Source organism: Lithobates pipiens, unplaced genomic scaffold, assembly GCF_037356315.1.
Source record: "Lithobates pipiens isolate NorthernLeopardFrog02 unplaced genomic scaffold, aLitPip1_a1.2 Scaffold_27, whole genome shotgun sequence".
Taxonomy (NCBI): domain Eukaryota; kingdom Metazoa; phylum Chordata; class Amphibia; order Anura; family Ranidae; genus Lithobates; species Lithobates pipiens.
Window position 1 is genome coordinate 29518430 of NW_027507788.1, and position 72089 is coordinate 29590518.

At 46.0% G+C, this 72089-nt stretch overlaps 1 protein-coding gene and 1 non-coding gene across 2 annotated transcripts; both read left to right on the top strand.

The window, feature by feature from the left end:
• The first annotated feature begins 5972 nt into the window (after nucleotides 1-5972).
• XRCC1 (X-ray repair cross complementing 1) lies at nucleotides 5973-56916 on the top strand. The gene is made up of 18 exons (XM_077456701.1): nucleotides 5973-6076; nucleotides 12996-13160; nucleotides 13405-13497; nucleotides 15884-15991; nucleotides 17681-17839; nucleotides 21990-22064; nucleotides 24194-24305; nucleotides 26680-26792; nucleotides 29132-29255; nucleotides 29362-29593; nucleotides 30598-30714; nucleotides 33060-33147; nucleotides 34565-34739; nucleotides 36040-36097; nucleotides 38058-38194; nucleotides 39999-40089; nucleotides 40245-40320; nucleotides 53459-56916. Exons 2-18 carry the CDS (start codon nucleotides 13110-13112, stop codon nucleotides 53570-53572), a joined length of 1923 nt encoding a protein of 640 aa, XP_077312827.1. The 5' UTR covers nucleotides 5973-6076; nucleotides 12996-13109; the 3' UTR covers nucleotides 53573-56916.
• LOC143934704 (small nucleolar RNA SNORA74) lies at nucleotides 40373-40570 on the top strand. Its single transcript, XR_013263345.1, has one exon. It is a non-coding gene; the product is annotated as a small nucleolar RNA SNORA74 (small nucleolar RNA).
• Nucleotides 56917-72089: the final 15173 nt, after the last annotated feature.

Below are 72089 nucleotides of genomic sequence, written 5' to 3' on the forward strand. Positions count from 1 at the left end.
GGGTGAGAGAGGGAGGGGGAAAGGGTTGGGTGAGAGAGAGGCGTGAGAGGGAGTGAAAGGGGGGTGAGATAGGGCAGGAGTGAAAGGGGGGAGAGGGGGTGAGAGAGAGGGGTGAGAGAGGGAGGAGGAAAGAAGTGGGGGGAGAGAGAGAAGGTGGTTGAGAGAGAAGGGAGAGGGTTGATAGAGAGAGAGTATTCCCCCATACTACACCAGGTGACTCTATTATCTATAACAGACTTTCTCAACCCTTTCAACATGGAGGAACCCTTGAAATAACCTTTCGGTCTCACGGAACCCCTGTTAAAAATGTTAATATCTACAACTCATGATACATTGGTGTGATGGTCAGTGGAAGAGCGCGTCTTACATCTGTGGCCCCTAGCAACCATTGGAGGAACCCTAGGGTTCCACGGAACCCTGATTGAGAAACCCTGATCTATAATCTATTCCACCAAAAAAAAAAAAAAACAGAGGACTCTCACCTTCCCACAGCCCGCCACCTCCTTTTTACCAGCTGTGTGTAGCGAGGCTGCCGAAGTATGATCACAGCCCAGGACTCCGACCTGCTCTGCCAAATGAGCTACATCCAGGATTGGAGGCCACTGCTGCCTCCTGATTCTGCCTCACTCCCCTGTCACCAAACAGTCAGTCAGTGGCCACCTCTGGTTTCACCCCCTAGCGGGTGTCACCCGGGTGCGGCACCCCCCCCCCCCCCCGTAGCAATGCCACTGCTTCTCTGCAATCCTCATAGTGTCCCTCCTGTGGGGGGGGGGGGGGCACCGCTACCCTGAACAATGTTTGCCTCGTGGTAGATTCGCCCCTGCTAAGGGCTAGAGTTAGAAGATAGAAGAGTATGTGTTCTAGTCTGCTAAACAAAATCCATTTCTCAAAGTCAGTTTTAATTTGTGTACACTGCCTGCGACACAAACGTAAATTGCCAGAAGTGGACCCATGTGTCAGGGTAATGCAACTCCACTGCACATTCATGGGTGTTACAATTTTAAACGGGCGTCACAGTAGTGTAGTGGGTAGCACTCTCCCCTCGCAGTAAAAAGGGTCACTGGTTCAAATCCCAACCACGACACTACCTGCCTGGAGTTTGCACGTTATCCTTGTGCCTGTGTGGGTTTCCTCCAAGTACTCTGGTTTCCTCCCACACTCTAAAGACATGCTGGTAGGTTAATTGGCTTCTGTCCAAAATTGCCCCTAGTATATGAGTGGGGACGTTGGATTGTGGGCTCCTTGAGGGTAGGGACCGATGTGAGTGTACAATGTACAGGGATAGGGACAATTATAGACACTCTCTCAGGTTGAACTGGATGGACTGGTGTCTTTATTCAACCTTACTAACTATGTAACTATGTAAACATTTGAGATCTGGTGCATTGGCAGATCTGCCTCCATTCCTTATATTACAGAAAAAAAACTAAAATAAATGCCCGTGGGACTTTTAAAGAGGCTCATCTGCGCAACATGTATAAAATGTTTTTGTTTTATTATATCCACTTAGTTAAAAATATACTCTATACAAAAAATATACAAAATGGAAGTGACGCCATAGAGCTAATTTATTACTTTCACTCTATAAATAATGCTCCAATGCATATGGCCATATAATATATTTTGGTATATGGTCATACAGTATGTATTGTAGTATTATTTATTTTTGCCATTTGCAGGCTTCAGTGACATCTTTGTGGGCCATATTAGACTATTCTTGTTTGTTTTCCCCTTGTTGGGCTGGACTGGTTGGGCCCCCACTTTGCCACAGCTCCTAGGACAGACATCCTTTCACAGTTACCATCCACAAGGTTTTCTGGATTTAATTTATTTTTTGCATTTGGTTTGTAAGTGCATAATCTTTATAAAAAAAATAAAAAATAAATAGACTGACGTGGTCCAATTTATGTGGACTCATGTATGATGATTTCTCTTGAATTGTTTATATCCTTCTTATAGATGGCAAGTCAGTATCATCCTCTCCTGAAGAAGTGAATAAATGTTGACAAAACGCGTTGAGATTCATTATCTAACTTGTTCATCCACTTATTTTGCAAGTTCATGGAATTCAATCTTGAACATACTGGAAGATTGCTGAAATATGTAAGGCCGCGTACACACGGGCGGACTGTCTGCCCAACTTAGTCCGCCGAAACACATTTGAGCGGACAGTCCGCTCGTGTGTGGGCTTCAGCGGACTTTTTCAGCGGACAGTCTGACGAACAAAGTCTTACGGAATTTCCGTAAGATTGTCCGTCCAAACTTGGTTTGAGCGGACAGTCCGCCCGTGTGTGTGCCAGTCCGCTGTACTTAAGAAATGAGCGGACTTTTCCCGCCCGGAGAAAAATCTGCTCATTTCGAGCGGGTATCCAGGTAGGCGGAGCCTGCGACTGAGACGTCGCGGGCCCCGCAGCCTGGTATGGACTTAAAGGGGAACCCCAACGCCGAAAAAAATCGGCGTGGGGGTGCCCCCCAAGTCCACAACAGACCCTTGTCCGAGCACGCTACCCGGCCGGCCAGGAAAGGGGGGGCGAGCGAGCACCAACCCCCTCCTGAGCCGTACCAGGCCGCGTGCCCTCAACATGGGGGGTGCCTTGGGGAAGGGGGGGCGCGCGGCCCCCCCACCCCAAAGCACCTTGTCCCCATGTTGATGAGGACAAGGGCCTCTTCCCGACAACCCTGGCCGTTGGTTGTCGGGGTCTGCGGGCGGGGGGCTTATCGGAATCCGGGAGCCCCCTTTAATAAGGGGGCCCCCGGATACCGGCCCCCCACCCTATGTGAATGAGTATGGGGTACAATGTACCCCTACCCATTCACCTGTGAAAAAAAGTACAAAAAAAAACACAACACACGAGATAAAATATTTTATTGCAAGGTATGGGGCCCCGCTGTGCACCTAGCATGGACTCCATGTGTGCACTTGACTTCCTTTTACTCTTCCATACCTGTTCACATGTTGGGGGCATCTGTGGTGTGAGTCCACTCCCATTACTATGGAAGACAGGACACTCATGGAGAGAGTACTGACAACAACTCCCTCCTGCAAGGGGCTATCCCACCCATACTAGGCACACACTTAAGGACATGTTTCTTGGTCAACTTCCGTTACTCTAGGTATAACCACTTGTGTCTGCACACTATACCAAGTTTTATACTGACGCCTTCATACCCCAAAGGACCTCAATGACACGAAATGTAGAAAGGTGCGGGTTACCCCTTGAATAACTGTAGACTAGGCGGGAACAAGGTTTTAAAGCTTTACTTAGAAAAGTGCAAAAACATCTCAAAGTCCAACATGCCAGAACAGTCTTTCTTCTACATCCATAATCCTAACTGCCCTGGCATACCTGCAAAGTAGAATCTATGTACCATACCTCCCAACTTTTTGAGATGGGAACGAGGGACGCCTATTAGAAAAAGTATATAGGCATAGGACACACCCCCTGTCACACCCCCTGAAATTATGCCACTTAGGTGCTGCCCTGGATGGAAGGGTAATGCCCCATACACATGACTGGATTTTCCGACAACAAAACCGTGTTTTTTTTTTCCAAAGGATGTTGGCTCAAACTTGTCTTGTATACACACGGTCACACAAATGTTGATGGAAATTCCAAACGTCAAGAACGCGGTGACGTACAACACATATGACGAGCAGAGAAAAAGGAAGTTCAATAGCCAGTTCAATAGCCTTCTGCATGATTCAGAGCATGCGTGAACTTTTGTGCGACGAACAAATTTTGTTAGAGGTGAGTTCGGAGGACGTCTGTTAAGCAGGGTGCAGAGAGCACACAGGCTGTTGTGGCGGATGGCACATCAAGCAAGCCAGAATTTTCTCCTCTCACAGGTGTGGCCCCTGCAATGTTCCGGACCGCCTTCTGCACACTTACTGCTACAAGGCAGTGCCTGTACGTGGTTTCGTGCAGTAGCTCCAGAGGCGCGGTCGTGCCGCTGGAGGCGTGATTGAGGGGGAGCCAATCAGGGGGTCCCAATGTCCCCTGGCCACCCGCGATTGTTCCCGGAAGAGAAAAGTGATCTGCCTATGTAAACAAGGCAGATCGCCGTTTTGTCAGAGGGAAAGAGAGAGATCTTGTGTTTCTGCTAACAGGAACACAAATCTCTTTCTTTCCCCAGTCAAACCACTTCCCCCACACAGTTAGAAAGCATCCCCTAGGGACACGCTTAACCCTTTGATCACCCCCGATGTTAACCCTTTCCCTGCCAGTGTCATTAGTACAGTAACAGTGCTTTTTTTTAGCACTGATCACTGTATTAGTGTCACTGGTCCCCAAAAAAGCGTCAAAAATGTCAGTTAGGTGTACGATTTTTAAAGAATATTGATTTTTTTTCAAAATTGTCGCTCTTATCTTGTTCATAGCACAAAAAATAAAAACACAGAGGTGATCAACTAACGCCAAAAGAAAGCTCTATTTGTGGGTAAAAATGGACATAAATTTTATTCGGGTACCACTGTGCAATTGCCAGTTAAATTAACCCAGTGCCTTATCACAAAAAATGGCTTGGTCATGAAGGGGGTAAAACCTTCCGGGGCTGAAGTGGTTAACCACTTCACGCATGTGCTATAGCCGAAAGACGGCTACAGCGAGGGCTTACTTTGCTGAGAGGGTGTCAATGGACATGCTCCCATCAATGCGTTGTCTACGCGCCCCCCATAGCAGCTCACTCTGTGATCGATGAGTCCATCGGACTCAGCTAATCACAGATCGGGCTAAATGGCCAATCACAGCGGCTCTTTACCATGTGCTCAGCTGTGTCCAATGACAGCTGATCACAGAAGTAAACACAAGCCTCATATAGGCTTTCTTTCCTCACACTGACGAGGATGAGGACGAGGACGAGGAGAGGAGAGGAGATAACCGGTTTGTGTTACAGGGACATTGGCATTGATATTTAGGGCACTGATCAGTGTCCTGATTATCAGTGCAGTCCCAACAGTGCTGCCAATTAGTGCTAATCAGTGCCCATCAGTGCTGCCAATCAATGCCTATCAGTGTAGCCTATCAGTGCCACCTACCAGTGCCCATCAGTGCTGCCTAACAGAGTCTATCAGTGACCATCAGTGCCACCTATCAGTGCTCATTAGTGCTGCCTATCGGTACAACGATCAATCCTGCCTCATCAGTGCCTACCAGTGCAGCCTATTAGTGCCCATCAGTGCCATCTATCAGTGCCCATAAGTACAACCTATCATTGCTCATCAGTGCCCACTGGTGCAGCCTATCAGTGACACCCATCAGTGACACCTATCAGTGACGCCTCATCAGTGCCCACAAGTGCAGCCTATCAGTACCCATCGGTGCAGCCTATCAGTGCCACCTATCAGTGCCCATCAGTGCCGCCCATCAGTTACACCTCATCCGTGCCGTCTATCAGTGCCCATCAGTGAAGAAGAAAAATTACCCGATTGCTAAATTTTATTACAAACTATGAAAATGTTTTATTTATTTTTGGTCTTTTTTAATTTGTTTTGCAAAAAATAAAAAATCCAGTGGTGATTACATATCACCAAAATAAAGCTCTATTTGTGTGAAAATAAAATGATACACGATTCCTATGGGTACAATGTAGCATGACCGCGCAATTGTCATTCAAAGAGTGAGAGCGAGGAAGGCTGAATATTGGCCTGGGATGGAAGGGGGTAAAAGTGTCCAGTATTGAAGTGGTTAATGTAATTATAATACTACCACTAATAATAATATATTAATGTGAATGTAATGACCAAAAAAAATGTAATATATATTTTTTTTAATGCATCAAACACCATGTTTGGTGCTTATAACGTTTTACTTTCTGTCTCTTTACACTGCAATGCGCACACACATTCTTTCTCTCACATAGTTTAGGAGTACACATAGGAGTACAAACATGGCGCCAACTGCGGCTGCTGACACAGGGTGGACAAAAAAGGCTTCCGAAAAAAAAAAAAAAAAGGCACCTTTCCTTAGCAACTTCCGGGTGCCTTAACATGGCGGCCGTGGCTTCCTGTGCGCACTAGGGATCACTTCCGGGGCGGGAGGTTTGTTCGCGGCATCTTCCCGGGAAACGTGTACGGATGGTATGTTCCGGTGTGTGTGGTGTGAGGAGAGGGTGTTAATAAAGAGGACCTGTCTAAGGGGTTTAGAGGAGCGGAGCATGACTGAAGTGTGACCCTCCCTCACACAGTGTATATAGAGGAGGGCTGCCCGGACCTGTCCTCTGGCTCTTATGGACATTCCCTGTGCTGATTCCATACAGCCTTATGGTGGGGGTGGGAGGGAATACTGATACCCCACACATGATCAGAACGCCTTTATTTTTTATTATTTGCTAAATAGGACTTTATGGCGATGTTCACAGCGTGTCACAAACGCAACACGCAGCCCGTCCGCTTTAATGCACACTAAACGCACCAAAGTAGCTCAGGTTCCTTTTTTTTTGGGTGTTGAGCTTCGTGAGTTCTGCACCCATGGGTACGTTGTGCGTTTTTTGATATGTCTGCGTGTTGCGTTTGTGCCGCCTTAACAATGAATGGCGGTCAAGCCACGTTTATCGCGCCTTTCATGAACACCCCAAAAAAAATGCATGCTTTTGCAGAGATTCCCAAAATCCTCATCCTCAGACGTTGCGCACACGGGGGGGGGGCGTCTCCTCCTCAGACGTCGCGCACACGGGGGGGGTGTCTCCTCCTCAGACGTCGCGCACACGGGGGGGTGTCTCCTCCTCAGACGTCGCGCACACGGGGGGGTGTCTCCTCCTCAGACGTCGTGCACACGGGGGGGTGTCTCCTCCTCAGACGTCGTGCACACGGGGGGGGTGTCTCCTCCTCAGACGTCGCGCACACGGGGGGGGGGTGTCTCCTCCTCAGACGTCGCGCACACGGGGGGGTGTCTCCTCCTCAGACGTCGCGCACACGGGGGGGTGTCTCCTCCTCAGACGTCGCGCACACGGGGGGGTGTCTCCTCCTCAGACGTCGCGCACACGGGGGGGTGTCTCCTCCTCAGACGTCGCGCACACGGGGGGTGTCTCCTCCTCAGACGTCGCGCACACGGGGGGGTGTCTCCTCCTCAGACGTCGCGCACACGGGGGGTGTCTCCTCCTCAGACGTCGCGCACACGGGGGGTGTCTCCTCCTCAGACGTCGCGCACACGGGGGGTGTCTCCTCAGACGTCGCGCACACAGGGGGGGTGTCTCCTCCTCAGACTTCGCGCACACAGGGGGGGCGTCTCCTCCTCAGACGTCGCGCACACAGGGGGGGCGTCTCCTCCTCAGACGTCGCGCACAATGGGGGGGAGCGTCTCCTCCTCAGACGTCGCGCACACAGGGGGGGGCGTCTCCTCCTCAGACATTGCGCACACAGGGGGGGGGGCGTCTTCTCCTCAGACGTCGCGCACACAGGGGGGGGTGTCTCCTCCTCAGACATCGTGCACACAGGGGGGGGGGGGCGTCTTCTCCTCAGACGTCGCGCACGGGGGGGGGCGTCTTCTCCTCAGACTTGGCGCGCACACGGGGGGTGTCTCCTCAGACGTCGCGCACACAGGGGGGGTGTCTCCTCCTCAGACTTCGCGCACACAGGGGGGGCGTCTCCTCCTCAGACGTCGCGCACACAGGGGGGGCGTCTCCTCCTCAGACGTCGCGCACAATGGGGGGAGCGTCTCCTCCTCAGACGTCGCGCACACAGGGGGGGGCGTCTCCTCCTCAGACATTGCGCACACAGGGGGGGGGGGGGCGTCTTCTCCTCAGACGTCGCGCACACAGGGGGGGGTGTCTCCTCCTCAGACATCGCGCACACAGGGGGGGGGGGGGGGCGTCTTCTCCTCAGACGTCGCGCACGGGGGGGGGCGTCTTCTCCTCAGACTTGGCGCACACAGGGGGGGTCTCCTCCTCAGACGTCGCGCACACAGGGGGGGTCTCCTCCTCAGACGTCGCGCACACAGGGGGGGGGTCTCCTCCTCAGACGTCGAGCACACAGGGGGGGTCTCCTCCTCAGACGTCGCGCACAGGGGGGGGGTCTTCTCCTCAGACGTCGCGCACAGGGGGGGTCTCCTCCTCAGATGTCGCGCACACAGGGGGGGTCTCCTCCTCAGACGTCGCGCACACAGGGGGGGTCTCCTCCTCAGACGTCGCGCACACAGGGGGGGTCTCCTCCTCAGACGTCGCGCACACGGGGGGGGTCTCCTCCTCAGACGTCGCGCACACGGGGGGGGTCTCCTCCTCAGACGTCGCGCACACGGGGGGGTCTCCTCCTCAGACGTCGCGCGCACGGGGGGTCTCCTCCTCAGACGTCGCGCACACGGGGGGGGTCTCCTCCTCCAGACGTCGCGCACACGGGGGGGGGGGTCTCCTCCTCCAGACGTCGCGCACACAGGGGGGGGGGCGTCTCCTCCTCAGACATCGCGCACACAGGGGGGGGGCGTCTTCTCCTCAGACGTCGCGCACACAGGGGGGGCGTCTCCTCCTCAGACATCGCGCACACAGGGGGGGGCGTCTTCTCCTCAGACGTCGCGCACGGGGGGGGGCGTCTTCTCCTCATACTTGGCGCACACAGGGGGGGTCTCCTCCTCAGACGTCGCGCACACAGGGGGGGTCTCCTCCTCAGACGTCGCGCACACAGGGGGGGGGGGTCTCCTCCTCAGACGTCGAGCACACAGGGGGGGTCTCCTCCTCAGACGTCGCGCACAGGGGGGGGGGTCTTCTCAGACGTTGCGCACAGGGGGGGTCTCCTCCTCAGATGTCGCGCACACAGGGGGGGTCTCCTCCTCAGACGTCGCGCACACAGGGGGGGTCTCCTCCTCAGACGTCGCGCACACGGGGGGGTCTCCTCCTCAGACGTCGCGCGCACGGGGGGGTCTCCTCCTCCAGACGTCGCGCACACGGGGGGGGGTCTCCTCCTCCAGACGTCGCGCACACAGGGGGGGTCTCCTCCTCCAGACGTCGCGCACACAGGGGGGGTCTCCTCCTCCAGACGTCGCGCACACAGGGGGGGTCTCCTCCTCAGACGTCGCGCACACAGGGGGGGTCTCCTCCTCCAGACGTCGCGCACACAGGGGGGGTCTCCTCCTCAGACGTCGCGCACACAGGGCGGGGTCTCCTCCTCAGACGTCGCGCACACAGGGCGGGGTCTCCTCCTCAGACGTCGCGCACACACACAAATGGGGCGTCTCCTCCTCAGACATCGCGCACACACAAATGGGGCGTCTCCTCCTGGTGTTTGATGCTTGGAAACGCGTTGAGGCCTGGTGTTAATCGCTTGGGCACTAATTCATTTCATTGGCCAGAATAGTGATTTATTATGGCAGTTGAAATTAATTAATAACGCTCAAGCGCTGGATGCGCCCGGTGTTAATGCGCATTTAGATGCATCAGGAAATTTTGTTATGCCAAAACGCTGCTGCTCCTGTATGCGCTGGCAGAGGGGGGGAGCTTATTTTCCTTTTTTGGACTATAAGCGCTCAGTGCGTGCTTATGCGACTCGGGACACGTACAGCTGCAGGACAAGTCGGAGCTCATTGATTATAAAGGAAGTCGTGCAAATTTATGCAACTTAAAAAATGGTTTCCTGCACTACTTAGATGCGACTTGAGTGCCATGGACTGCAATGTAAAGTCGCATGTTAACCTGTAGCCCTCCTGTGCTGTAGCCGAATGATGGCTACAGCACAGGCTTACTTTGCTGGGAGGGCAGCTATTCACATCCTCCTGTGCTTCCCAGGTGCCGCGCTCATGTGATAAGTCCTTCGGACTCAGCAATCACAATCAGGGTAAAGGGCCAATCTCAGTGCCCCTTTACCATGTGATCTGCTGTGTCCAATGACAGCTGATCACAGGTGTCAACACAATCCAAGTCGATAACTAGTTCGTGTTAAAGGGACAGCGACACTGATTATCAAAGCAGTCCTGTCAGTGCTGCCAATCAGTGTCTCTTCTTCAGTGCTCATCAGCGCCACCTATCAGTACCTCCCGATCAGTGCTGTCAATCAATGTCTCTTTATCAGTGCCCATCGTTGTCACCTATCAGTGAAGGAGGAAAATAATCTGTTTGCAAACTATGAGTTTGTTGTTTTTTTTTTTGTTTTTTTTTCCCAAATTTTCAGTCTTTTTTTGTGTTTAGCAAAAAATTAAAAAACCCAGAGGTGATTACATACCACCAAAAGAAAGCTCTATTTGTGGGGAATTTTTTTAATAAAAATGTCATACGGGTAGAGTTTTGTATGACCGCGCAATTGCCATTCACAGTGTGAGAGCTCTGAAAGCTGAAAATTGGCTTGGGCAGGAAGGGGGTGAAAGTGCCCGGTAGGTAAGTGGTTAAGGTTATCCACTTAACCTCCAGAAGGTATAACTCCCCCTCCCCTTCATGACCAGGCTACTTTTAGCGATACGGCACTGCGTTACTTGTCTACAATGTAAAGTAGTGAGTGTACAGCTTGTATAACAGTGTAAATTTGCTGTCCCCTCAAAATAGCTCAACACACAGCCATTAATGTCTAAACTTCTGGTAACAAAAGTGAGTACACCCCTAAGTGAAAATGTCCAAATTGGGCCCAGAGTGTTAATATTTTGTGTGGCCACCATTATTTTCCAGTTCTGCCTTAACCCTCTTGGGCATGGAGTTCACCAGAGCTTCACAGGTTGCCACTGGAGTCCTCTTCTACTCCTCCATGATGACATCACAGAGATGGTGGGTGTTAGAGACCTTGTGCTCCTCCACCTTCCTTTTGATGATGCCCCACAGATGCTCAATAGGGTTTAGGTCTGGAGACATGCTTGGCCAGTCCATCACCTTTACCCTCAGCTTCTTTAGCAAGGCAGTGGTCATCTTGGAGGTGTGTTTGGGGTGGTTATCATGGAATACTGCCCTGCGGCCCAGTCTCTGAAGGGAGGGGATCATGCTCGGCTTCAGTATGTCACAGTACAGTTGGCATTCATGGTTCCCTCAATGATCTGTAGCTCCCCAGTGCCAGCAGCACTCATGCAGCCCCAGACCATGACACTCCCACCACCATGCTTGACTGTAGGCAAGACACACTTGTCTTTATACTCCTCACCTGGTTGCTGCCACACACGCTTGTCACCATCTGAACCAAATAAGTTTATCTTGTCTCATCAGACCACAGGACATGGTTCCAGTAATCCATGTCCTTAGTCTGCTTGTCTTCAGCAAACTGTTTTTCGGGCTTTCTTGTGCATCATCTTTAGAAGAGGCTTCCTTCTGGGACGACAGCCATGCAGACCAATTTGATGCAATGTGTGGCGTATGGTCTGAGCACTGACAGGCTGACCCCCCCACCCCTTCAACCTCTGCAGCAATGCTGGCAGCACTCATATGTCTATTTCCCAAAGACAAACTGGATATGACGCTGAGCACGTGTAATTCTCCTGTTTGTGTCACCTGGAATATATGGATGAGCAGATCCCAATCTCCGACCCGAAAAGGCACACAGATGACCGTGGAAACGTCAGCCAGAGGTGTCTGGATCATCCCGACTTCAACACAAGAGACGCCATCAGCTGTCACCCCGACTTCATGACATAGTTACCCGGACAACAGCCACCAATACAATGGGCTAAGAATTCCTCAGCTGTCACTGCCTTCTTAAGGTTGAGTTACAGAGGAGATCTAGTGCTAGAATTATTGCTCTCGCTCTAATGATCGCGGCGATACCTCACATGTGTGGTTTGAACACCCTTTTCATATGCGGGTGCGACTTATGTATGTGTTCGCTTCTGCACATAAGATGAGTGCTTACCAGCTTGCACAAGCTGAATTGCTTGTGGCTAATACTGGAGCTGCACGATTAATCGTTAAAAAAAAAAAAAAAAATCGCAATCTCAATTCGACCCCCCTCACAATCTCTATGCAGCATTTCCCCGATTAATTTATGTAACAAGTGCAGAGTTCTCTGCTTGCTCAGCTGTTTTTTAGCAGAGACCCTAAAAAATAAAATGGCAGTTGCAATATTTTATGTCACACTGTATTTTCGCAAAATTTTTTTTTGTAAAAAAACACAAAAAAAACGAAACAGTAAAATTATCCCACTGTGATCTTTATTCTAAGCAAAAAAAAAAAATTGTGCTTCTCATTTTTGCCAGAATCGTGCAGCTCTAGGTAATACCCTTTGCTCCAAGGATGGTGAGCAGGTGGCAAATCAGACCAGATGAGCTTTCATAACACTCCGGTAAAGCGGATATTCATATCCTTTGACTTGGTTCGAGGATCTTCCCTCAGGCACCGTGTTCATAGCAATCTTACTGGGGCATGCATGCAGAGCTGGAGACGTGATGAACATAAATGCACACATAAGGGGTCACCTATAAACAAAAACATTGCTTGCGCTACACATTACATATCGCCTTTTCTGTTTCATTACATACCTTTTGTTAGACCCAGTGATGTCATCACAAGGTCTCTGTGCTTCTCTGTGAAATGCAGGCAGATCATGGCTGGAAGAGCCCTGGCAGGGTACTCTACCTACCTAGCTTCCTGAAAACATCACAGCTCAAAAGCCCTCAACCCTGATGTAAGCAGAAGGCTGGCTCTTGGGAGGAGTTGTGCCAATGTCAAAATACCTTGATGGGTGGTTGTCAGCCTGGAGGAGTGGGAGATCCCTTTGCATGCGGACCATCCTGGCTGACCTCCACATGTAATGTTGAACCTCCATGATTGAAAGAACTAAAATCCAATGAATGAAAGAGGCGGGGGGGGGGGGGGGGGTCATTTTCCAGCCAGGAAATGGGGTGGGTTCTATCTGACTTGCTGTAACTTCTAATGCACATTGTGAGAAGCTCACAGTGTGCAGTGAAATCCGAGTAAGCCATTTCAGTTCAGGAGAGGATCCGGTACAAGGGACGGCAGGAGTTCAGCTTTCAAATGCTTTTCTTGAAAGCCCCTTTAGTTCTTTAGACTGGAATAAAAAAATAAAAAAAAGTAGCAAATGCTGTAAGGAAATGTAATATACAGTTTAGGGTTGATCCTTTACTCCTTTGTATTGTGTGTTGCAGTTGGTATGCATTGTCACCCGTTGACACAGCCAGGTGGATTGGGAGGCGGAGCGCATTCTCTGTGCAGCTGAAGCCGTATTCGGTGTTCTGTGGGAGAGCCGATATCACCGGACAATGCCTGAGATCAAACTGAAGCACGTGGTCTCCTGCAGCAGTGCAGACACCGTGAGTATCCTTCTGAAATGTAAATTTGGAGATTTAAAGTGGACACCCCCCCTCCCCTAAATCGCAGTCTCAGCAACAACCATCATTTGTAAAAAAGATCCAGGTGATCACTGACACATGTAACCCTTGGAAATCCAAGATGCTCTAAGCAAAACACACTTATTAAACAATGCTAAAATAATCTTTTTTTTTTTTTTCCCCAAGAATAGCAAAGTAAAATTTTTTGATTCTTTCTGCATTTTAGACTCATACAGCAGAGAACTTGCTAAAACCAGACACATATCGCAAGTGGAAAGCCAAACAAGTTGGGGAGAAGCAGATCTCCGTCATTCTGCAGGTGAGAAACAAACTGAAAAGTTGGAAGGATTTAAGCAAAAGGTTTCACCGCACAATCCTTCTGCACTTACTTGTTTTTAGAAAATGGACCCATTCAAGTAGTAATGGGTCATGTGATGTCCCGAGGTCCTCTCTCTTTTTTTTTTTCTTTTAATAAATTCTTTATAACATCGGTAAAGATACAAGTCCTATAGATAAGGGTACAAAATATCAAGAGTACAACACGCTTGGTTTTATGAATAAAAGAAATGACAAAACATATATCAATGCCTATAACCTATAAGGTGGTAGGGTGGGGACCAATGCCTTTGCAATGTCAGGGTCTATAACACCATAACCTGAGTATAGTAGAGATATTCTAAGAAGGGCAGCAGTGCATAAGGCCCCTTTCACACTGGGGCGGGGGCAGCGTCGGCGGTAACCCTCATATTTGCGGAGGTATTTGGCTGCTAGCGGGGGGCTTTTAACCCCCCGCTAGTGGCCGAAAAAGGGTTAAAACCACCCACAAAGCGCAGCTGCAGCAGCGCTTTGCCGGCGGTATAGTCGCGCTGCCCCGTTGATTTCAATGGGCAGGAAGGGTGGAGGAGCGTTATACACACCACTCCTTCACTGTTCCAAAGATGCTGCTAGCAGGACTTTTTTCAAGCATCCTGCCAGCGCACCGCTCCAGTGTGAAAGCCCTTGGGGCTTTCACACTGGAGACACAGGAGAGGCTCTTTGCAGGCACTATTTTTAGCGCTGTAGCGCCTGCAAAGTGCCTCAGTGTGAAAGGGGTCTAAGGGGAACATACAGCTTGTTGAACCTGAATAATATTTTGAAAGAAAATTAGTTTTTCATTTGCTAAAAGTGGAGAGTGCAAAATATGTTGCAGCTACACATGGTAGCCAATCAGCTTCTAACTTCTGCTTGTTTAAGCTTAGACAAAAAAAAAAACATGGAAACTGATTGGTTTCTATGCAGAGCTGCACCAGATTTAGCATTTTTCAGTTTTAGTAAATCAACCCCAGTGAGTCTATAAAAAAAAAGTCCTCTTCCTCTTCATCAGATATCATTAATGGGCGATCTTCAATACTACACTACGTTATGAAGTCAACACTACTCTGCAATCTGTAAAAGCTTAGGGTGCCGCTCTAAGCTAGAAGTGCAATGTGCTTTCCCGCTGGGATTCAGGAACAGGGGAGCCCGGTATCAAGTTTCATTCATCCAGAGGTGTCAATAGTGGAAGTATGAGATGCTGATCGCCCGACCTGATCGAAGTAGGTGTAAGAAATGGCCTCAGCCAACGAAGCTCCACTGACTACGCCCCTTGATGTGTTTCGCTCCGCCCCCCAGGGCTTAGTTATAGAGGTCATGAGCCCCTAAGACTAAGCCCTGGTGGACAGGGTGAGTTGTGTCACTGAAATGTGCCAGGAGGCATGGTCAGTGGAGCAGCGCTGGCTTAGGCCCTTACATACACCTACTTTGATCAGCCTGGGCGAGCGGTGTCTCATACTTCCACTCATAGGTGTGAAAAGCCTATTGCATTAGGGTGTGTACCCCAAAGCTCAAACACATATGAGTGTCCCAGTATGGCAATGTCAGTAGGGCAGTGGACGGTGTCAATAGGTTTTATTTTTATTATTTTATTTCTTTAGTATTTTTTTTCAATTTTATTTTTTTACAATTCTTTTAGGAGCCCTGTTAGGGGGCTTTGATAAAAAAAAAAAAACAGGGGTCTAAACAGGGTATCTGCACCACACGGGGTAATTAGGATGTGTCCAGGCACACCTGGCACACCTGTGCTTCCACTGCTCTGCAATATTGCATTGTAAGCCCATGCCAAAAGGGTGAAGCACCCTCAGGTGGTTGCAGGGCTTGTCCATGACAGTCTGGGCTCACAGAAAATTCAACCAGCGTCATTAAACTCAGAACTTCATGTAAATTAAATTTTTGAATAAAATATTTTTTGTTTTCATTACATACTCTATTTCAGACCCAGGGAGATCATTGCCAGATGTCTGTGCTTCTCTGGGCAATGCAAGCAGATTATGGCTAGTAGGAGGGATTGGTAGGGTGAGGGCGCTGTACATAGCTTCCTGAAAACATATCACCCTGCCTCAGTACTCCTCTCATGAGCCCTCAGCCCTGATGCAATCCATTAGTTGGCTCTTGGGAGGAGCAAACATGGGTAGATGTCAGTCTGGAGGAGTGGGCGTTCCTAGGCAGGTGGCATTTGCATGTAGACCACCCTAGGTAATACCCACATGTGATTCTGAAATCCAACAAATGGAAGGGGTGGGCCAGGGACAGTCAGGCCAAATTGTTTTCTCCATTTCGAGTCTAAAACGAACATGTAATTTCATATATTTGATAATTAAGTTGTCTCATGCTTTCTCGTCTGTGTGTAGCTTGAAAAGGAAGAGCAAATCCACAGTATTGACATAGGAAATGAAGGCTCTGCCTTTGTGGAGGTTTTGGTTGGCCATTCGACTTCTGTGAGTGAACAGGAGTATGAGGTGAGTTATATTATGGTGGAAATTTGGACTTCTGTAGTTTTGTATAGGGTGGGGAAAGGTGTCTTTTTTTTTTTTTTTTTTTGCTGCTTTTAGTATTTTGTCATATTTAGATTCTCCCTAAAATTCTGGGGTGCATAACTAGAGGGGGTCACCAGCAGGAGAACAAGGTCCTGATTTGCCTATATAGATATTTATTAGGGGTGCACCGAATGGAAATTTTGATGCCGAAACCAAAATTGAAGGATGCACTAGGCCAAAAACCAAAAATGAAAGTTTTTAAAAAATATTTATATTTTTATATACAATTGTATTATATATATATTCGACTTTTTAAATAATATCAACTTAAATTAATATGAATTTATTGTTGGTCATTATTGCCACCTTTAGTTCAAGAAAAGCTCAAGAAAAATGCAGTCTGTAGTCTCTAACCATCTCTTGTATCATGTCCCTAGTCTCTACCATCTGATACAGGAGACGGTCAGAGACTGCAGACATAGTACAGGAGACGGTCAGAGACTGGGGACATGATACAAGAGATCAATGCAGCCTCACCAGTGCCTGTCAGACGCAGCCTGCCTGTGCCCTTTTGTATGCAGCCTGCCTGTGTCTGTGGATGCAGCCTCACCAGTACCCATCATGCAGCCTAACTGTGCCCGGATCAGAGCGTTGATCTCCGTGTGTCACGGAGTTGAATTGCACAGGCTGCAGTAACAACCCACCTCCTGTGATCACGTCACGCTGATTCAATGTCCCAACACTGGATCAGTGTGCTGTCTGTCACAAGAGGCGGGACATTGTTACTGCGGCCCATGCAATTCATCTCCGTGACACACAGAGATCGACGCTCTGTGGGAGGGAGGAGAGGACGGAGGGAGGATTGGAGCGAGCCAGGATGACACCTGGCAGTGGGAGGCACCAGGGGCGGGGCCCCATCCCATTTTCGGCTCCATTATCGGCAATATTTTCCTTTCGCCAATTTGCCCGAAAACACTATTTTTGGCAGGTTTTTTCAGCCGCTGAAATTTCAGTGCATCCCTAATATTTATATCACTAGGAGAATCACCAGCAGGAGAAAGGATGTCCTGTTTCCTCTTTATAGATATTTATATCGCTAAAGGGATCACCATCAGGAGAACGAGGTCCTGATTCCTCTATATATAGATCTTTATATCACTAGAGGGGTCAACAGCAAGAGGAAGGAGGTCCTCATTCCTCTAGCTTTAGTTCTTGAAGGAGGAGGTCCTGATTCCTATATATTTATCTTTAGTCATTACTGGAGGGATCCCAATCAGGAGGAAGGTAAGGTTTTCAACATGAAGCCAAGATCAAGGACATTACCTCAATCTAGCTGGAGAAAAGTTTCAAAGCTAATATTAGAAAGTATTATTTTACCAAATGAGTAGTTGATGCTTGGAACAGACTTCCAGTAGAGGTGGTGAACCAGTCAACAGATAGTGAATTTGTGTTGTATGAAAACTTGAAGTACAGCGGATAACGGGGTGCCATTGGGATAGGTCAGTCAGACGCTCAAATTAAGTAAAAACCTTTTGTAAAAAGTTGATATCTAACAAGTTTGGGAGTTATATGAATTCCCCTTCTTCACGGCTAATGTAGGCAAAAAAGCCCCACAACAATATACATCATGGAGAATATCGGAATGTGCAGTAACACTAACTTTCTGAGCAGGTGATCCTGGGAATGTCCTCATTCATGTCACCAAGTGAGAGCAAAAGTGGAACCAACCTGAATCGCACAAGGATGTTCGGGCCAGACAAACTGGTGAAGGCGACAGCTGAGAAGAAATGGGACAGAGTGAAGATAGCGTGCACTCAGCCGTACACAAAGGTGAGCTTTACCAAAGTGCTCGGATGAGCATCCATGCCATATCGGTGCTCATCCGTGCCCCTCTGTACTCATACATGCCACATCAGTTCTCATCTGTGCCACATCCATGCCACTATAGTGCCCATCAGTGCCTCACAAAAGTGTAATAGGTGGAAAATTAGATTTGGAATTTATGCCCCTAGAATACCTGATGATGCTCCCTGCATGTTAGGCCTCTGTATGTGGTGAGGCTGTGTAAAAGTCTCCCAGATGTGGTATCGCCATAGAAGTAGCAGAATGAATTTTGGGGTGTAATTTTTGCTATGTACATGCTATGTGTTAGAAAAATCTTATACATGGACAACTTTATGTTAAAAAAAAAAAAAAAAGTTTTCACTTTCTTTCCACGTTTTCCAAAAACTTGTAGGAAAAAAAATGACATGTTCAAAAGACTGATAATGTCTCATTGATAATGCTTTGGGGTGTTTGCTTTTCAAAATGAGGTAATTTTGTGGATGTTTCCATTGTCCTGGTGCTCCTGGGTCTTCAAAAGTGCAAGAGGTAGTCAAGAAATTAAATGTATAATTTATGTCCCTAGAACAGGGTTGCCCAACCTTTTGAAGAGAGAGGGCCACTTGAGCGACTTGGTAACCGGTCGCGGGCCACAATGAGCGGAGCGAGTGGATGGCATGTCTGTGTCCACTCTGCATTTGCAGAGCGGACACAGACGCAGCCCACGATACTTTTTGGCAGATCGTATTGAAGGTAGAACACAAGTCGGTTTATGTCTGCCCCTATTTAGAGGTGAATGGAGGGTCCAATTGGTCGTGTGAAAGGGGTCCAAGGCTGCTTTCACACTGATGCGCTGCGGTTTACCCACACCACGTGTGCAATGCAGTGTACCTTTGGCTTTCCTGCAGTTTGCAATAGACTTCTATTATATTCTTCAGGTTTGGTGCACTTTCAGAAAGCTCACCAAACTCACAGGTAATAATAGAAGTCTATGGCTCAGTACAAGTAACCTGCAGGTAAACTGCTGTGCACCTGTGAATCAGTTTGAAAGCAGCCCAGTACCCACTGCAGAAAAGATATGCCCATATATACACTGTGATTTTAGTAATAAACTGACCTTCAATAACAGTATTCTTTCTATTCTATCCCAGAGCAGGAGGTCGCTGGGCCACATCAGAGGGCTCCGTGTGCCACTGGTTGGGCACCCCTGCCCTAGAATATCTAATGGTACTCCCTGCGTTTTGGGCCTCTGTATGTTGCCAGGCTGTTAAAATATCTTACACATGTGGTATTGCCAAACTCAGGAGGAGTAGCAGAATGTGTTTTGGGGTGTAAATTGATGTATGCATATGCTGTGTGTGAGAATTAACCTGTTAATTTGACAATTTTGTGAAAGAAAATCAAAAAAAAAATCTTAATTTTGCAAAGAATTGTCGGGAAAAACCTACAACTTCACAAGAAACTCACCATGCCTCTTACTAAATACCTTGGAATGTCTGCTTTACAAAAACGGGTCATTTGGGAGGTATTTGTACTTTCCTGGCTTGTTAGTGCCGGTTCACACAGGAGCGACTTGTCAGGCGACTTAGCCGTCTGACAAGTCAGGCTCCGTTCTGTACTATGGAACCGTTCTAATAGGAGCGACTCAAGTCGCTCCGACTTAGAAAAAAGGTTTCTGTACTATTTTTGGGGTGACTTCAAGCAACTTGCATTGACTTCTATAAAGGAGTCGTTTTGCAAGTCGCTGCTGAAGTCGTGTGCAGGTCGCGTCTGTGAGTCGCGCTGCAAGTCGCGTCGCCCCTGTGTGAACCAGCACTTAGAAATTAAATAGATTAGGCCATCAGTACATCGGGTGTGATCAGTTTTCAATGATTGGCACCATAGCTTGTAGACTCTATAACTTTAACAAAGACCAAATAATATGCACTGATTTGGATTATTTTAACCAAAGATATGTAGCAGTATACATTTTGGCCAAAATTTATGAAGAAAATTACTAATTAGCAGAAACGAAGGAAAAGTGCAATTTTGTACAAAATGTTTGGTCTTTTTTAATTGAAAGCGCTAAAAAAAAAAAAAAAAAAACTGTAGTGATGGGATAGCACCAAAAGAAAGCTCTATTTGTGTGAAAAAAAAGGACAAAAATTTCATATGGGTACAATGTTGCATGACTGAGTAATAGTCATTCAAAATGTGAGAGTGCTGAAAGCTGAAGGGGGCTTAAGTTCCCAGTGGGCAAGTGGTAAATTTAACTAGGCTGAGGGAAATATGTAGTCTGCCATTGCTGACCTTTATCTGGCTTCGGTACTTTAGGACAGGGGTCTTCAAATTTTCGAAACAAAGGGCCAGTTTACTGTTTTTTTTTTTTTTTAAGCTTTGGACAGCTGGTCTGTCAGTGTGAGTAGAAAATGCCCTGGCATCAATGTGGGTAAACAGTGCCCCCATTACTGGTGTCAGTGGGATGAATAGTGCCACACTAACATTGGTGTCAGTGGAAGGAATAGTGCCCCATCACTGGTGTCAGGGGGAGGAATAGTGCCCCATCATTGGTATCAGTGGGAGAAATAGTGCCCCATCACTGGTGTCAGTGGGAGGAATAGTGCCCCATCATTGGTATCAGTGGGAGAAATAGTGCCCCATCACTGGTGTCAGTGGGAGGAATAGTGCCCCATCATTGGTATCAGTGGGAGAAATAGTGCCCCATCACTGGTGTCAGTGGGAGGAATAGTGCCCCATCATTGGTATCAGTGGGAGAAATAGTGCCCCATCACTGGTGTCAGTGGGAGGAATAGTGCCCCATCACTGGTGTCAGTGGGAGGAATAGTGCCCCATCACTGGTGTCAGTGGGAGGAATAGTGCCCCATCATTGGAATCAGTGGGAGGAATTGTGCCACCTTGTTGGTATCACTGGGAGTAATAGTGCCCCAAGGGCCGGATACAGGCAGGCAAAAGGCCGCATCTGGCCACCCCCCCCCCCCCCCCCCAGGCTGCAGTTTGGAGATCACTGCTTTAGGAGATACTGAGCTGGAACAAGAATTTTATTTTTATTTTTTCCCCTTTATGAGACAGCTTTTTTTCATTGCTGCAGTCAATCTAAGGGCTGGTAGTCAGAGCAGCCATTTAGCTACGGAGAAGGTGGCCTGAGGCACAGAGCACGTTCTTGTGTGGCTGCTGTCCCAGGAGGGAAGCATGCCCATAAGGGTGGCTACACTGAGGCTCCAAAAGGAAAGAGCAAGGCAACGTAGCCACCCTATAGGTTGTAGTGTAGTTTGAAAGAGATTCTCCTTAATAAATGACCCTGAGTAGAAAAGCAGTCAGCGCTTCTGAAAGCATGTAGAGAGATGTTACCCCATAGCATACTTTTGTTGGAGTGAAGTCCCATCTTCAAGTATAGTTTAGTTTTGGCTTCCCATGTCCCCTCTTCAAAGCATGCCTTGCACATACAGACATGTAGATTTGCTAATTATCCTCAAAGCATTTAATAACAAGGCAGTAACAGTTAAATAAAAAAAAAAAAAAGTTTGGGCCTTAAAGCCTTATTAAACCTATAATAAAAAGAAATAAAGAAATACTATGGGGTAACATCTCTCTACATGCTTTCAGAAGCGCTGACTGCTTTTCTACTCAGGGTCATTTATTAAGGAGAATCTCTTTCAAACTACACTACAACCTATAGGGTGGCTACGTTGGCTTGCTCTTTCCTTTTGGAGCCTCAGTGTAGCCACCCTTATGGGCATGCTTCCCTCCTGGGACAGCAGCCACACAAGAACGTGCTCTGTGCCTCAGGCCACCTTCTCCGTAGCTAAATGGCTGCTCTGACTACCAGCCCTTAGATTGACTGCAGCAATGAAAAAAAGCTGTCTCATAAAGGGGAAAAAATAAAAATAAAATTCTTACTTTTCTGCTGTTCCTCCACTGCTGGAATATGAGGGAGGAGGGACCAGCAAAAGGTTTTTGTGAACGGAGAAAGCCCTATGTCAGGGGGTCGAGGTGGTAATTTGGTGTGTGCTCCACAGCCAGAAGTTCAGGAAGGTGCTGAGACAGGGAGACGATTGCAGCCAGAAAAGTTGATCAAAAAGGAAAAAGTTCAATAAGGGTTTAATATTACTTTACAAATGTGATCATGTTAACTCCTTTTTATTTCTCTATTTTCCATTAGAATCTGGCGTACGGACTGTCATTTATTCGCTTTAACTCTCCACCGGACAAAGATGAACCAACTCCCGCTTCTCCGGTATGAAGATCAATTGGTATTATGTGTGTGGTCTTAAAGTGGAGTTCTGATTAAAATGTTTTTTTTAACTCAGCAGCTACAAATACTGCAGCTGCTGACTTTTAATAATCGGACAATTATCTGTCCCAGGGTCCAGTAATGCCGCCTCCTCTCGTGCACCGTGACTGGCCGAGCAATCATCTGGGACCTGTGACGTGTCCCAGGTGATTGCCAAGAGAGAGGGGGGAGAGGTGATTTCTGCTGTGTGCTGGGAGGAAGTGGGAGCTGGGACCCTCTAAGAAGAGGGTATCCGCTACCCCCCCCCCCCCCCCAAATGTGGCATGTCAGGGGGTCACCACCCTTAAAGCAGAGGTTTCATTTTTAGGTGGAACTCTGCTTTAAAGTGATTATTCTCCTGTCTCTTTAACCAGTTAAGGACCAGTTGGCGCAGTTATACTGTGGCAGTGTCGGCTCCCCTGGAGAAATCACTGTAGCTGTACGTCATGCGCTTTAAGACCACTTTGGGGCACACGATGACAGCCGATGCGTGTGCCTGGCGGCCGCAAAGTTCTCCGGGCCCCCGCGATTGCTCCTGAGAGAGACAGAACGGAGATCTGTCAATGTAAACAGACAGATCTCCATTCTGTCAGGAGAGAGAGGAGACAGATCTGCTGTTCATACTGATTATGAACCGCGATATGTCTCCTCCTCCAGGCAGTCCCATCCCCCCAGTTAGAAACACCCCCTAGGGGACACATTTAACCCCTTGATTGCCCCCTAGAATTAACCCCTTCCCTGCCAATGACATTTGTACAGTAATCAGTGGCTTTTTCTAGCTTTGATTGCTGTATGAATGTGAATGGTCCCAAAAAGTGTCAGATCTGTCTGCCGCAATGTCGCAGTCCCCCTAAAAATCGTAGATTGACGCCATTACTAGTAAAAAAAATAAATAAAAAAAATTCCTAAAGCTATACCCTATTTTGTAGATGCTATAACCTTAGCACAAACCAATATACATTTATTGCAATTTTTTTTTACCAGAAATATGTAGAAGAATACATATCGGCCTAAACTGAGGAAGAATTTGTTTGTTTGGGGACATTTGTTGCTTTTTTTTTCAAAATTTACAGTCTTTTTTTCATTTGTAGCGCAAAAAATAAAAACCGCAGAGGTGGTCAAATACCACCAAAGGAGCTCTATTCGTGGAGAAAAAAAGACATAAATTTTGTTTGGATGTAGTGTTGCACAATCGCACAATTGTCAGTGCCGTATCGCAAAAAAATGGCCCAGTTATTAAGGGGGCAAATCCTTACGGTCCTTATGTGGTTGAGGTACAAGCTGTAGCATAGGGCTTTTGCTTTGTCAATTGCCCATTTTTAATTTCTACAGTACCTGGTTGATCCTGCCTGGTTCTGACCCCCACTCCTTCCGAAAGCTGACCACATTTATCATGGCTGCTGAGCCATGAAAGCGTGGTCAGAACACGTGCCTCCGTCATTGCAGCTCTCCTTTGTGTGTCTCTCCATCTCCCCCCTCCCTCTCTTAGATCTCTAGCCCCTCCTACTCGGCTCCCTTGGCTTGGGATAAGGAAAGCAGGAAGGACACGTGACCGCTACTAAAAAAGCAAAAAAAAAAATACTATTGGAGACATTTGAGTTTACAACCGCTTTAAAAATAGGACTAGGCAAATGAAAATGTGAAATGTTAAAGCTGAACTCCTCGCAAACTTGTGATTTGGCTGGTGACCATATTTTTCTCTTCTACTGCTTGGTAACCAGCCTATCCCAGCCTGTGATTTGACCAATAAGGACACTTATGAGGTCATCACTCTATCTTACCGACCTGATGAAGGACATGACAAATGCAGCGGAGCCCCGATTGGCTCAGTGTGCTGCCCATCCCTCTCCTAAAGGGGGGCTTGTAACAAGACTCGTATACCAGTTTTAGGTAAAAAAAAAATTAATACATCGCTTGGGTTCAATCATATATATATTTTTTTTATATCTGCTCTGAGTCCAGCTTAAATTTATAAAGATTAAAATACATGTTCGGGTTCCTGCTTTACTTTTGTAACATACACCAGGAAAAATGACAGCTGGCATCCTGTTACTGTTGGCAAAATTGTGTTCTAATGTTTTCTTTATCTTCAGAAAGTCACCAAACTGGGCCAGTTTAAGGTAAAAGAGGAGGACAGCCCATCAATGCGTCCTGGGAGTCTCTTTTTCAGTCGCCCCAGCAAGCCAGAAGATACCCTTCCAAAAGGTAACTCCCTCATTAGGTTTGGAAACGGTAAAGGAGTTGATTGGATCTGGCGTTTTAAAATTTACTGTAAAACCATTTATTTTTGCCATAAAATTGTACAAATTGGCCAAAAAAAATTAAAACAGAATAGCTGGAAATAACGTCCTGTAAAGGGATCTGAGAGGCGGCCTATATCATATCTCTGTTCTAATTATGCTTTACAACACTGTCTCAAAAGACTGGCAATGCTGCTGTCCTAAGGTGACTGCTTCACTACTACAGAATGCAGACACCCTAGTACAAGAAATATGTTACTGGCCGTATCACCAGGTGAAATGAAGACAAAAAAGCCTAAAAAGAGAAAACAAATGCAGACATTTTTGTTTTTGGTTATAATACGCTTTAACCACTTCCGAACCGCCGCATGCCGATATACGTCCTAAGTTTGAAGAGGAATATCGTTATGGCAGCAGCTAGCTGCCATAACCCCGGTATCCTCTTTTTTTTTTTTTTTTTCAGCCGGCAGTCTGGTTTCCGATAATAGTGATCTTTGCGCCTCTTAACTGAGCCGTCCGCACTGGCGGTGGCGATCGGATGTTCATCCATGCGTAGTATGGAGACGAGTAATGGGAAGAGGACCCCCACCTCCATACCATTGCTCAGCGGAAGCGACGTCAAAACTTAATTTACACCCATAGCTCTTAAAGGGCCATTTCTTTTTTATTTTTATTTTTTTTTATGACCAAAATTTTTTTTTTTATTGCATTTTCTTGACCCCAAATCTCATATTTAAGAGGTCCTGTCATTCTTTTTTTCTAATACAAGGGATGTAATAGGAATAAAATTTACACAATAAAAAAAAAAAAAAAAAAGAACAGTGTAAAAATGAAAAAATAAAAGGTAAAATAAATAAGGAAAAAAAAAAATATTTTTTTAAACGTGCCCTGTCCCGCCATGCTCGCGTGCAGAAGCGAACGTATACGTGAGTAGTGGCCGCATATGAAAATGGTGTTTAAACCACAGGTGAGGTATTGCTGTGATCATTAGACCTCCTCTGTAACTCAAAACATTCAACATGTAGAATTTTTTAAACGTCGCCTATGGAGATTTGTAAGGGTAAAAGTTTGTCGCCATTCCACGAGTAGGCGCAATTTTGAAGCGTGCCATGTTGGATATCAATTTACTCTGTGTAACATTATCTTTCACAATATATATAAAAAAAAAAAATGGGTTAACTTTGCTTTTGTCTTATTTTCTAATTCAAAAAAGTTGATTTTCTCCAAAAAATTTGCGCTTGTGAGACCGCTGCGCAAATACGGTGTGACAGAAGGTATTGCAATGACCGCCATTTTATTCTCTAGGGTGTTAGACATTTTTTTTTATAATGTTTGAGGGTTCTAAGTAATTTTCTAGCAAAAAAAACAAAACAGTTTTTAACTTGTAAACAACAAATCTCAAAAAGAGGCTCGGCCCTTAAGTGGTTAAAGAGGAGCTCCAGTCCCCCCCAAAATGAAAAGTCAGTAGCTACAAATACTGCATTGAAGAAAATCAGCCGCACACCACCAGGAGCTTGAATGAAGAGAGAGTCTTTATTCCCATATGCCAAAGGTAAACAACAGTAGTGAAATGAGCACATTGGTTGCGTGCGAAATGTGTCTACCTTTTATCCTATGTATCCTGTTTACCTTTGGCATATGAAACTAAAGAATGTTTCTTCATTCAAGCTCCTGGTGGTGTGCAGTTGATTTTCTTCTATACCTGTATATTACGGCACCCACATTGGATGGCAGATGACTTATCCACCTGAGCGGTGTGTACACACTCTCTGACATTACAAATACTGTAGCTGATACCTTTTTAATATAAGGACACTTGTCTGTCCAGGGATCCAGTGATGCCCTCACATGTGGCAATTCTTCAATCGGCTTTGGGTGCAGGCGCCGGCATCTTACATAAGGGAAACTGGCAGTGAGGCCTTCTGGCATCACAGCTGGTTTCCCACTGCACATGCGCGAGCTGCGCTTCATGAATGGTCATACAGTCTTCTGGGACCTGTGATGTTCTCAGAAGACTGCAGGAGGAAAGGGGGGTGGGGGGGAGTTGAACTTCCACACAGATCGCCACGACAGTCTGACCGGAAGTGGAATTAGTGGACCCCCCCTCGAAAGTGCCAAATGTGGTAATGGAGGGGGGCGCATACAAACAAGCAGAATGTCCCTGTTTGGGTGAAGTTCCGCTTTAAGCTCAATTAACATTGGCCTGTAACTTTTTGTGAATAATATTGATGATTTTTTTAATATTGATGGTTTTTATTTTTTTGGTGGAACATTTTTGAATTGTGATGGGTATGATTTGCTTTGGGTTGATGTATTTTCTCTCTGTACTTGTCCCATAGCACCGCCACCCTCACAAAGCTACGCCGCTGTGGCATTACAGGGAACCAGCTCCACTGATGCCAGCAGTGATAAGCCAGTCACCAAAACTTCACCCAGCAATGCCACACCAAAGGTAATGTAGTATTATTTATCTATTTTTTCTGTAACTCTATGCATGAACTGTATCTTGAAGTGGAGCAGCAATCACAAGTCTACTATACGCCTCTATCTCAGTTATTTTCTTCTGATACCCCATGTCCTATACTTAACCACTTGCCTACAGGGCACTTTTACCCCCTTCCTGCCCAGGCCAATTTTCAGCTTTCAGTGCTGTCACAATTTGAATGACAATTGCGTGGTCATGCAACACTGTACCCAAATATTTTTTTTTTATAATTTTTCCCCACAAATAGAGCTTTCTTTTGGTTGTATTTCATCACCACTTGGTTTTTTATTTTTTGCTAAAAAAAAAAAACGTAAAAAGACCAATAATTTTGAAAAAAACAAAAAAAACATTTTCTTTTTGTCAAATAATGTTTTAAATGAGTAATTTTTCTCCTTCACTGATGAAGCTGCACTGATGAGGCAGCACTAATATGCGGCACTGACTTGCGCCACCAATGGGCACTGTTAGGGCTGCACTGATGATCAGTGCCATGAATAGCTGTGTAGGTCTCTCCTCAGCGGCATCTCCTCTACTCAAACTCTCAATATGAGGCGAGGAGAGCCGATTACCAGAACGTCCGTGTTTACATGTGATCGGCTGTAATTGGGCACAGCTGATCACGTGGGTAAAGAGCTGCATCATCGCTGCACGCTCTGACGGTGAGAATGGGTGACGTCATATGACAGTGATGGCGAACCTTGGCACTCCAGATGTTTTGGAACTACATTTCCCATGATGCTCCACTACACTGCAGTGTGCATGAGCATCATGGGAAATGTAGTTCCAAAACATCTGGGGTGCCAAGGTTCGCCATCACTGTCATATGATGTTGGCCCAGAACAAGAAGGGATCCAGTCAGCAGCCATTTGTCTAAACAGCGGGTGGCAGGCGGGCAGTTAAAATGATTGTAAAGCTTCAAGTTTTTTTATGGTTAAAATACCAAACATGTTATATTCACCCGCTCTATGCAGTGGTTTTGCACAGAGCAGCCCTGTTCCTCCTCTTCTTGGGTCCCCCACCAGTGCTTCTGGCTCCCCCTGCTGAGGGCCCCCATAGGAAGCAGCTTCCTACTGGGCACTCCTGTGGGCTCACTCCTGAGGCAGGATGTTTGTGTCTATTCAGACACACAGCCCAGCTCAGCTCCTCCCTCGACTTACTGCTCACAGGTTTTGACTGAGCGCAGCAGGAGCCAATGGCTCCCTATGCTCTCAGCCAAGCCAGGAGAGGGGAGAAGAGCTGCTGCAGACGTGCACAGCGCTAGACTGAGATTGGCCTCAGGTGAATATTTAGGGGGGAAGCTGCACATACAATGTTTTTTAACTCAGAGGAGCCCCAGTTTGGGCACAAAAAATGTAAAGTCAGCCGTTACAAATACTGTAGCTGCTGAGTTTTAATATAAGGGCACTCACCTGTCCAGGGATCCAGTGATGTTGACACACCAAGCCAATTCATGAATCAGCTACAGGTGCAGGTGCTGGCATCTTCACGAAGGGAATCTTGCTGTGAAGCCTTCAGGTTACACAGCCGGTTTCCTACTGCACATGCACAATTCGCACTGCGCTGTCTGTGTGTGCCCCAGAAGGCAGCAGGGTGAAAGAAGAGGGTCTGAAAATACTCGCAGGTCGCTGCAGCGATGTTACCCAGAAGTGGGAGCTGGTAGCTATCAAAACCAGGTTACCCGCTCCCCTCTCCCCCGCAAAAGGTTCCAAATGTGGCAGTGGAGGGTGCAAATAAGCAGAGCTTCCCCTTTTGGGTGGAGCGCCCTAAAATGTTTAAAAATGTATCCTGTTCCTTTAAAGCATGTTGTACAGCACAGTGCTTGTGCTGTGTCATTTGGCCCTCTCTATCACCTGAAATACCTGGCTGATCCTGCCCTATCTTGCTCTCCCCTCTGTAGACTGACCACGGTTTATCATGGCTGACACCGTGGTCAGTTTTATGTGCCTCTGTCATCTGCAAATGCCGTCTATACCTTAATTCAGAGAGCCACGCGGTGCTCGTGTCCAGCCGGCTTTCTCCTCTCTCCTCCCAACTGCAGTCAGCGGGGGGGGGTTCGGTCCCTCCCGCTCCAGCTGTCATATCGAGAGAGCTGGCCGAGCACGCTCTGAATTCCTGTTATAGACGGACATTTTTTTTAATAAAACACAGACACAGGGGCACACAGGATTATACAAAGCTATGACAGTGACTTAACAACCACTTTAAGGTAAAAAAAATACATTTTACCTTTACAGCCACTTTAGCATACTGTACATCAGAAGGCAGTCTTTTTCCCTCTTTAGTAATGCTTAAAATTTCTGTTACAGGAACCCTCATCTGGAAAACGCAAATTTGAGTTCAACAAGGAGTCCCCTAGCCGTCCTTTTGCCAAGGTGTCCCCGTCTAGTTCCAAAGAGAACAGCTCACAGCCAGCACCCAAGAAAATTAAAGGTACTTTCTGGTGGTTAATGTATGGAAGTTGATAGAACTGACCTTGTGTACTGAACTACAGTCCATGACCTTTACCCATACATCTCTTCTGTTGGTGCTGTTTCAGCCGAGCCCCAAGCTCCTACTCCTCCTGTTAAGAAGACCCCACCCCCTGAAAAACCCGCCAAAAAGAAGAACTCCTCCAGTTCTCAGCCAGTGGAGCTGAATCGGATCTTACAGGGAACAGTTTTTGTGCTGAGCGGTTTCCAGAACCCTTTCCGGTCGGACCTCAGGGATAAAGCTCTGGAGATGGGTGCCAAGTACCGACCGGACTGGACCCCGGACTGCACTCACCTCATGTATGTACTGTGACAGAGACTGGTATTTACCAACCTGCACTGATTGCGTTTCTTAAAAAGATATATGCATTAATCTCACCATGAAGTATTGACAGTTAAACTGTTTGCTTGTTGCCTGGAGCTTGGGGTTTTCCTTTTGGATGTGGGGGGGGGGAATGCGTGATAAAGGTAAAATTTTCCCGTTCCCAGAAAGCTGCGGGGGGGGGGGGGGGGCTGAACTTCTGCTCAGATTGCCACGGTAATCTGACCGGAAGCGGGAGCAGGTACCTGTCAAAACCAGGAACCTGCTCCCCCCAAAACGGTCCAAATGTGGCAGCGTGGGGGGTGGTGGGGGGGATTGGAGGATGCAAACAAGCAGAACTTCCCCTTTTGGGTGAAGTTCCACATTAAGTAACATAGCAGCATAATGCTCTGGTCTTTGTTCTGTAAATTCTACTTACCTCAGTACTAATGACACAGCCACCAGTTCAAATAGATCATCGCAGATGAAACATTGTATTTATATACTGTTATATACTGTATTTTGTCACATTAGGTGCATAGCATTGTGTAGGTGTGACACATACAAGTATTGCCTTTGTATCCAAGTTACAATATTTTCATGTCCCTTTCTCCCCGAAGACAATTGCCATCTTTGTTCAGGCATCATGCAGGGTCACCATCTGATGTGGGCTCATAGATGACTTGGTTATACAAATGCTTGGATTTGCACAGTAGGCTCTGTGTTATTGGCTTATTTTTTTGGAAGAAACGATTTGCCTTTCTTGCAGTAGACTGGTGACATCTTTCTGACTGAAGCTCAAGGATTGCTTTTTAATGGTAAAAGATGCCATTGCTCTTATTGCCACATGTAAGGAATTTATTTGGACAAACGTGTATTTGCTGTTCAGTCTGCATTAGTTGACACATCGAGCACACACAAGATGACTGCTATTAATTTGTGATACTTATCAGTACTTTTACAACTAATATATATATATATTTTTTTTATTATTCGTTTCTAGATGTGCCTTTGCCAATACCCCAAAATACAGCCAGGTAAAATCAGCAGGGGGAATCATTGTGAGGAAAGAATGGGTCATGGACTGTTACCGGGCGAAGCAACGCTTACCTTGTAAAAAGTAAGTCTGGCTCCTTTCGTTAAATGGAATTTGGAACTAAAGTGTAATATATCCCTTGTTCTCCGCTCCCCCTGATCGAAATGCAATTAAAATGTTTAAAGTGGTTGTAAAGCCAGAAGGTATTTTACCTTAAAGTGGATGTAAACCCTCGCATATACCCAGTGAAGTGAAAAGCCTCAGATGATACACAGAGATGAAACAAATCTCCCTACATACGTTTTACATGTATATCTGCTGTCTTCAGCTTTAAATACTGTTTAGAAAGTGCAGATGGTGTTAGAATTCTCACTTCCTCATCCTGCACTGTGAGAGATGTCTTGGATTACACTCGGAGACAGCTGATTGGAGGAAAGACACACGCTCCCCCTCCTGATAGGACGAGACTTTCAGAGCTGTCCTGTGAGTAAAGCAGCTTTATGCTAATCTGTTTATAGCACCCACCCTGACACAAAATCAGCCTGGTTTTATCGCATGTGTTGGAGAACTTGTCAGAAGTTATCAGGCTGATAACCGAAGAGCAGAGCAGGAGAAAGCCAAGGGACTTAGTGCTTTGAAGAGAGATAAGAAAACACTGCAAATATATGTGCCCAGCTCACACTTCATCAATCGGGTTTACAGCCACTTTAACCACTCTAAGACCAGGCTTTTTCTGGCACTTTCTAGCCCCCAAAACATACATTTTTTATTTATTTATTTATTTATTTATTTTTTTAAGCAGAGACTTTAGGGAATAAAATGGTGATATTTGCAATTTTTTATGTCACACGGTATATGTGGAGCGGTTTTGCAACCTCCTAATTTTTTTGTAAAATGTGAAAGATGACGTTACACCGAGTAAATAGATACCTAACATGTCACCCTTTAAATTGTGTATGCTTGTGGAATGGGGACAAACTACAGTACATAAAAATCTCCATAGACAACTATTTAAATGCCTTTACAGGTTACCTGTTTAGAGGTACAGAGGAGGTCTAGTGTTAGAATTATTGCTCTCGCTCTAACGTTCATGGCAATACCTCACGTGTGGTGCACATAAAGTTTACATATGGGTGCAATTATGTGCGAGCGCGGAGGGATGGGGCGCTTTACATTTTTTTTTCTTATTTATTTAACTTTTTATTTTTACACTGTCCCCCCTTTTTTTTTTTTTATCACTTTAAGGCTCGATTTACATTGGTGCGATGTGGGAAACCCTGCAAATCCACTGCGGGTTCCCGCATCGCACCTGACTCGCAGGCAATTCACACTGACCGTGACCGTGCCCCACGGAACCGGCAGACTCAATGTAAAACTGTCCCCTATTTTGTAAACACTATAACTTTAGCGCAAATCAATCAATGTGAGCTTATTGCGATTTATTTTTATTTTTTTACCAATAATATGTAGAATACATATCGGCCTAAACTGAGGAAAAAAAATAGTTTTTGTATATATTTTTGGGGGATATTTATTATAGCAAAAATGAAAAAATATTGCTTTTTTTTTCAAAATTGTTGCTTTTTTTTGTTTATAGCGCAAAAGATAAAAACCACAGAGGTGATCAAATGCCACCAAAAGAAAGCTCTATTTGTGAGAAAAAAGGGCGTCAATTTTGTTTGGGTGCAACGTTGCACGACCACGCAATTGTCAGTTAAAGCGATGCAGTGCCGCATCGCAAAAAGTGCTCTGGTCAGGAAGGGGGTAAAATTAAAGTTTTTTTTGTTTAAAAATTTTTTTGTAAGACTGCTGTGCATATACAATGTGACATAAAATATTACAACGATCACCGTTTTATTCTCTAGGCTCTCTCTATATAAATATATATTTAGTTTGGGGGTTCTAAGTAAATTTCTAGCAAAAAATACAAATTTTAAACAGTCAAAAATTTAGAGAGGAGGCTTAGTTAGCAAGTGGTTAAAGGCCCATCGTGTATATACATATTGCGGTCCTGAAATGGTTAATGCATTCTCTGCAGTAAGGTAAAGAAAAACTTCTGCTAGCAGCTTCCCACCCTTATTACTTATACCTGAGCCCAATCTCGATCCAGCAATGTGCACAAGAGCAGAGGCTCTCTCGGATATCTCTCTCCTTGTTGGCTCAGACACAGCAGCGGGGGAGCCATTGGCTCCTGCTACTGTCAATCACAACCAGTGCAGAAGGAGTGGAAGGCAGGGCCGAGCCGTGCTCTGTGTAACTTATGGACACACAGAGCCAGCTTGGTAGCGTGCATGCACAAGGGCCCCCTTAGCAATGGGCTTGCTATGGGGTCACTTGACAAGACCTCCCTAGGTAATATACATTAATAGACATGAAAATCCCCAATAAGAGAGGTGCAGAGAATATTTAATGTACTGTTCTCATTTCAGATATTTGATGAATGGTGCTGAAAGCAGCACTGAAGATGACAGCGAGGAAGACTCTCCACCCCGACCAAAAGCCCCAGCACACAGACCAGTACGTATCCCCCATTCTTGCTGACAATTTGCTTTATGTCCAGTACACACAGGCATTGTTTTTATCCTTAACTTTTAAAACTCAACTCCAGCTTTTCATACACTTTTTACAGTTTGTGTGGGCCAAGCTGGCCCGAACAAACTATGTCCCTCACTATTGTGTTAGGCCATTGGATGTGCGGTATAAACTGTATGTAGCGGAGGCTACATACTGCACTGTTTTTCTCCGGTTGGAGCCGAGACATTCCTGCCTCTTACCTGGAACACAATGAAGTCTGTGCGGCGTTCAGCTGTTCATAGAAAGTGATGTATTCTAGCAATGAATACAAAGCTTTCTCTGATTGGAGTCAGAGGTTGTGACATCATCAGCCTTCCTCTCTGACTCAGCCAATCAGAGGAAGCTTTGTATTCATTGCTATAATGACCGCCACTCAGACTTCATTGTGTTTTGTGTATGAGACAGGAAGGTCTCGGCTCACAAAGGAACACAGCATGGTATGCTGTATGTGGCCTCAGCTACATACAGTTTATACCACATATCCAGCGGCCTCACATGTTAGTGAGGGATACTGTTCATTTGGGCCAGCTTGGCCAAACAAACTATGTAAAGTGTAACAAAAGCTGGAGTTCAGCTTTAATACGGGACAAAGGATTCCCAGAGCACTAAGGAGCTTTATAAAGACATAGCAGAACATTTGTCTCTGTTTGAATGGAGCTTTATAGGATGAGGGGGGCACTACATTGACATATTGTGTGTAAATTGTTGCTTAAAGTGGTTGTACACCCTATACAACCACTTATACCGACAGGTAAGCCTATATTAAAAAAGCTGTGCACCTATGTCTACGGCGCATGCGCACTTTAGAAAGGGCAGATCATGCCATTTCTAAAGAGATCATGCTGTGACTGGCGGCTCCTGCGTGCATGGACTCTGGCCAGTCACAGAGTTTGCTGCCCCAGAAGGAAGAGGGGTGAAGATGGATGTTCGCTGCTAGTGGGGACAGCGGTGGCATTGCAGGCTTCGGTTTCAGGTAAGTGACACATAATGAGCTACTATGTGATGCATAGTAGCCCATTATACTTTGCATTTGCAGGGAAATAAAGAGGAAGTAAAACCCATCAGGGTTTACTTCCTCTTTAAGCTACTAAGGTCTATAAAAACAAAATAGTCATGCAATGTTTCATAGTTACCTGACTACTAAAATAAGGAAAATGTATACAAATCCAGTACATATTCACTTCTAAACAATATTGGGATGCTTGCATAAGCCCAGTCATGACCGGGTCTCTTTAAAGTCAGCAAGGGAAACCGAATGTATTTGTAAGATGTAGGTGGAGGAAGCTGATATGATGAGCTGTTGTCCTAATTTATCCTTCATGTTGTGTTCCTATCTTGTTTTTTTTCCGTCTGATATCAGAATCCAGACAACAGCCGAACAAACCATAAGACTCAGGGGTCCAGCCCGGCTAAGGCCCAGCCGGCTAAAATAGTGATCAAAGAGGAGGATAGCGAGGAAGAGGAGGAGGAGGAGAAACCCAAGAGACCAACAGAGGAGGATTTGTTTGGAGCATCTACAGATGAGGAGGATATGGGTGAGACGACTTATAATTTTCTCCATTCCTAAAGCACCTTTCACTAAATTTACAACTCATTTTATTTTCATTTTTTCTTTCCTCCCTCTTACCATAAATTCCTACTATTCTCCCTTGTGGGCCAGACTGGGGAAGGAAGAGGTGAAAATTTGACTTCCCTCCATTACTTTTTGCTCAGCATTCATTAACCACTTGACCTCCGGAGGATTTCCCCCCCCCCCCCTTCATGACCAGCCACTTTTTTGCGATACGGCCTTGCGTTACTTTAACTGACAAATGCGCGTTCACGCGATGCTGTACCCAAATAAAATTTTGTATTTTTTTTTCCTCCCATAAATAGCCCATAAATAGCGCTTTCTTTCATGGTATTTGATCACTTTTTTTTTTACTTCTTGCCCAATTAACAAAAAAAGGCTGACAATTAAAAAAAAAAAAAAAAACAATATTTTTTACTTTCTGCTATAAAACATATCTAATAATTTTTATTCTTTTTAAATCTAATTTTAAAATTTAGGCCAATATGTATTTTGCTACGTTTTTGGTAAGAAAAATCCCAATAATATTTATTGGTTTACGCAAACGTTATTGCGTGTACAAACTATGAGATATATTTTATATTTTTTATATATATACAAGTAATGGTGGCGATCAGCGACTTATAGCAGGACTGTGATATTGCAGCAGCCAATTATGACTAATACTGTACTAGTACTGTACTAATGACATTGGCAGGGAAGGGGTTATAAATCAGGGGCGATCAAAGGGTTAACTGTGTGCCTAGCCAGTGTTTTTGTGTACTGTGTGAGGTGCTTTTACCAGGGGAAGAGATCGATTTTCTTTGCAGGGACACTAAATCCATTCCTTCCCACCTGCCAGAATGGAGATCTGCCTTGTTTACATATCGATCTCAGTTTCTTTTTATCTGTTTTACTGACAATCAGTGGATACCGGCAGACATCCAGTGCCCAGCACTCGCAGATTGGCTTCTGCTGTGGTTTATCACAGCAAAAGTGGCCCACCGGTGGCACCCCCTAGGCAGAAGTACAAAATCACGTATATATACACGATTCTACACAGGGGAGCCGCCCTGTAGTAGTAAATCTGCTTTGGAGCGGTCAGGAAACAGTTAATGAATGACTTTGATGAAAATTCTTATGTTACATTGGGTGCGTAAATAAATTGGCAGTTGGGTATTTGGCATACTGGCCTTGAAACTGTCTATTTTCCACTCTAGACGTTGGCCTTAGAGATCATAACCAAATTCTATACAAGTTGTTGACACCTCTGTCGGCCATTACAGGTGGGGGACGCTGTGATGAAGAGGACTCAGGTGGTGATACAGAGGGCGAACTGAGGAAGTAAGTAGAGCGTCCTCTGCTGGACATTATTGGCTCTATAGGAAAGAATTTGGGGTTTATGTCTTTAAATGTTTGTTATGACGTCTAATAGGATAATGTTACCACCTGCACTACAAAAGTCAGGAACAGGGCAGTATAACATATAACTATTTTTACCCCCACAGGCACTTTTTTTGTAGTGCTTTATTGAGGGGAAGGGGTGGGGGCACCTTGAATAAGTGAACTTTGCCACTAAGGTACAAGGTTTGTTTTAAAGTAAAGATACATATATAACTATACACATGGGTTCACACTATAGCTCGCATGGGAATAGGAATCAAACTACTTCTTGTGCAATTTGCAAAGCAATTCTGTGCGATTTGAATCCTTTCATTTTGAATCGGCTCAAATCACACCGCCTAGCACATGCAGGCACCTTTTTTATGAACCACACTGGTTTTGTACCATGCGATCCAGTGCAGGCAAACGCACGCAGCAGATCACAAATCACAGTGCGATTGGAATGCCGGAAACGCACAATGATTGCGGTGTTTCCCACATTGCATATGTGTGTGAACTGGGGCTTAAACTATAAATAACACTACACTTGGTGTAACAAATTGGAAATATACAAAGGACAGCAGCACTGTATATCAAAGAGAAGAAAAGGCGCCACTCCCCAACCCAGTGCATTAGTATGTAGATGTATGTGGCCTTAGGCAGGGCTGCCACAGCCACTCTGCGCCAAACCCCCCGCCCCCCCCCCGGGGCCTGGTCATCATAATTGCCATTATAAAGCAACTGATATAGACTAGATGAAAGTAGTTGCGCTGTCCCTTTTTAAAAGTCAACCAAAAAAAAGGCTGCGAATGATTGAACCACCATAAAGACATTCATCAATGTGCAAAAAAGATGTGAAAATGCAATGTTGTCCAATAATTGCTCCACTTTATATAAATTCCTCATGACATTATTTGATAATACATATTTGTTAGCAATTATTGGACAACATTGCATTCTCACATCTTTTTTGCACTTTGATGAATGTCTTTATGGTGGTTCAATCATTCATAGTCTCTTTTGATTCTTAAAGGGACCACGCAACTGTTTTAACATACATAACTGTGTTGTCCTACAAAGTAACCACCAGGTATCCTATTGGATAAATGAAGGACCACGACATATTATTTGGGGGAGTACAGTGGGAGGTGATAATTGTTCTGTTAGGGTTCTTAGACACATGTGGGCTGTTCGTTTCATCAGTTCAGTCACTTTTTTTTCATCCATTTTTTAAATTTGTTTCTACATCCACCAGCTAAAGTATTTAACCACTTGAGTCCCAGAGCCACTTTGTCAAAGCAGACTGTTTGTCCATTTTTTACATCCGTTTTTCGTCCGATTTGTTTTTTAATGGAAGAAATATAGAACTTTGATCTGTTCAAAAAAAAAAAACATGTTGATGGAAGCTGATGTAAATGGATGGCCTTTTTCCATAGACATGCACTGATGTCCATTTTTCATTGGTCAATAGATGTATGAAAAGCGGACAGGCAAGTCCGCATGTGGATAAGGGGCCTATGGGTTCTTTCACATGGGGCCACACTATTTCATTCAGCAGGGAATCTGTGAGAAGTCCCCCTGCTGAATCAGATAAAAACATGACTAATATCATTTTCGTGACATTCATGCCCATTCAGTTTTCTTGTCCGCTTTTTGACAGCGAACTATGGCCCACTTGTGATAATTCTATAGGTAGCCAAATGTAAAAGTCCTCCAGTCCATCACGCTTGGGTCAAGAAAAAGATGTTTACATCCGTCTGCCCATAGACTTGCATGGAACTTCCAATCGGGTCTGTTGGAAAAACTGACAGGCGGAGCTAATCATAAAGCCTGTGTGAAAGAGGCTATAGTATCCTGGAGATGGTGGGGGTTTTGTTTTTTGTTTTTTTTCTACCCGCCTGTGATGTCTGATTACATTCAGGATGGAGGAGGAGAAGGTGAAGAGAGAAAAGAAGAGCTCGGCTCCAGAAAAGGACGATCCATATGCCGGGTCTACAGATGAGAACACAGATGTGGAGGAGGAGCCAGAAGTGGACCTGCCCATTCCAGATCTTCCAGGTTGGTACAGTAGGGACAGGTAACTGACTACTCATTTCACAGTGAAAAAAAAAAAAATCCTAAAACAGACTTTTTTTATTGGCTTAAAGACTACCTTCAGTTCTGTTAAAATTGATTTACTAAATATAAGTGCAGCGTGGCTCATTTTGTAATTTAAAACTGAGCTCCTGGCAAAGAGCTAAACACAGTTGAAACAATATATGGGAGATCTTTACTTGCAAAAGGATTTGTGTTTCTGTCCATCTAGTCCTGAGATTTATGGTGTCCGCACACAGCACAGAATGGTAGATGACACTGCTTACAGTAAATTAATGCAGTGGTGTTTCTTCCCCCCCCCCCCAGCCTGCTGACTGGACAGTGAATGAGCAGCAGCAGGCTGATGGGCTCATCTTTCTGCTCCCTCCTCCCATCAGCACTTTCCTTGTCAGTACATTTGCATTCATAACACCTGTATGGGTTCTATTTATGCCCCTCCTTCTCCCAGTCTGATATTTTCTATACAAGGGACAGAAAGAAGCTGATGCCAGGTCAAATTCAGGTCCACATACTGCTTAAATAAAAAAAAAATACATCTGATTGTTTATTAAAGCGGAACTGAAGTCTCCATACTTACCTGCCCAACAGTCCTGCACTTGCATCTTACATAGTCACAGTCTGATTGAAAAAAGACAAGTATATCTAGTTCAGCCAATAAAAGGGAAATAAAAATCATACAATCCTATATACACAATCCAGAGGAAGGCAAAAAAAAACCCCCAGCAAAGTGCGATCCAATTTGCACCAACAGGGGAAGAAAATTCCTTCCTGATCCCCCAAGATTGGGGGGCCTTTTCGGGCCTCTTCATTTGCCGGCGGGGGATAACGTCACTCCTGCTCTTGCAGGAGGCTGTCACTTGAGCACTCAGAGACCGGCCCAGTTTGGGAGGCTATAGTTTACAGTGTCGGAGAAGATTGCAAGCAGGCAGGCAGGGGCATTTTATTGCAGAAGATACATGTCTCTTCTGCAGTAATAAAGCCTGCCTGCTTGCTGTATTTTTACAGTGGGACTTTAGTTACACTTTAAAATACAAAGCTGCATTCATTTGTGTCTTTTCCTGGAGTTCAGCTTTTCAGCTTTACAATTTTTTTTTTTTTTTTTTTTTTTTTTTAAATTAAAGGAAAAGTTCAGCTTCGGGAGCATGTTATACGTTCCACCCCTTTTTAGGCTGGAAAATGTAACATGTTTCCCGCTCCTGCAGTGGCTTGGCGATCCGAGCCCTCTGTGTGACAGCAGTACAAGGGGAAGTTCCCCGTACCAGCTGTCCCTGTTTGAAAAGAGTGCGGCTGTGCTGGTTTCCGCCCACACGGCTGCGTCCTTCATTAACAGTGTTCTGTAAATTAATGAACTGCAAGTACCGACATCATTTGCGGCTGTCAGCTTGTAGTTCTCCACGAACTACCATGGCGTTGTTGAATACTCTGGTAGTTCATTGATTCTTCCTGTCAGTGTGAAACGATCGATGTACGAGCAGACAGCTCACACTGACAGTCTTCAGGAGATTGCTGGTGCAATGCTTTCCAGGCTCCTAAAAAAAAAAAAAAAAATACACATTTTTTTAACTGCAAAAAAATTTGCATTTAAAAAAAAGAATGTATCCTTTATTGTTATTTTTTAATCCCCCCTGTTAAAAAAATAAAAATAAAGGCTGAATTTCTCCTTCAGTGTTCTGACCCCTTCTTGCTGTAACACTGGAAGGTCACTAATATAATAATTAGTAATTTATAATATATATAATTTATTTATTTTTTATTTCCACTTTTTTAGATCTGTTTGCTGGTAAACGTTTTTTCTTATATGGAGAATTTTCAAAGTCTGAGCGTAGGACGCTCCAGCGGTACATTGTGGCTTTTAATGGGTAAGTAGTGTTCATGTAATAATGTATTATTAAGTAGTGTTCATGTAATAATGTATTATTAAAGCATCTCATTTCTGCCTAAATAGTATTTATGGTTCGGCCAAATAACATGTGGCCTTCCTTGTAATCCCATTTGTGCTATGTTGTCTGTACAGGGAACTGGAGGAATACATGAATGACAAGGTCCAGTATGTGATAACGGCTCAGGAATGGGACGACAGCTTTGAAGATGTGAGTCCTCCTACCCAGTGTGTCATCTTGTTATTTAGAATGCTCAAACCTTGCCAGTGGTAGTCAGCTGCCCAGTGCTTTTCTGTGCCTGTGGCTGTGTTACACTGCTGGCAGATAAAGGTGATGTCCCTCTATACTGACTGCCATACTTGCCGTTCTGGTAGTGTGGCACTAGTATTGGGCAGCACTAGGCTTCCTCGAGAGTGCGCTGAATATTTGTTAGTTTAGTGCTAGTTTGGAAGCATACAAAATACAAGTGTACTATGTCCATAACTTTTCTTTGACTATAATGGGGCTTTAGATGCATTCTGTACAGCAATATAACCACATTTCTCCTTTTTGGATTGCTGGTAATCCAAATAACACTGTTTAGTGTTTGCACTTGAAATGACCCAGTGTGACATCAGAGTTGTCCTAGGACATGCTATGACCATTTCACCAGCTGTATTTGGTTAGGAGTTTTATGGTGACAATGTTCTTAATTTGTTTAGTGTCGAGGGTCTATTTAAACTCCTGAGCTAGCATCTCATTATTTTAATCCATGTTTCACAGGATAGGTTTCTTGAAAAATATTGTGCATTTATGAATCGTGTGAAATAGACGACCACGTGACTTCCTTTTACTAAAATCAAACCACTATTTTGCATTAAATGCATTAAAATGTCAACATGTAACCTAAATAATTTAAAAAAAAATGTGGCTTAGGGTTTAAAGGGGTTGTAAAGGTAAATGTTTTTTCACCTTAATGCATTCTATGCATTAAGGTGAAAAAACATCTGACAGTGCCGGCACCCCCAGCCCCCCGTTTTACTTACCTCACCCCTCGAAAGTCCCGCGCTCATCCCCCCGCCGTCCTTGCCACCGTTCAGCCTGGTCTCTGATTGGCTGGAGTGAATGGATGGAAAGCAGCGCAGCCATTGGCTTGCGCTGCTGTCAATCACATCCACTGACGCGGAGCGCCGGGGGGCGGGGCCGTGTGATACAGCGAGCGGCTATAGCCGCCGGCTGTATCACGGGAGCGCGCCCGCAGATGCTTCTCACAATGCGAGGGAGCTCGCATGAACGTGAGAAGCATCTGCGGGAGGAAGCCGAGACAGCCGCCGAGGGACCCCAAAAGAGCAGGTTCGGGGCAACTCTGCAAAACGAGCTGCACAGTGGAGGTAAGTATAACATGTTTGTTATTTTAAATAAAAAAAAAATCACTTTACAATCCCTTTAATTCTCTTTTGCCATATTTTCAGAAAAAAAAAAAGAATGCTCAAACCTGAAACCACCCCACCAGTTCACCTTCATGCCAACTCCCTCTCCCCGCTGTCTCACCACCATAGCTGACCTCTATCCTCCCCCCCCCTCACACCTAACTCTCACCACTGCTCCTGGCCCCCATCCTACCCCTTTGCTCTCACCACCGCTCCCACATGACCCACTGCATCAATGCCTGCCTCTGCACTGACACATGCCTCACTCCCACTGTACCAATGAGCATTTCTGGGGCCCCCACCGTTGCAGTGACACCCATTCATTGAACAGGCAAACATTTGGTATAGTTGAAGTAAGTAATTATTTTCCGTGTTATGGATTAAAAGGTATAGCTGCTGCCTACCCCAAAATTCCACAAGGTTGATTTGGTAAGATTATTATATAGGGGAGGGGGGGGTAAATTGGCGCTGCCCAGAGTCTGGTACATATTGGTATTGAAATAAGAAAAATAAAAAAGCGAAAAAAAATAAATAAATTAATAAACTTAATCAGTGATTGTGTTGAGAAAGTTAAAAAAGAAAACCCTCTAGTGACGTGCACTGCCTCTTAAAATCATAAACCATGCAAACAATATCAATATCATATGCAAATTCTGTAAATGCTGAATTACATATATGTCATCCTGTAATAAAGTGCTATATGTGCTTGTAATGCAAACAAATGTCCATCAAAGTAGTCTATAGATCAGAGAGAAAAAATAAAAACATGTGCAAAAAAAAACCACAGTTCAAGAGATATATAGTGACTTTCAAAGTGACTTGTGCTTGGACCAACAATATATTGGTAAAGAGTTGAGTGAATTCCACATGTGCTCCCCTCTCGATTCCACACTCACCAGAAAGATGTACCCCCGCAGGGGTAAAGTGCATCCACAAAAGGGCAACTCTGGCCTCATAACTGCCGATCCCTCTTCCTCCAAGTTGGGTCTGGTCACAAGGTACATTCTTATATAGGTTGGATGGACAAAAATACTACTCGTAGCATAAATCCATAGATTAAGTCGTTTATTAAATCCAAAAATACTTTAATAGTGCTCTAGGATCAATGAAAGTGTCAGCAACGTTAGATCTGGGACGCTTTGCATTCCACAGACCGGAAACTCTAAAAAACAAAAGTGATGTGATGACTTGCCAAGCTCCGTCTTACGTGTGTCATCTGAAGCGCTGATCTATTGTTGCTGATGTCTGCATTGATCCTGGAGCACTATTTATTATATGTGCGTTTTTAACGTATTTTTAGATTTAATAAACGACTTAATCTATTTATTTACGCTATGAGTAGTATTTTTTTCCCATCCAACCTATATGAGAATGTACCCTGTGACCAGACCCAACTTAGAAGAAGAGGGATCCCCAGTTAAGAGGCCAGAGTTGCCCCTTTGTGGATGCACTTTACCCCTGCAAGGGTACATCTCTCTGGTGAGTGTGGAATCCAGAGGGGAGCACGTGTGGAATTCACTCAACTCTTCACTAATATATTGTTGGTCCAAGCACAAGTCACTTTGGAAGTCACTATATGTCTCTTGAACTATGCTTTTTTATTTTTTGGCACAAGTCAGTTTGAAGGTCACTACATATTTTCTGAACTGTGATTTTATTTTTTTATTTTTTTGCACACACGCATATCTATATATATTTTTTTTGCAAATATCAGTTTTATTAGTTTTTTGAAGAGCAAGAACACACATATGGGGAAGACCCCCAAACAAACAATAATAAATAAAACGAAAAGAAAAGAGGTCGCAGCCTCACAAACTCGCTATACGTGTACTGGCATGGCAGCATATAATCCATCAATCTAACATGTCCTGTCTGCCGGCCTCGTAGGTAAAACCCACTTGGCCAGTACCGGTAAGGATACCCTTGCCATGCCCTATAAATCAGACATGCCGAAGCCTAATCTCGCGCCTCGGCATAAGAACCTCATGAGCAGGTTTGGGACCGCGGCCAAGAAAGAGAGTGAGGACAGAGATAAGAGTAAAAGAGTAATAGAAAAGAAGGAGAGATGGGGGGGAGGGGTGGGGGGGGGAGATGGAGAGGCAAGGGAAGGCGGTGGTGGGTATGGAGGGGCGGGGGAAGGAAGGGGTGGGATCAGCGTCTCCCACACGGTATGCCTCATATAAGTAGTAAGTCAATTAGTTGCCAAACAGGATTTTGCCCTCGTCTGAGTATACAAACGCATTCCAGAGAGACCAAGTCTTGCGATATGCCTCCTGACGATCTTGGGCTGTAAGCACCAGATCCTCCATTTTGTTTATATCTTCCACCTTCCGCATCCACATTGCCGCGGAAGGCGGTGTCTGTTGTTTCCAAAGCAAGGGGATGCAGGACTTGGCTGCATTCGTTAGGTGACGTAGTATCGATCGTGTGTATTTCCTAGGGGGAATGTCTGAAACATGCAGTAAAAAGAAGGCTGGGTCATTAGGGATTTGCCACTCGGTAAATTTTTGAGAGATGGTCCGGACCGCCGCCCAAAACTCAGAGAGCCTGGGGCAGGACCAGAAAATGTGAAAAATAGTGCCCCTTTCCTCGCAACAGCGCCAGCAGCGCTCAGATGCGTCAGGGTAGATAAGGTGTAGGCGACTAGGCGTCAAGTACCATCTGACAAGAATTTTATAGTTCGTCTCTTGTGTTTTGGTGCATATCGAGGACCGCAGAGCGAACCGCAGTATATTATCAATTTGTGTTTGTGTAAAGGTGCGGCCCAGATCCGTCTCCCATTTTGTGAGACCTGCGATGCGTGGTGGTTGTGTAGGTGTATTAAGTAGGACATACATTTTAGAAAGGGTTCGGGAAATCGGTTCAGTGCCAGAGCAGTATTCCTCGAATGCCGTAAGTGGCCTGGCGTGGTCTAAAGGGTTCGGGATAGAATGAAGAAAGTGGTGTAGACGTGTGGCGTTCCAGAAATCCAGGCGGTACGGCCCAGAAGGGTCCATAAGGTCCGGGATGGAAGGCCATTTACTCCGTATGACGAACTGAGAGGCCGTAGAGAGATTGGAGTTCCACAACGGTTGAAATTGTATATTCGACAAACCTGGTGTAAATCTAGGGTTACCCAGGATCGGCGTCAACGGTGACGCCGCGGTCATCAGGGACTTTTGTAGCACCGCCTTTGCGCCTTGGGAGATCGTGTTACCTATGATGGGGTGGCATTTCACTGCTCGTGGCAGTGCCTCCCTGCACCAGAGAGCTGTCCTCAACGGAATAGGGCATTGTTGTTGCTCAATTTGTGCCCATAACTTAGTATCAAGATTGCGGCCCCAATCCAATATCGTACCTAGGTGTACAGCAGAGTAATACTGCTGAACGTCCGGGAGTGCCAATCCCCCATAAGGTTTCGGGAGAGAGAGTTGGGATCGTGGTATTCGAGGCCGCCCCTGTGCCCAGACAAAACGGGTAAATATCGCCTGTACTTGTTTAAAGTATGCAGACGGGATTTTAATCGGTAGGGCCTGAAAAGGGTATAAAAATTTGGGCAGGATGCACATTTTCAGCAAATTGCATCTACCGAACCATGAGTAAATCCCTTTTTGCCATGAGTCCAAGAGCAGCCTCACCCTTGAAAGAAGAGGGGGAAATTTTTTTTCATACAGGTCCGATAGGTGAGATGGGATGTGAGTCCCAAGATAGTTCAGGGCGGTGGATGTCCATTTAAATTGGAAGGTAGATTGCAGGGTAGACAGCAATCGTGGTGGCATCAAAAGTCCCATAGCCCCTGATTTGGTGAAGTTTATCTTCATATTAGATAACCTCCCATACTTCTCAAATTCCCGAAGTAGATTTGGCAATGATATCCCCGGATTGGTCAACGTAAAAAGCATGTCATCAGCATAAGCCGAGGTCTTATGCTGCGACTGTCCGATTCGTACCCCTTGTATATCGGGGTTCAGTCTGACCGTGGCCAAAAAGGGTTCCAGGGATAATGCAAACAAGAGAGGGGACAAGGGGCAGCCCTGTCGTGTCCCATTCGTTATCGGAAAGGGGCTCGAGAGGGTCCCATTAAGTTTAACTTGGGCCGTGGGGTCAGAATAAACCCCAGCTATCCTATTGAGCATTCTCTCCCCCAACCCCACATGACGGAGTACTGCGAACATAAATGACCAGTTCACACAGTCAAAGGCCTTTTCGGCGTCTGTGTTTAGCAGGACACATGGGGTTCCTGCGGATCTCACCACATGAAGTAGATTCAAAACTTTCGTGGTACTATCACGTGCTTCTCTAGAGGGGATGAAACCAACCTGGTCTAGGTGTATTAAATGTTGGAGGTGGGCAGCTATTCTCGTGGCTAGGATCTTAGTATAGATTTTCAAGTCTATGTTCAGAAGGGATATCGGCCGGTAACTACCACAGGACGTAGGGTCCTTACCTTCTTTAGGGATCACCGAGATATGGGCATTCAGGGAGTCTCTAGCAAACCGCCACCCGAGCCTAGTGCATTAAATAATCTGAGCATGGGCGGACCTAGTAGATCTAAGAACTTTTTGTAGTATTGCAGGGTATAGCCGTCCGGTCCCGGGGCTTTCCCCAGCTTCATGGCTCCTATGGCTCTATTAACCTCCAGAAAAGTTATAGGGGATTCCAGTTCCTCTTTGGCTTCCGGCGAAATGGAGGGCATTTGGGACGACACAATATAATCGGTCAGGGCTGTCTGTGGTGGGGGGTCAGTCCGGAGGTTATAGAGACCGGAATAGAAATCACGGAATTCCTGGGTAATACCCCGAGGCATAGTAACTTTCCGTCCCCCTGGCGTAACAACGTGGGGGATATACGTCAAAAGTTTACGTTCTCTTATTAGCCGCGCCAGCAGTTTCCCACATTTGTCACCAGCTTCATAGGTCAGCTTACGACAGGATTGCATGGCCGCCTTGGCTCTATAATGAAGAATGTCCGTGATTTGTTTCCGTGTAATTTGTAGGTCAGTATCAGAGGACTGTGTAGGGGCATGTTTGTGTCTGGCCTCCAGAACATGCAGTTTCTCTAATAGTTGGTCAAGGAGTTTAGTGCGTTCCCGTTTAATCCGCACCCCATGTTTAACCACCTACAGACCGGACCATTTTGCTGGTAAATGACCAGAGGTCTTTTTACAATTTGGCACTGCGCTGCTTTAACTGGTAATTGCGCGGTCATGCAATGTTGTACCCAAACAAAATTTGCGTCCTTTTCTTCCCACAAATAGAGCTTTCTTTTGATGGTATTTGATTGCCTCTGCGATTTTTATTTTTTGCGATATAAACGTAAAAAGACCGCAAATTTTGAAAAAAAATGATATTTTCTACTTTTTGTTATTAGAAAAATCCAATAAACTCAATTTTAGTCATACATTTAGGCCAAAATGTATTCAGCCACATGTCTTTGGTAAAAAAAAAAGTCAATAACTGTATATTTATTGGTTTGCGCAAAAGTTGTCACATCTACAAACTAAGGTACGTTTTCTGGAATTTACGCAGCTTTTAGTTTACGACTGCCTATCTCATTTCTTGAGGTGCTAAAATGGCAGGGCAGTACAAAACCCCCCCAAATGACCCCATTTTGGAAAGTAGACACCCTAAGGAAATTGATAAGTGGCATGTTGAGCCCATTGAATATTTTATTTTTTTGCCTCAAGCAAAGTTGTCACTAAATGATATATTGCTCACACATGCTATGGGCATATGTGAAATGACACCCCAAAATAAATTCTGCTGCTTCTCCTGAGTACGGGGATACCACATATGTGGGACTTTTTGGGAGCCTAGCCGCGTACGGGGCCCCGAAAACCAAGAACCGCCTTCAGGTTTTCTAAGGGCGTAAATATTTGACTTCACTCCTCACTACCTATTACAGTTTTGAAGGCCATAAAATGCCAAGATGGCACAAAACCCCCACAAATGACCCCATTTTAGAAAGTAGACACCCCAAGCTATTTGCTGAGAGGCATGTTGAGTCCATGGAATATTTTATATTTTGCCACAAGTTGCGGGAAAATTACAAACTTTTTTTTTTTTTTCACAAAGTTGTCACTAAATGATATATTGCTCACGCATGCTATGGGCATATGTGAAATGATACCCCAAAATAAATTCTGCTGCTTCTCCTGAGTACGGGGATACCACATATGTGGGACTTTTTGGGAGCCTAGCCGCGTACGGGGCCCCGAAAACCAAGCACCGCCTTCAGGCTTTCTAAGGGCGTTACAGTTTTGAAGGCCATAAAATGCCAAGATGGCACAAACCCCCCCCCAAATGACCCCATTTTGGAAAGTAGACACCCCTAAATTTAGGGGTACACTAGTGAGACTAGGTAATAAATGGCGGGTGCCCTGAAACTATAAAAAAAAATAACTAACCAACCAGCGTCACCTGTAACAGTTATATGGTGATCACTGGTGAAAGGGTTAACTAGGGGGCAATCAGGGGGCTTTATGCGGTAGTATATGGGGGTCCCTGGTGCTATAAAAAGCTGCGGCGAACCTAAATACCTACCTGCCTAACTAGCGTCACCTGTGACACTAATACAGCGATCAGAAAAACGATCGCTTATTAGGCTGGGTTCACACTGGAGCGATGCGGGAACGCCACGAATCCGCGGCGGGTTCCCGCATCACATGCCTCCCGGCGGCAGTTCACACTGCCCTATGCGAACTGCTGGGAGTGTCAGTGAAATGTTAATGACACCCCCAGATCAGTTCGCATATCGCAGTGCGATCTGCAAACTCGGATCGCATGGTGTGAACACCCATGCGATCCGATTCTGCTGCGGACCAAAAAAAGGGTCCCGTGCGAGTTTGCGGCGGGTGCGACACGAATTCAGCCATACTATCTGTATGGCTGAACTCGAATCGCACAGAGATCGGATGTGATTTGCACTGCAGTGCGGTGCGAATCGCATCCGTTCTCATAAACCGCTGCAATGTGAACCCAGCCTTAGTGACACTGGCGACGGGGGGAGATCACGGGGTTAAACCTTTATTGGGGGGGTTAGGGGGGTACCTTAGAACTAAAGGGGGCTAACCCTAACTGCCCTAACAGTTATTACAGTCACAAATGACACCCGCCGGGTGATCAGGGGGTTAAACCTTTATTAGGTAATAAATGGCGGGTGCCCTGAAACTATAAAAAAATAACTAACCAACCAGCGTCACCTGTAACAGTTATATGGTGATCACTGGTGAAAGGGTTAACTAGGGGGCAATCAGGGGGCTTTATGCGGTAGTATATGGGGGTCCCTGGCGCTATAAAAAGCTGCGGCGAACCTAAATACCTACCTGCCTAACTAGCGTCACCTGTGACACTAATACAGCGATCAGAAAAACTATCGCTTATTAGGCTGGGTTCACACTGGAGCGATGCGGGAACGCCATGAATCCGCGGCGGGTTCCCGCATCGCATGCCTCCCGGCGGCAGTTCACACTGCCCTATGCAAACTGCTGGGAGTGTCAGTGAAATGTTAATGACACCCCCAGATCAGTTCGCATATCGCAGTGCGATCTGCAAACTCGGATCGCATGGTGTGAACACCCATGCGATCCGATTCTGCTGCGGGACAAAAAAAGGGTCCCGTGCGAATTTGCGGCGGGTGCGACACGAATTCAGCCATACTATCTGTATGGCTGAACTCGAATCGCACAGAGATCGGATGTGATTTGCACTGCAGTGCGGTGCGAATCACATTAGTTCTCATAAACCGCTGCAATGTGAACCCAGCCTTAGTGACACTGGCGACGGGAGGTGATCACAGGGTTAAACCTTTATTGGGGGGGTTAGGGGGGCACATTAGAACTAAAGGGGGCTAACCCTAACTGCCCTAACAGTTATTACAGTCACAAATGACACCAATGCAAAAAAAAAAAAAAAAAGCAATTGGTGTCACTGTGACTGGGGGGGGCAGGGGTAATTGGGGGGTGATCGGGGAGTAAAGGGGGGGTGTGAGTGTGCCTGGCATGTTCTACTGTATGTGTGGTGTGTTGGTGCAACTCACCGAACCTCTCTCCTCGGTGCCGGAACGAAAAATACCGACACGGAGGAGAGAATACATCACTTCCTCTCCTGTGTTTACATTACAGGAGAGGAAATGATGTCACGGGACATTTTCATTCGTCGGGAGCGATCGCGAGGGGGTGGCCATGAATGAATGGCCGTCCCCTTGTCCGGGATCGCTCCCGAACGAATACCGACCGTCGCAGGCACCGGGCGGGGGCCCGATCGGGCCCCCGACCGGCGGGCAGGCAAGGACGTACATGTAAGCCCTTATGCCTGCCCGTGCCATTCTGTCGACGTACATCGTCGTGCGGCGGTCGGGAAGTGGTTAATTAGGACGCCTCTGGCCACTGCTTTGTGAGCCTCCCAGAGTATACCTGGATCACAGTCCGGGAGATCATTTTCCCGGAAATAATAACGCAGGGTCGTGGTCACGTCTTCCATCACCTCTGGTGTCTGTAGTAAGCTTTCATTGAGGCGCCAGAATCTGGTAGCCAGGGAAGGGGCGTCAGACAGTTTGTAGGTCAGGAATATCGGTGCGTGGTCCGACCAGGTCCTGTTTCCGATAGAGGATTGCACCACTGCATGTAGTTGGGAGTGCGGGATCATGAAATAGTCAATGCGTGTGTAAACCCTATGTACAGGGGAATAAAATGTATGGTCCCGTTCTCCGGAGTGCTGAAGCCTCCAGACATCAATCAGTTGGGAGTTGTGTAGCGCTTTCGCCACTCGCTTAAGCTGACTCACCGGCATGGAAGTACGACCAGCCGAGGTGTCCACAGACGGTATTAAGGGGACATTAAAGTCCCCGCCCAGTAGCAGCTGTCCTGCTTTGAAGTCCTGCAGCTTCTCCATAATTCCCTCCACAAAAGTGGCCTGGAGATCATTAGGTGCATATATAGTTGCCAGGGTCACTTGGACTGAGCCAATGAGTCCCTTCAAAAAAATATAACGGCCAGACTCGTCTATCAGGGAGTCCTGGTATCTCCATGGAAGTTTGTGGGAGAGAAGTATGGATACCCCCTTTGATTTAGCCATCGGATTGACAGAGTGGTATGCGAACGGGTAGTGTCTATTGCGTAGGTACGGTAGGGCATTAGGTTTAAAATGTGTCTCTTGTATAAAAACAATATCCGTATGTGACCGTTGCAGGTCCGCTAACAGAATGCGCCGTTTTTCTGGTGTATTAAGGCCCTTCGCGTTAAGCGATAAAAGGTGAAGGTGGGGTGAGGCCATGGCCAGGTGAGGGAGAGAAAGGGGGACGCAGATCCCAGCAAAAAGGGGAGGGGGGTTGGCAGGAAGGGGAGGAAAGGTGGGTGCAGGAAAAACAGAGGGAAGGTAGGGGAGGGGAGAGGGCAGGAGAAAAAAGGGGAGGGAGGGGGTGTAGAGCAGAGAGCATAAGAAAAGAAACAAAAAGAGAACAGAAAAAAGTAGAACAGTTGTCGGAGGCCGGGCCTAGTGCCCTACACCTCCAAAAAGAATCAATACAGTTATGTGCATATAGTGCGTCGAGGGCAAAACTGGCCCTCTAGCACAACATGCTAGCCTATTGGGGGAAGCGAACCGGACAGGGAATGAGGCAACCAGCTCCCAATTTCCGGCTCCCACCCTACAGTGCTACTGTCACAAGATGCACAACTCCTGTTCAAAACTAAAACATGTCGAGGAATGAGCAAGTAAAAACATAAGAGTAACCAGCAGGATCATAACAAAGAAATACATTCCCAACTCCCCTCCCCTCCATCCCCGCAAACATCATAAAGAAACATGGAGGCCGGGAGAGTACATCCCCCCCAGACGACACACGACCCCATCCACACAAATCTACTCATAGGCATGGACGCCGTGTATCGCCTGCGCGGTGTCAACAGAAGAACACAACTCCAAACCCCCCCTCATCAACAACCAACAACCCTCACCCCCACAGCCCCCGCCCCACAAACATCAGACAAGGGCCCACCATTGCCCACCTGGTCTCTCAGTCAAGGAGACCTCCATGTCGGTTCCAGAAAGGGAGCCGCCAGCTCCGCACCCACCCCCCTGAAAGTCCATAACCCCCCACCCCCACAAATTAGGGTCCTCCGCAAGGCGGCAGTTCCAAATGACCTCCCAGTGTCTATGTCCAGTACTCGGCACCCCGGGACCCTCAGCTAGGACTCCTAGCTAGACGGACAGGTGTCCCCCACGTAAACATGAGTCAGCGGGTGTAAGTGGGTAGCATGGGGTAGTGCAACCGGGTACCAACCCCAGCGGCTGATCACAGGGGGACCTTACAATCGGATCCCCAGCAGGGGAACTGGGTGTCGGGGGGCATATCTATATATATTATAGAGATGGATATACTGCGTGTGTGTGTATGTATGTGTGTATATATATATATATATATATATATATATATATATATATATATATATGTGTGTATATGTATATATATATATATATATATATATATATATATATATATATATATATATATATATATATATATATATATATATATATATATACATGTGTGTCTTTCTCTCTCTGTATATGTGTGTATATATATATATATAATCTAAACTTTTTTTTTTTTTCCTCTGGTCTATGGACTGATTTGATGGACATTTGTTCGCACTACAAGCACATATAGCACTTTATGGATTTGCATATGATATTGTTAACGTGGTTTATGACTTTAAGAGGCAGTGCGCATCACTAGATAGGTTTTCTTTTTTATCTTTGTTAACATAACCACTGATTTAGTTTATTAATTTTCCTTGCTTTTTTTGAACACCAATATCTACCAGACTCTGGGCAGTGGCAATTTACCCCCCTCCCCCTATATAAATATTTTGGTATAGGGTTGCACCAATACTGATACAAAGCATTTGCATGAATACTTGTACTCGTACAAATGCTCCGATACCTAAAATCAATACCTTTTTGTGGTGCGATTTGAGCCCATACAAAAGGAATGGGCTCAGATCGCACTGCAAAGAATCGCATGTGATTATAAGGCTAGGTTCACACTATTGCGATGCGGGAACGCCGCGAATCCGCGGCGTTTTCCCGCATCGCATACCTCCCGCCGGCAGTTCACACTGCCCTATGCGGACGGCTGGGGGTGTCAATGATATGTTAATGACACCCCCAGATCCGTCGGCATATCGCAGTGCGATCTGCCGACTCGCACAGGAATCGGATCGCATGGTGTGAACCCCCATGCGATCCGATTCCGTTGCGGACCCAAAAAAGGGTCCTGTGCGAGTTTGCTGCGGGACAGCTGCGAGTTCAGCCATACTATCTGTATGGCTGAACTCGCAGTGCTACGGAGATCGGATGTGATTTGCTGTGCGAATCACATCCGGATCTCCCCCCGCAGCAGTGTGAACCCAGCCTAACAGGAATCTGGTGTGATTTCTGTCCAAATCGCAGGCGGTTTCCTGCACTGCAACAGGGGAGGGGGAGAGAAATGTGCCAAGCCACCAATAGTGTTCTTATGTTTATCTAATAAAAGGGTTAAAATGGAACAATATTGCATTTAGACATTGTTGGAGCCTAAGTTCAGTCCCCACAAGAACTGCTGGAGAAAGTGCTGTGAAGCAGGAATCCAGGCAAGCCGCGGGGAGATGCTGCAGGAGACTCAATCTGTCAAAGGAGTTGTCAGATGTCCAGGATGCTGTGGCCAATCAGAAGGCTGATGGAGGTGTGGTCTGGCACCCCATTCCTGTTTAAATCACATGCGATTCTTTGCAGTGCGATTTGAGCCCATTTATTTTGTATGGGCTCAAATCACACCACAAAGGTATCGGTAATTGGTTTCAGCGAGTACTAGGTGCTTGTAGGTGACAAACAGGTATTGTTACAACCTTAGTATGTTAGTGTCATTTAGAGTGCTCACCTAATAGCTTTCACTAACTTCTTCTTCTTCTTCCTTGCCAGGCTCTCAATGATAACTGTAATTTGTCGTTTGTCCGTCCACGCTGGATCTACACCTGCAACGAGCGACAGAAATGTGTCCCCCACCAGCCATATGTTGTGGTGCCACTGGCATAGCGAACGTGGAGCTTTTTGTATAGATATAAGTTTGCCGTACGGTATTGGCGGCACACTGTACTTTATGGTCAATTGTAGGTCACCCAAGCTAAGCCATGTCCTGCCGACTCAACACTTAATGGACAGACGTGATCCTTCCTCTACGTACCTGTATGTGAGCAGTGATTTGTGGCTATTGAATGGGTGCAGCACGTATGGTGTACAGGCCTCAATTTTTTTATTTTTATTTTTTGTTTTTCTTATTTAAGATGGAATTCCAGTTAAAAATAAGAATTGCCCCAAGCTTCTTATAATAATTGATCCACTTTCATATTATACAGTACTTTCAAATCGTTTCCTATACTTTCAATTTACCTGTTGCTCTTGTGAGCTGCCAGTATTGATCAAGAGTTCGGGTTCAGGGCCAACAATGTTCTATTGCCGTCATTGATTTGCAGTCCAGGTTAGTGTTGTCAGCCCTCCACATCTTCCCTGTCTAGTTATATGTGCAGGATGATGCTGCATGCTGGATGATGCTTCTTCATATGCACAACGTTCTCATTCATGAGGAAGCATTGACAGTGCAAGACCGACCCCCTACACCTCCTCCCAGCTTTACTCTTGCATAGACATTGGGGTTGATTTACTAAAACTGGAGAGTGCAAAATCTGGTGCAACTGTGCATAGCAACCAATCGGCTTCCAGGTTTTATTGTCAAAGCTTAACAAGCTGAAGTCAGAAGCTGATTGGGTTACTACGCAGAGCTGCACCAGATTTTTCACTCTCTAGTTTTAGTAACTCTACCCCATAATATATTGGAGAGGCTCTAGGACTTCCAACACTTATTTGTTCCAGAACAAAAAAGGACCATAATTGTTCGTTGAACTGACTTCCTGTGGTGCGGCTCCCTGTTGTTGAGTGCCCAGTAAAGTAACTCGAAGTATGTACATACACCACTTGCACCGAACCAATGGTGAAAGAGTCCAGAATGCTTTAATTGTTCATACAATGATCAAATACAACATCCGACTTGTTGCAGGAGGTCAAACATGCTCCCCTTTTTTCATGGCTCAGAAGATTTTATTGTACTTTGATGGATCCAGATAAGCAGATACAAAACAGATCTGTTGTATTCTGCTTAGAAAGGTTTCATAGCGGCAGATTGTGCCAGTGTCAAAGTGTTACTAAATCCACAGCATAAAATCAGTCTGTATATGTAGTAAAGCATGCTTGTTACACACTGTGGAGCCTAAGGGGTTAATCCTCCGCATTGTGTAAAAAGGCTGTTTGCCCCTCCCCTTTTCCCACTGTCCCCTAATAATTTCCTGATCACACAGTCTATGGAGTCGGGCTGCACATGCTCAATTTGGTATGTATTGCAAGAGAGGGGGTGCATGTGATCAACACAGGGCCTATCAGAACTGTGCAGTCTCATAGGACAGTCAGACAACTCCTACAAGCTTTAACTAGTGCTGGGCTGGACAGTGAAAGAAGTCACAAGACTGCTATATACTGCTGATGAGAAACTGTATTTATCAGTTTACTAAAATGATTGCATTTCCATGTTCTGTATACTGTGGGAGACCAGATATAGTGATTGCAGGCTCCTGGGTTTAGTAACACTTTAACAGTTATCTGCTTATTGAAATCCATCTCAGCACAGGGAGGGAGTATTGATATGTTTACAAAGGGGCTTTTAAAAGCCATTAGTGTTTTGGGGGGTCTGATAAAAAGTGGACCTTCTGTTTGCTTTGGAAGGTTCACTTTTAAAACGGTTGTAAACCCTTACATATGCCCAGTTAAGTTACCGGCCTCGGGTGATACACATAGAGTTGTATCTTTTTCTCTGCAGTCTTCTCCACAGCTGTTCAATGTCCAGAATTTAGAAAGCTTGTCTGGGATGTCATAAAAAAGGGTGTGGAGAGCTGAAAATACACTCTGCGGCGCTCAGTGATTGGAGGGAAGAAACCACCCCATACCCCCCCCCACACACACACACACACACACACACACAGGAACAGAGCTGAAAGCCAATCAGCTGGAGCTTCCTCCCCTGTCCCCTTCTTTTTCTTGGTGTCAGGAAAACTGGTCAGAAGTGATTTCAGCAGAGGAAGGAAGCAGCAAACAGAAATGACCGTGCTCTGGGTTGAGACACGTAGACACTGTAGATGGATATGCTTTAATATATTTCATGTGTGAGGTTTACAACCACTTTAAAGCCTATACTGAGAGAATTAATCTCTACAAGGTGGAATTTGGGGCATTACCTCCCTGTCTCCCCATCTTCTCCAACCAGAGAACACTTTGCATTCATTGAAAACAAATGTAATGCATATTCAGAATGGCACTTGTGCTGAGCGACCCCTTGTGGTTACTATGCAGCAGGGCAGCCGCTTAGCACGGGACCTGGAAGGCAGCGAGGATCAATGTAGTAGTGAAGGCCACTGCTGTGATTTTCTGCTTCCACAGGGATCACCAGGTACGGAGTATATGTACTTACACAGACCCACGCCATACATTTCAATGCTAGAATCATGTAGAACTGCTATTGCATTGAAATTAACTTGATCTTGTATTTAAATAAGTAGATATCTGGACTATTACCTGTGGTGTGGTGCTTTAATCTTGGATCTCTTTTAGTTCCATCACAAACCAAGGAAACTGTGGAGATCCTTTGGTGTGTAGAAGCCACCGGCCCTGAATCCAGACATTAGACCACAGCAGCATTGGATAGTAACACCAATGGGAAAATTGTAGATTTTTAGTGTTATTTATCTACAACTCCAAATTAAGAATGAAAGACAATATATATATATATATATATCTATATAATGTTTGAGAGTTCCTATAAAAAAGTCCTTATTTGCATCTTTCAGTTGCGATCCTGACCCTATTAGATTTGGCCCCGGTCCCACCAAATCTGTATCTTCTCTATAAGTACCTTAAAGGTTCTTGCTGCTTATATGAACCAATCAGATTATTTCACTTTTTGTTTCCAGTATAGTTTGTTAGAATACAGCCAGGCAATGGCAGCAAGAAGTGATGAGTGGGGCCCATTGGTTTTCTAACTGATATCACTAATTCCTAGTTGATTGGTTCATTTTTTTGGGCCCTGATTTGTTCCCCCTCCACTATGTGCGACAGTGTACTTCAGAGGCTGAGATGCTGCAGATCTGGATCCTTTCATTGTATAGCTGGTTGTGTATTAGAAAAAACTGCATTCGTGTGTAATAATCTCTTCTATGTGTGAAGGTTTGATAGCATTTCCAGTTCTGTTTGTGTGTTTGATATGTAGCAAAATAATATTTTTAATCTGTAAAGAATGAATTTGTAGACTGTAAAAATAAATATCTTTTTGTCTGTTTTTTTTTTTTTCTGGAGCGTTTTTGTATGAAACACTGGCTTATGATGTAATCCGCAGGGGTTTTCTTTTTAGGAATGGCTGACAGGCGGCTCGGAGGCATACTGTTGCTTCCTCGCCTCCTGTTAGCCCATACTATCTTGCCACGACCGCGTTATTGCACATGGTTGCGGCACAGCCTTATTCACTTGAGTGGAGTTTGGCTCCCTTTACAACAGAGTTCCCATCACAGTCCTCCTTACATCAAGGTCCTCCTCAGATTCCCCCCTCACTTCAAGGACCCCACCATATTCCCCACTATACAGTACTTCATGGCCCTATCTCCCCTGTCTCCCCGTCAAAGTCCCCCCTTACATCAGGGTCCCCGTCAAAGTCCCCCCTTACATCAGGGTCCCCGTCAAAGTCCCCCCTTTCATCAGGGACCCCCTCAGGTTCCCCCCTCACTTCAGGGACCTCCTCAGGGACCTCCTCGGGTTCCCCCCTCACTTCAGGGACCCCCTCAGGTTCCCCCCTCACTTCAGGGACCTCCTCAGGTTCCCCCCTCACTTCAGGGACCCCCTCAGGTTCCCCCCTCACTTCAGGGACCCCCTCAGGTTCCCCCCTCACTTCAGGGACCCCCTCAGGTCCCCCCTCACTTCAGGGACCTCCTCAGGTTCCCCCCTCACTTCAGGGACCCCCTCAGGTTCCCCCCTCACTTCAGGGACCCCCTCAGGTTCCCCCCTCACTTCAGGGACCCCCTCAGGTTCCCCCCTCACTTCAGGGACCCCCTCAGGTTCCCCCCTCACTTCAGGGACCTCACCAGAGTTCCCCCTATACTTCAAGGCCCTATCAAAGTCTCCCCTTACATCAGAGTCCCCCCACTTCAAGGCCCTATCAGTTCCCTCTTACATCAGAGTCGTCCCCCCGCCCCCCCCCCCCTCCACCTTCAGGGCCCTATCAGTCTATCTATTATACATCAGAGCCCAGCTCATACAGATATACTGCGGTCGAATGGCTCTCCTGGGTCAAACCCCATATAGGTACATCCTACCCTTTTTTGGCCACCAGTGGCACATGCACCCGCTGCATGGTGGGAGATCTGATGCGCATGGCTGGCAGGTGCGATCGCGTGCACGAGTGCCAGCACTGGGATTTGTGTGTAACCATTAAATCGATGGTTTTAGTTCTGCTTTAATGACTTTGTGCACTGTCTCCTTCTGCTGCATTCTTACCAGATACATTGAGGAACATTTATAAAAACTGGAGCAGCTGTGCATAATAACCAATCAGCCTTTAACTGAACAAGGTGAAGATAGAAGCAAACTCCACTTTTGTGTGAAAAAAAAGAAAGAAAATAATAATATAGTGTAGACAATTGCTACGCAAGTCATATTGTAATTGAATGTTATTAAAAATTAACCTTTCCCTTTTCAATCTGCAGCCGCTGTAATTTTCTGAAAATGCAATATGGAAACCTGGAGGTGTTCTGTATACAGAACGTTCCCCAGAAATGTCATTTCCTGCTTGTGTGATTGGCTCACCCATTTTCCCAGAAGTCTGCTCTAAGATACAAGTCAGATTTTAGGCATCCCCTCCAACACAAATGTAATTTTTGGTGAGATACTCCCAATAGGTAATCATGGTTAAAAAGATGCAGGCCCTGCAGGTGCACAGCTGATTGGTAATTATGAAACTACTCCCATTAGACTTACTTCCCCATGTGGGCACAGAGGAACACACAGGGATTACTTCAGAATAACAAAAGGTAGGACTGCAACAAAGTTTGTTAAAATCCTTGCAATGTACATAGATCACCCAGAGGGGAATCTCTTTTAACAAAAGTGGAGTTAATCAGCAAGATTTCCCCTATCAATCAGCAAGATTTCTGGCTCCCGGGTGTCTTCTATACAGGTAACGAGCTGAGATTAGGAGCACTCTCTTAAAGGGAGGCATCCCCACTGTCAAAAATGGAGGTGGAAACATTCTTTGATGGTGATTTTCTGCTAAGGGGACAGGACAACTTCACCACATCAAGGGACGATGGGTGGGGGGCCATATATAACGTCAAATCTTGGGTGAGAAGCTTTTTCACTCAGCCAGGGCATGGAAAATGGGTCATGGATGGGTATTCCAGCATGACAATGCCCCAGAACACACAGCCAAGGACACAAAGCAGTGGCCAAGCCAATCTCTAGACCTTAATCCCATAGAAAATATATGAAGGGAGCTGAAAGTTTGAGTTACCAAACGTCAGCCTCAAAACCTTAATGACTTAGAGCAGGGATGTGCAATTAGCGGACCTCCAGCTGTTGCAGAACTACAAGTCCCATGAGGCCTAGCAAGACTGACAGCCACAAGCATGACACCCAGTGGCAGAAGCATGATGGGACTTGTAGTTTTGCAACAGCTTGAGGTCCGCCAATCGCATATCCCTGACTTAGAGGATCTGCAAAGAGGAGTGGGACAAAATCCCTCCTGAGATGCGTGATGGTGGTCAACTACAAGAAACATCTGACCTCTGTGATTGGCAACAAGGGTTTTGCCACCAAGTACTAAGTCGTGTTTTGCAAAGGGATCAAATACCCTTTTCACTCATTAAAATGCAAATTAATCTATAACTTTTTTGAAATGTGTTTTTCTGGATATTATGGTTGTTATTCTGTCTCTCACTGTTAAAATAAAATGACCAATAAAATTATAGACAGATCATTTCTTTGTCAGTGGGCAAATGTACAAAATCAGCAGGGGGTCAAATACTTTTTTCCCCTCACTGTATGTATAACCTACAACAGTTTAGGTTGTCTAAGGCTGGGTTAATACTTATAATAAAGGAACACTCCCGCGCTATCACTGAAGGTGAAAAGTAATGTGTAAAAATAGGATTTTTGTACTCACCATAAAATCCCTTTCTCTGTAATTCACCGACTGACACAGCTCCTCTCTTAGCCATTGGGTTGTTACGCCACCTTTAGGAGAAGACTAGGCATAACATGTTATGAAAAACAGAACTTTTAGTTCTGCCCAAGGGGCGGTCCCCTAGGTAACAACCCAGCCTGCCATGCAGCCCTCTTTACGTCAACAAGCAGTATAACGTAAAGAAAATTAGGAGGGGCGGGTGCTGTGTCAGTCGGTAAATTACAGAGAAAAGGATTTTAGGTGAGTATTTTCTCTTATATTCACTGACTGACACAGCTCCTCTCTTAGCCAGTGGGACGTCCCCAAGCAGTGCCAAAACGAGGGGGTGGGAAAACAGCATAAAAACTTCATCTATCATGGCAAGTGGGAACTACCGTATTTTTCGGACTATAAAGACGCACTTTTTTCCCCCAGAAATATGGGGGAAAATGTGCCTGCGTCTTATGGTGCGAATATATACGCTTGGCACGGCCCCACCGCACTCCTCGGCCTTAGGAAAGGCTAGCTCCGGAGCGGTGGCCATCTTAGTGCACCCACCGTTTGCAATGTGATCTCTCCGTCAAATGACAGAGCGATCACTTGTAAACAAACCGGCGTCATGACGGTTCCTCTCTCCCCTCTGTGTACAGATCTGTACAGTGGAGGAGAGAGATCGGATGGCAGCAGTGCTCTGGGCTGCATCTGTAGTGCCCACAGCGCTGCTCTGTGACAAGTGCAGTCACAGCCATCCCTCCATACCCTGCCAATACTTTCTATGGTAATGGTCACTCTGCATTTCATGGGCACTGGAAAATATTTTAGTACACCATTTGGTTCAGAATATATTTTTTTCTTGTTTTCAACCTCTAAAACCCAGGTGCGTCTTATGGAGCGAAAAATACGGTAGTATAACTTTACCCACAAAATCGACAGTGTGTGGGAAAAAAACACCACAAAACAGTGCTCCTCAACAGAGAGCCAAAACTGGGGTAACAAATGCAACAGTGTATTAACTTAAAGGTACTGCGTTTTTACCCAAAAAAACAGGGAAAAAGGAAACATTGCATATGCAAATATGCAGCCAAAACAGGCATCAGCCGATGCACTGACATCTACCTTGTAAAACTTTGTAAAAGTGTGAACAGACGACCAGGTCACCGCTTTACACACTTGAGTGACAGACGCTTGATGTCAGAAGGCCCGAGACGTTCCGATTGCCCTTGTGGAGTGGGCCGTGACCCAAAAGGGAGGCACCTGCCCCTTCAAGGCGTAGGCGTGCACTACAATCTGCCTGATCCACCTGGAAATGGTGGCCGACGAGACCGCCATGCCTTTCTTTGGACCAGCCACCGAAACAAACAGTGAGTCTGACTTCTGGAAGGGAGCCGTGACAGACAAATACACCCTCAGAGCCCAAACCACGTCCAGGGAATGGAGGGCCTAGGACACAGAGATGGTAACATGTCCTCATTGATGTGAAACTCCGAGACCACCTTCGGCAGAAAAGAAGGTAGCGGACACAACACCACCTTATCCTTGTGGATAACCAGATAGGGCAACTTGCAGGACAAGGCCGCCAGTTCCGAAACCTTCCTAGTGGAAGTGATGGCCACTAGAAAGACCACTTTCTGAGAAAGAGTCAACAGAGGAATCTCTCTGATATTTTCAAATGGCGGTTTTTGCAGTGCCAACACCAGATTCAGATCCCACGGGGGTAACGGTGGACATACCGGAGGAACAACACGTCGGACCCCTTGGACAAAAGCACTAGAGACTGAGACGCCAGGGGTTGCTGAAAAAAGACAGCCAAAGCTGATATTTGTCCTTTAATGGTGCTCTGGTCTACTCCTTGCCGAAGAAACAGCAGGATCCTGGATATAGAAAAGAAATCCTTTCTCCTCACACATGGAGATGTAAGCCTTCCAGGTACGATGATATATCTTCCGAGAAGAAGATTTCCGTGCTCTCAACATAGTTGGGATCACCGAGTCCGACAAACCCCATTTCCTCAACACCTTGCTCTCAATAACCAAGCCAGCGATGGTAAAGCAGGATGGAGCATCGGACCTTGAGACAGAAGGTCTTCTCGCAACGGCAGTCGCCAAGGAGCGTCTGCCACCAGGCGCACTAGGTCTGAGTACCAGGGACGCTGGGGCCAATCTGGGGCAATCAGTATTACTGGGATCCCCTCGGCCTCCACTCTGCGAAGCAGATGTGGTAACAGTTTCAGTGGAGGAAAGGCATAGATCAGCTGGTACTGATCCCACAGAGCCACCAGCACGTCTGACATGTCTGCCCATGGATCTGTTGTCCTGGACACGAATCTCTGCACCTTCCAATTGAGACGGGAGGCCAGAAGATCCACGTCTGGTGTGCCCCACCGCAGGCACAGTAGCCTGAACACCTCCGGATGCAACACCCGCTCACCTGGGTCCAGCATCTGGCAACTTAGATAGTCCGCCTGCTAGTTCTCCACTCCCGGGATGTAAATGGCCGACAGGGCCGGTACATGTCGCTTTGCCCACCGCAGTATGTGAGCGACCTCCCGTGCGGCGGGAGGCGTGACTGACGTATGCCACAGCCGTGGCGTCTGACTGGATCCTGATCGGATGCCTTTGCAGCCTCATCGACCATGTGAAGAGGCATAGCCTGATCCTCCTTTAACGCTGAGGTGGAAGATGCTCTCAGGAGGAGATCGTCTAGGTAATCCACGATCGCGATCCCACGTTGCCCAAAGCAATGCCAAAACAGGAGTCAATACCTTGATAAAGACTCGGGGGGGGGCTGATGCCAAACCAAAAGGGAGAGCCACAAAGTGGTAGTGGGCTTCCCCGACTGCAAACCGCAGAAACTTTTGATGCCGGGGGCATGTGGGTATGTGCAGGTACGCATCCCGGATGTCTAAGGACGCCAGGGAGTCCCCTTGATGGAGTGCAGCGACTACTGAGCGAACTGATTCCATTCTGAACCTCTGTACTTTTACAAAGTAATTGAGGTATTTTAGATCCAAGATTGGATGTACCCCTTCCTTCTTGGGAACTACAAACAGGTTTCAATAGAACCCCTGTAAACGTTCCGATTCCGGAACAGGTCACCCCGCGATTCAGCAGGGCCCTTACTGCCCCCAAGAGGGCCTCCCAGCTAGCCAGGAGTACGGGTATGCTGGAAGGGAAGAATCTGTTTTGCGGCCAAGAGAGGAACTCTATCTTGTAGCCGGAGGAAATCAGATCGTAGAGCCATTGGCCCGACAGCCGAGAGGCCCACCGGGCTACAAACTCCCAAAGGTGACCCCCCAACCTTCATGCGATAGCACTTTTGCTCGCAGGCTTGCGGTTCCAGGGATGCTTTTGTCCTTCACCAGCATTTTAACCAAACCAGGCGCCTCAGCACCACTGCTGACACTGAAGCCCTGGATAACAGAGGGAGCGTATTCAGGGCCGCGTCACAAACGTACTTAAGGCCTTCCACTAGTTGCTCTGCCAGTTCCACGCAGACAGGAGAAGCCTGTTGCTCTCCCAATTTGCGGTGCAACAGTTTTGTCAAATCAGTGTCTGCGACACAAGTGCGGATGCCAGTATTGGTCGCATGGTTGACCCCACAACCATAAACAAGGAACGAGCCACTGCCTTGGCCTTCCTGTCCGTGGGATCCTTAAATGCAGGAGTCCCCTTTACCGGGATCGTGCTTACTTTGTTTAACCTGGATACTGGGGGGTCCATGACCGGAGGAGCCGATCATCTTTTGAGAAGGCTCTCTTCAAAAGATTAATGCACCGCCATGTATTTGAGGAATGAAAGGGAACTTGTCAGATACGGGAACACCTTAGGTGAACGAGCTGCTTGTGGGACCCAAAAGGGACCACTACATCAGCAGAGGGATCTGCTGGCTCCTAAATCTTCAGGGTATCACTCACAGCTGTGATAAGTGCTCCAACAAGCGCTTTGTCACACACGGACCCAGACATGGATTCATCCTCACTGTCCTGGTCAGTGTCATCTGAAACGACAGAACAGGGGTCACCAGCCTCATCACGGCCCAAGTCTGTGTCAGAGCTCTCCCCAGAGGACGGGGGGGGGGGGTCAGGGGCCGCTTTTTAGCACCTTTGCGTCCACCCACCTCCTCCATCTTGGCAACGAGCGAATTGAGGACCGCCGACAAATCGTCCAGAGGCACTGCACATTCTGCAGGCAAACTGGTTACAATTGCCTGTATTTTGGGGGAAGAAACACCAGTTTCTGAAGCCATGCTGACCCTACCCTGTCTGCCACCTGAGGGGACTTAGGACAGTGATGGTCCCACCCTCCTAACTTCTGCTGGCTCTTTCCCGCAGGACTCACCACCCTGACTGATTCTGCGCTGTCCAGCAAGTAGTGCCTGTGTTCTCTGTCAGCTCCCAGGTGCAGAGGAAATCACACTGTGTCATCCAGAGCTGCTGCTTGTGGCGCTGAAACTGATCTACAGGCTCAAAGAAAATGGCTGCCAAGCGTCCATTATAAGGACATAAAGCACAGAGAAAGTGGCCACCGGACTACAGAAAAGCATGCTGCTCCTAGAGACTGCTCCAAAAACGTGCTCAGGCTTCAAGAAAATGGCTGCCGGGCGTCCAGTATAAGGGACAAAACCACAGGGAAAATGGCCGCCAAGCTACAGGAGAGCATGCTGTTCTATGCCCTCACCTAAGATGGCCGCTGAACACTACTATGAGGAACAGTGACAGAAAATGGCGGTGGACAGCGCTGCAGAGATCACAGACACAGCCTCAACAGATTCCCCCAGGGAGAGAAAAAACACACATCAGGGCACAGCCAGCCAGCGCAGCCCCCCCCCCCCAGGTTAGAGCCCCTGCACATGACACACACCGCTCAGCAACCACATGCAGCATCCCTCATAGGAAGGAGGGAGGGAAGATAGGGACAGGGAGAGAAGAGAAGGAGGTGAGGGACCCCTGAATCGACCTCCCAGGGAATGCCCAGCTGCTCAGTCCCACTGAGGCAGGGAGAGCTGTACTTACCAGTCCTGAAGAGCTGGGAGACATTCCATTACAGACCCACACTCCGATCAGTACAGCGTGGCTGCTGGCCACGGCACATTGTGACGCAGACATCAATAGCCCGGTCATATGTGTGCCCCGGAGCATAAAAGCTCACGACCACCTCTGGAGCTGAGGTACATCGTGACCGGCCCAGCACGTAGCTCTGACCTGCACACACTCGCTGGCCAGGCTGGGGAGACTAAAAGGATAAGATTATCCAGCCTGTCACCCAGCCGGCTGTTGATAGCAGATCACGGGATCTTTCATCTTGTGCAAAAAGCAAAGCTTCTGCAGAAAAACACACGGACCGATGGGTCCGCAGGGTTCCTAGGTCCTTCTCCTTCACTAGGCAAAATAAAACTGGGGGATGCATGGCAGGCTGGAGGGTTGTTACCTAAGGGACTGCCCCTTGGGCGGAACTAAAAGTTCTGTTTTTTTCATAACATGTTATGCCTAGTCTTCTAAAGGTGGCGAAACAACCCAATGGCTAAGAGAGGAGCTGTGTCAGTCAGTGAATATAAGAGAAAACTAAACAACTGCTGCAAACACCGATAGGTCAATCCGTGACCAATATTGTGTGTTACATATACACAATCTAGGTTCACACTTAACCTCTGGGGTGCAGAGTAAATAGTGAAGACCAAGAGACATAAAATGACAGTTACCTGATCCAGTCAATTGTTGCAGTTTATGCATCTGACAGTTTACAGAGGTACCCTTAGATATTCGGAACTTTGTCTGTTCATCCAACTGCCCTCTACAATCTATGGGTACCTTTAGCGATGGTTCAGATACAACTAGTCAAGCGTCAGTTTACTCAAATATTTTTTTTTATTCTCTTTAGTTAATGCAATGTTAGTAATATCACATGGAGAATTAACCTAACAAGAGCATACTACAGGGGGCTGTTACAAAAGAGCCTAGAAGTGTTACATCGGAATACATCTGGAAGCTTGGCTGAGTGAGACGGAACATTGAAGTCTCTAAATAATTTTAGTCCTTTGGTGGCAATTTTCCACCCAACTCCAATAATATGAACTTTTTCAGAGTTCAGTTCCTTCCTTACCATTCTTATCAATCCTCAACATTCTGAAGGAACAGTTGATCATAAATGGGCAGTGGTGCCATGAGTTTTATTTTTCCGTGGTTGTTGGTAACTCAATGGAAGCTGGTTTGGAGTATGTTCCATCATGTCATTTTGTACAGTGATCAAACAGCTGTCACCACCCAGATCGGAGAGAGATTCTGAACCGTGCTGTCCAAGGGACTCACAAAGTGGCCATGAGGTCTGTGTGCGGTATAAAAAAAAAAATCAGTGTCAGCTTTGTTGAGGAGGAAACTGCAATTCCAATTCGAGAACCTGATTTGTTAATCCTGGACCTTACATCATTAGTATTATTTCACTTTAATCTTTGAAATGCGTACACTAGTTGAATCTGATGTATAGTCCTCCTCTGATGAGGCTTCTTATGGTCAGACTGGGTATTGCAATAGTCCTCTCCTCTGATGAGGCTTCTTATGGTCAGACTGGGTATTGCAATAGTCCTCTTCTGATGAGGCTTTTTATGGCCAGACTGGGTATTGCAATAGTCCTCTCCTCTGATGAGGCTTCTTATGGTCAGACTGGGTATTGCAATAGTCCTCCTCTGATGAGGCTTCTTATGGTCAGACTGGGTATTGCAATAGTCCTCCTCTGATGAGGCTTCTTATGGTCAAACTGGGTATTGCAAGTTCTCTTCTGATGAGTCTTCTTATGATGAGACTCACAATCCATCATTTTAGTTTGAAAGAAATGTGGTCAGGTGGGCTGATTTTTGCAAACAAGCCTGTGAGTATGTGAACCGAGGTAAGGTTCTGTTCTGGAAAATAGGTTTTCCCAACTCTACAGTCACAATTCAAAGTCAATGGAAGACCAGGAAGTGAGGAAAGTGTAACAAGTTTGTCACAAGAGTAAATAGGCAAAATGGAAAAAAACACAATATACATTATTTTACAAAAGCAGGGCTTGCTAGATTTAAGGAGAATGTATACTGAAAGGGTCTCTACAAGACTAAGATCAGTTTATTGCAGATTACACACAGACACTACACTTTCCACCCTGAGGACAGAGATTCATGTACGGTTGCAAGTGTACCTCCTTTTGATGGGAGGCCATCAGTGACTGAAAAATAACCAACTCCATCTTGACAAACATGCTTGTGTTTATTCAGTAAGGCGGGGCAAGAGGCTGTAATCTGTAGTGACCCATCAGATTTCAGCTCAGCGAAGCAAGATCAGTGTGTAAGAATTTCTAATTGGTTGCTACAGGTTGCACAATGTCTCTGCCATAGTGAATAAGCCCAAGGTTTGCAATTGTCTGGTAGTCCCAAGCATATTTACCGCAGTAGTTAAAAGAAAGGTCACCCGTATGTTCGTGTCTCTGCCACTCCTTACTGGTTCAACCCATGTTTATGAGACTGCAACTGATATACAGTATGTGCAACAAAGATTGAGCACTTTCAACTGAGCCTACCACACTGAAGCTGACCCATTATAAAGCATTAGGTTTGCAACAAAGGGCTCTATTATGGAATGGAGCAGGGTGGTGACCTTGAAGCTATTTGACATGACTGTTAAAACTAACTAGTGGGTTTTCAAAGTGGGAGTCTACCACCCATCCATGGGCAGAGGAAGGGGTGGTGGTGACATGTGGGTATACTGTCTTGTTTTCTTCTGAAAGTTGAATACACAACAATCATATGGCTGATACTAGTACTCTAGTCCTAGCTCTACAAGCCTTCCCTTCAGTAGACATGGCCACAGAATTTCCAAAGTGGTTGAAGGTGCAGGCACAATTGAGTGAAGAATTTATTTTCCCGGCACAGTCAATGTGCACACTCAAATCAAACGTGTGTTCTTATGGCCAGAAAGAAAATGTCCAAACACCTTTAGTGCCGGATAATGTCAAGGAAATGCGATGATCCGAAAAGCCAAAAGTTATTCTCCTGAAGGTCAGCTGGCTGAGGATTCTAACCCACGTACACAGATGTGGGAATCCAGCTGAGGATTACCTCCTATCTACTAGCACCTTCATAAACTATCCACCTACTGTATATGTAACACAAGCAGCCAATTCATATGCTATTGGTGCCACAAGCTCTTAATAGACAGACCAACTCCAAATTAGATTATCCTTCTATTTTACCACCCCAAAATATTGGCTTCCCAAGCCAACAAGCAGCAAAGTTCCTTCTGAAGACTTTCATAAAAAAAAGCCCTGGCTTCTTTCCTTGGCTGGTGCTGTTTCCTGAACACGATTAATTACCATAATACAGAGGTTTGTATACTTTTACATTTTCCAACAGGAAACCGAAGCATCATAATCCCCATTTTATTGGTATCCAAAACAACATACAAGAAGAAAAATAACACTGTAACCCACAGCAATTAAGCAGGTCTTAACTTTAATCTTCTAGCAGATTGGTCTCCAAACTGCGGCCCTTTGCATGCCTTTATTTGGCACTTTGGAATTCCTCCCACTATTATGGACAATGGGGCACTATTCTTCCCACTGATACCAATGATCGGCACTGTTCCTACCACTGACACCAATGGTGGGGCATTATGCTTCCCACTCATAGTAACAATGGGGCACTATTCCTTACACTGACACCTACGATGGGGCATTATGCCTCTCACTGATACCGACAATGGGTCACTACTCCTTCCACTGATACCAACAATGGGGCACTATTCCTTCCACTGATACCAACAGTGGGACACTATTCCTTCCACTAACACCAATGATAGGGCACTATTTTTCCCACTGATACCAACGATGGGGCAATATTGCCACTACTGACACCAGTGATGGGGCAATATTCCTACCAACGATGGTGCACCATTCCACCCACCGACACCAACAATGAGGAACTATTCCTCTCACTGATACCAACAAAAAGGAATTATTATTATTATTCACTAATACCCATTAAGGGGCACAATTCCTCGTCCCACTGACCACAGGTGCTATATAATTTTTTTTTTTACTGCCGCTGGCCACAGTCCGGCCCCCCTAAAATCTGAACTAACCCTTTGTTTAAAAGTTTGGAGACCCCTGTTCTAGCATAATAAACTAGACACATTACTTGTTGATGTGTCAAATGTTGTGCGTGCATGCATGCATACTTGCAAATTTGTGCTACTTTTTGAATTATGCATATTTCATAATATCCACAGACCAGCAAGTCTAATCTGCTCCTTGGAATCAGTGGAAATGATGAAGGTGGTGCTGCTGAGAGAAGTAAATTCCTAACAGCAAGTTCTCTGTAGGAACACACTCGTTCTATGCCAGCAACTAGACATGTAATAGGGCAGTTCTATATTCCCTCTTCTAATCTCATCAGGCACTGGTTACTTGCTTTAGGCCCCATTTACACTATGGGGTTCGGTAAACAGTTTTGCCACCATGGAAATGGGGCCATGCATACACTGTATTGCATGCCGTTGTAACGTGGTAGGCTTTCAATGGCTAACACAGGTGGTGAAGAGGAATATAAGGCCCCCAAGCCACCTGTTAAATGCTTGTGAATTGCAATCCACCACAAATTGCTTTTCAAAGAGGCCACAAGGATGACGGTACATGGTAAAAAACAAACAAAAAAACTTACTAAATGTTACCCTCTTGCTAAATAAGAAGGAAAACAAACGGGCAGGATTGCTGTAAAATGCTATGCTCTGCTCCTTATGCAAATACAAGTGCATAATATACTAAGAGAGAGGTATGCAGTCTATGACCTCTGATCCGTGCAGCCAGCAGAGATCAAGCCAAGAGGCCTTAGAGAATTCTAGGTGAAGCTGCTATGGCTGCACAGCATCTGACAACCTGTGCATACACTATTCTGAACTTGCAATTTTAGTGTATTTACATAAAAAAAACAAGAAATCTGCTTTACATCAGCCCATATATTTGTGCAAACATTTATAAATATGCTGCTGCAACATTTGCTTGCTGTGTGCTAAATTTAAAGAGGGATTCCGCCCAAAAAAAAAATATTAAAAGCCAGCAGCTATAAATACTACAGCTGCTGACTTTTAATAAATGGACACTCACCTGTCCCGGGTTCCAGCGATGTCGGCAGCCGAGGCCGATCGACCGCTCGGGCCTCGGCTGCTGCCGCCGCCATTCTAGGTGAGGGAATCAGGAAGTGAAGCGAATCGGCTTCACTTCCCGGTTCCCTACTGCGCATGCGCGAGCCGCGCAATAGGAAATCTCCGCGCTGTCACTGGGACCCGTGTGTGTCCCAGCAGACAGCGCGGCAGGGCAGGAAATGGCGTAGACTCCCGTGGGAGTCTATGCCCGGAAGTGGGTGAAAATACCTGTCTTTGACAGGTATCTCCGCCCCCCTCCCCCCTGAAAGGTGTCAATTGTGACACCGGAGGGGGGGAGGGGGGGGGGGGGTTCCGATCGGCGGAGGTTCCACTTTAGGGTGGAATCCCGCTTTAAGTCGCTGAATTACTCAATAAAATAGACTAGGAGCAAAGTACAGTACCCAGAGCAGCCAATCAAAATACAATATATATTCTACGAGTTTGGCTTTGGTGAATGGGTGCTATGGACTTTGTTCCTTGTATTGTTTATTAAGTCCATCCAAGCTAAGGGAAAATTAGCAAATCAACTCCCATGTTGGTTCCCAAACAAAGCACTATAGTTTGATAGAGAAAAATGGAATTCACAAGTTTCTTTCATAGTGGAACTGTTTGTAATAACCACAGCTACCAGGGAGAACCAAAGGTTTACCAGAGTAACACAACCTGAAACACTTCACTACCTGAAGTACTTCACTACAACAGGGGCCTGTTATTTCAAAACCTTTTCAACATAGAAGAACCCTTGAAATAACTTTCTGGTCTCAGAGAACCCCTGTTAAAAATGGCTACATCTACAAGACATGATACATTAGTGTGATGGTCAGTGGGAAGAATGCTTCTTACACTTGTGGTCATTGGGAAGAATTACCTCCTTACAGATAGCTAAAAAGATCAATGGTGTCAATGGGAACTTATCTGAGAGGTAGGAATTGCTCAATGCTCAAGGAACCCCTAGCAAACTCTGGAGGAACCCTAGGGCTCCATGGAATCCTAGTTGGGAAACTTAAGTTCTAAACTGTAATAGGAAACCATGATCTGATTTATTAAGATGTTCTAGAACCTCCATTCACCTACAGAAAGAACTTGAAAATAGAGCTGTATGTATCAATTCTATGTTTGAAGTAAAGACTGGTTGGTGCTCTCCCCATACACACTGCCCGCTGGTTCTCCCAGCCACCTGGCTCTAAAGAGCAGACCTGCATGGACCTGTCGTGGTCTCACTGTTGGCCAGCTACAGGTTGAATTCTTATACAGTAGACTTTGTATAGGAGAAAAGAGGTTCTGAATTCTGAGTGCCGAATCTCTAAGCCCTTGTACACACGGTCGGAAATTCCGACAACCAAATCCGTCTGAGTAATTCCGACGGATTAATTCCGGAAGAGGTCCGGAAGTGATGTTGCATACACACGGTCGGACTAAGTTGTCGGAAAATCAGATTGTACATAACGTGATGACGTTATTTCGTTAGGACTGGACTACGTTCAGGCTAGTAGCCAATAGCTTTGGTCTAGGAATTTGATCTGAGCATGCGTGGCATTTTGGCCGTCGGAGTAGGCTACACATGATCGGAGTATGTCTGATAGGAGCATTTTGTCGGAAAATTTTACCGGCAAGTTGGAAAACTTGGTCCGTCGGTTATTCTGACGGAAACAGTCCGATGCAGACCACACACAGTTGGAATATCCAACAAAACGGTCCGATAGGACACATTCCGTCGGAATCTCCGACCGTGTGTACAAGGGCTTAGACAAACTTTTTCAACCTTTTTAATGTGGAGGAACCCTTAAAATGACTTTCACTTCTCAGGGAACCCTGGTCAATAATTACTATATTAACAGCTCATGAAACATTATTGTGGCAGTCAGTCTTACATCGGTGGTCAGTGGGAGGATTGGCCTCCTTGGAGATAGCTAAAACACCATTGGTGTCAGTCTTATATCAGGCAAACAATGCTTGTAGCTCAAGGAACTCCCAGCAACCTCTGGAGGACCCCTAGTGTTCCATGGAAACCTGGTTGGGAAAGGTTGCCCTGACAATGAGAGGTATGTTTGTGTACATACATTTTTTTTTTTTACTGAGGTGATTGCCCTTTAAATTTGCTGCCTCTGGAAACACAAATTATTTTACTTTTTCTGTTTGGT

Excerpts from the sequence above, each read along its gene's own strand:
- XRCC1 (XM_077456701.1), top strand. The coding sequence starts at position 13,110 with ATGCCTGAGATCAAACTGAAGCACGTGGTCTCCTGCAGCAGTGCAGAC. Across the intron at positions 22,065-24,193 it reads AACCAACTCCCGCTTCTCCG|AAAGTCACCAAACTGGGCCA; the intron begins GTATGAAGATCA and ends CTTTATCTTCAG. Across the intron at positions 30,715-33,059 it reads CAACGCTTACCTTGTAAAAA|ATATTTGATGAATGGTGCTG; the intron begins GTAAGTCTGGCT and ends TTCTCATTTCAG.